Source organism: Cucumis melo, chromosome 5, assembly GCF_025177605.1.
Source record: "Cucumis melo cultivar AY chromosome 5, USDA_Cmelo_AY_1.0, whole genome shotgun sequence".
Classification (NCBI taxonomy): Eukaryota; Viridiplantae; Streptophyta; class Magnoliopsida; order Cucurbitales; family Cucurbitaceae; genus Cucumis; species Cucumis melo.
This window is the reverse complement of record NC_066861.1, coordinates 28,950,775-29,021,475: the sequence shown is the minus strand read 5'-3', so window position 1 is coordinate 29,021,475 and position 70,701 is coordinate 28,950,775. Positions and strand designations below refer to the sequence as shown.

At 31.9% G+C, this 70,701-nt stretch overlaps 9 protein-coding genes and 1 long non-coding RNA gene across 10 annotated transcripts in view; 5 read left to right on the top strand and 5 right to left on the bottom strand.

Annotated features, from left to right (window-relative positions):
- LOC103497177 (pentatricopeptide repeat-containing protein At1g08070, chloroplastic-like) overlaps positions 1–2,417 on the bottom strand; it is a 2,488-nt gene extending 71 nt beyond the window's left edge. The window contains exon 1 of the mRNA XM_017046412.2: positions 1–2,417. This exon is cut by the window's left edge and continues 71 nt beyond it. Coding sequence (XP_016901901.1) covers positions 223–2,004 — 1,782 coding nt within the window. The 5' untranslated portion in view covers positions 2,005–2,417 and the 3' untranslated portion in view covers positions 1–222.
- A 1,652-nt stretch (positions 2,418–4,069) lies between these two features.
- Positions 4,070–5,862, top strand: LOC127149429 (uncharacterized). The gene is made up of 3 exons (XM_051084830.1): positions 4,070–4,544; positions 5,156–5,328; positions 5,566–5,862. The coding sequence occupies exons 1-3, from the start codon at positions 4,101–4,103 to the stop codon at positions 5,684–5,686; spliced, it is 738 nt and encodes a 245-aa protein (XP_050940787.1). The 5' UTR covers positions 4,070–4,100; the 3' UTR covers positions 5,687–5,862.
- A 99-nt stretch (positions 5,863–5,961) lies between these two features.
- Positions 5,962–8,902, top strand: LOC103497195 (glutathione gamma-glutamylcysteinyltransferase 3-like). The gene is made up of 2 exons (XM_008459306.3): positions 5,962–7,231; positions 7,496–8,902. Exons 1-2 carry the CDS (start codon positions 6,865–6,867, stop codon positions 8,776–8,778), a joined length of 1,650 nt encoding a protein of 549 aa, XP_008457528.1. The 5' UTR covers positions 5,962–6,864; the 3' UTR covers positions 8,779–8,902.
- Positions 8,903–10,879: 1,977 nt separating this feature from the next.
- LOC103497160 (glutathione gamma-glutamylcysteinyltransferase 3-like) lies at positions 10,880–12,864 on the bottom strand. Its single transcript, XM_008459262.3, has 2 exons — positions 12,438–12,864; positions 10,880–12,029 (listed from the first exon to the last, which is right to left on the bottom strand). The coding sequence occupies exons 1-2, from the start codon at positions 12,763–12,765 to the stop codon at positions 11,344–11,346; spliced, it is 1,014 nt and encodes a 337-aa protein (XP_008457484.1). The 5' UTR covers positions 12,766–12,864; the 3' UTR covers positions 10,880–11,343.
- Positions 12,865–20,918: 8,054 nt separating this feature from the next.
- On the bottom strand, positions 20,919–24,770 carry LOC103497152 (axial regulator YABBY 5). The gene is made up of 7 exons (XM_008459252.3): positions 24,428–24,770; positions 23,796–23,915; positions 22,451–22,601; positions 22,244–22,292; positions 22,037–22,112; positions 21,761–21,829; positions 20,919–21,285 (listed from the first exon to the last, which is right to left on the bottom strand). The coding sequence occupies exons 1-7, from the start codon at positions 24,500–24,502 to the stop codon at positions 21,241–21,243; spliced, it is 585 nt and encodes a 194-aa protein (XP_008457474.1). The 5' UTR covers positions 24,503–24,770; the 3' UTR covers positions 20,919–21,240.
- Positions 24,771–34,278: 9,508 nt separating this feature from the next.
- LOC103497143 (methyl-CpG-binding domain-containing protein 11-like) lies at positions 34,279–41,101 on the top strand. Its single transcript, XM_008459241.3, has 3 exons — positions 34,279–34,531; positions 34,621–34,711; positions 39,942–41,101. Exons 2-3 carry the CDS (start codon positions 34,628–34,630, stop codon positions 40,794–40,796), a joined length of 939 nt encoding a protein of 312 aa, XP_008457463.2. The 5' UTR covers positions 34,279–34,531; positions 34,621–34,627; the 3' UTR covers positions 40,797–41,101.
- A 461-nt stretch (positions 41,102–41,562) lies between these two features.
- On the bottom strand, positions 41,563–44,666 carry LOC103497128 (thylakoid lumenal 16.5 kDa protein, chloroplastic). Its single transcript, XM_008459222.3, has 4 exons — positions 44,133–44,666; positions 42,780–42,919; positions 42,037–42,109; positions 41,563–41,901 (listed from the first exon to the last, which is right to left on the bottom strand). The coding sequence occupies exons 1-4, from the start codon at positions 44,506–44,508 to the stop codon at positions 41,792–41,794; spliced, it is 699 nt and encodes a 232-aa protein (XP_008457444.2). The 5' UTR covers positions 44,509–44,666; the 3' UTR covers positions 41,563–41,791.
- A 5,808-nt stretch (positions 44,667–50,474) lies between these two features.
- On the top strand, positions 50,475–53,187 carry LOC103497110 (glucan endo-1,3-beta-glucosidase 11). Its single transcript, XM_008459200.3, has 3 exons — positions 50,475–50,928; positions 51,452–52,497; positions 52,821–53,187. The coding sequence occupies exons 1-3, from the start codon at positions 50,859–50,861 to the stop codon at positions 52,902–52,904; spliced, it is 1,200 nt and encodes a 399-aa protein (XP_008457422.1). The 5' UTR covers positions 50,475–50,858; the 3' UTR covers positions 52,905–53,187.
- Positions 53,188–54,581: 1,394 nt separating this feature from the next.
- LOC103497097 (uncharacterized) lies at positions 54,582–56,501 on the bottom strand. Its single transcript, XR_539331.3, has 2 exons — positions 56,352–56,501; positions 54,582–54,905 (listed from the first exon to the last, which is right to left on the bottom strand). It is a non-coding gene; the product is annotated as an uncharacterized LOC103497097 (long non-coding RNA).
- LOC103497103 (umecyanin-like) lies at positions 55,560–56,721 on the top strand. The gene is made up of 2 exons (XM_051084829.1): positions 55,560–55,787; positions 56,291–56,721. Exons 1-2 carry the CDS (start codon positions 55,604–55,606, stop codon positions 56,719–56,721), a joined length of 615 nt encoding a protein of 204 aa, XP_050940786.1. The 5' UTR covers positions 55,560–55,603.
- The last annotated feature ends 13,980 nt before the right edge of the window (positions 56,722–70,701 follow it).

Genomic DNA, 70,701 nt, shown 5'->3' with positions numbered 1-70,701 from the left:
AATCAATAAATAAAATATTAGTTTGTATTTAGATTAGTTCGGCACTATGAACAGGTGAGGTTAAATTAAATATTAGTTATAATTGCAAAGAAATTGCAAAGAAATTGCAGCACATAAGACACCATCTCAGACACTGAAAAGGCATTTGCATTTCCATGTGGCCCTTTGGTTCTCATGATGCCTGTTGGAGTTCCATGGTATTTGGTTGTGGCCCTTTGGTTCTCATGATGCCTGTTGGAGTTCCATGATATTTGGTTCATAACCAAATGATCTTAACAATTTCATCAATCCCTTCAAGACTCCATAGATCTCCTGGCTCTGAGAATGCCTTTCATCCAAGGAATAAAACTCAACAACGCTATCATTTACCTCAATCAAGCTACATCCTGGCAATTTTTTGCATCCGGTATCCCTCATTAAAATCTTCAACCGTGCAACATCTTTCCATCTACCAAGATCTCCATAAATATTTGATAGCAAGACATAGTTTGCAGGGTTTTTGGGTTCAAGCAAAATGAGTTTTTGAAGAGCTAACTCAGCCAGATCAAGATTTTTGTAAATCCTGCATGCGCCTAGTAGAGCCGCCCAGATGACAGCATCTGCTTCCATTGGCATCCTCTTCACAAAGTCAATTGCTCGGTCCAAAAGACCTGCTCGGCCAAATAGATCAACCATACAACCATAATGCTCAATCTGAGGCGTAATTGAATATTCATTGACCATTGAGTTGAAATAAGAGGTGCCTTCCTCAACTAACCCAAGATGGGTACAGGAGCACAACACCCCAATGAAGGTGATTCCATCTGGTTTTTCGCCATTGATCTTCATCTGGTGAAACAAAGTTAATGCATCTGCCCCACATCCATGAGTTGCCAAGCCACAAATCATAGAGTTCCAAGTAATAAGATCTTTTAAATCCATGCTTTCAAAAACTTCCATTGCATTCTCTATCACACCACATTTTGAATACATGTCTATCAATGCGTTTCCAACATAAATGCTTCCTTTAAACCCGATTGTCGCAGCATATACATGCACCCACTTTCCCAAGTCAAGAGCTCCTAATCTTGCACAAGCAGATAGAACAGTGACAAGGGTGGCATCATTGGGAACAACAAGGCCATCTATTAGCATCCGTTTGAAACACCGCAATACTTCAAAGAAACGCCCATTATGAGCATATCCTCCAATCAATCCATTCCAGGAGAAAACATTCCGCTCAGGCATCTCCTCAAACATCTGCTCACAAGCTTCAACATCCCCATTATTTGCATAACCATTCAGCATTGTATTCCAAGACATCGTATCTCGGTATGGCATTGTATCAAACAGCTTTCTGGCAGCTTTCATATCCCCTATTTGAATATAACCAGACACCATAATGTTCCACAGCACAACATCACGTTCTGGAGCTAAGTCAAAAAGTCTTCGAGCAAGTGCCACACCATTACACAAAATGTAGCCACTAATCATGGAAGTCCAAGCAACTATATTTCTCTCAAGCATTACAACAAACACCTTGTACGCAGACCCAATCGCCCTCCCAGCAGAGTACACATCGATCAGCGTAGTAGCCACAAATTGGTTCCCTTCAAAGCCTCCCTTAATCACCTCAGAGTGTATCTCTTCACCTTCCACAAATGCTCCGATCTTCGCACAAGATTTGAGGACAAGAGGGAATGTGAAGCAGTTGGGTCTCACACCCATGCTCTTCATTTTCCCAAACAAGAAAACCACTTCCTTGTAAAACGCTTTATGGAAATACCCTCTGAAAATCGCATTCCAAAGCTCCACTTTTGGGTCGAGAAAATGATCGAACAGATGGCGGGCATGAGCCATTTGCTTCAGACCAACCCATGAAGTTACCACATTTGTAGCTACATATCCATTGTGTTGAAAACCATGGGTAATAATCTGGGCTTGAACTTTCTGAAGCAGCGCAACTGTCTTACATGATCGTAACAGAGAAATGAAGTGTTCTTCAAGGACCCAGCGAGGATGCATCTGGGTTCAATATAATAACAGCTTTGCTATGTTTACCGAAACAAAATCCTAATTCAGATATTCGAAAGAAAATCTTAATTTACATATTCGAACTCTAAAGGATAGTTCACACCGTCTCGGTGATCGGAGCAAGGCAAGTGCAAGAGCACGTTAATATGATCTTGGGTGAACATGTCTCGAATATGCTCCTACTCCGTGGCTAAGAGGGTACATGATTTTAAAAAAACGAACTAATAACTTTGGATAAGTTGCAATAATACTACCTAGAGGGTACATGATTTTAGTAACTTTGGATAGGTTGTAAGACTATCTAGAGGGTACATGATTTTAAAAAACCAACAGTAACTTTGGATAGATTGCAATAAAACTATCTAAAGGGTACGTGATTTTAAAAAACCAGTCATTTATTCCTCAATAAGACTATACCGGACCAGCTAGGACCGTCTTAAAAAGAAAAGTTCCTTTTCCTTTGCTTCTGAAACACTCACCTATCACATCCCCAGATGGCTAATTCATATCTCATTTCCTAGATTCTATTTAGTGAATTTTAAAAAAAATCCGAACCCTTGTCAAGGGGCCAATTGAACAGATATTGTGTGTAATGGTTCAATTTCATTTTTTTTAATGAATGTTGTATTTCTATCCCATCAATATGATATTTCAAGACACTTCTCGATCATACCACTTGATTTTCATATATTACGTGATTCAATTGTATATATCTAATGGTTATTAGAGTTGTTTTTAAAGGAAAAATTATTTCATAGTAAAATGGATTAGACATCATTTCATATACAACCATAATTAATTATAAAATATTTAATATGAAGGATCTATTTCACATACGTATAATTTTGTTAATTTTCTTCTTACAAAAAAGGTAAAAGTTTAGTTTAATCAATTAATATCCGACTAAAAGTTTGATTAATTATTACCTATGAAATATATTATTTAGACTTTGATATATTAAAACGTTTTAAATTAATATTTCATGTTATCTTACCATTTAAAATTATTATTTTTATTTATTATCAATATTCCAATTATGTTTTGTATTTATATATCTAACTACTTTTAGTAACTAAAATTTATATTTTTTTAAATTTTAAACTCATCAAGATTGATCTTGGAATAATGGAAAGAAGAAAAAGGTAAATAGTCAATCTGCTAAAAATCTAAACATTTTTTTTTCTTTTATCATATTTCCAAATCTAATCTCAATCTTCCTTATTTACTCCAATTTCTCAATAATATATATATATATATATATATATGATAGTTTAAAATTCTCTCTATCCATCCAATTGATATGGATAGAGAGTAGAGGAGAAATATTTTAAAAGATACCTATGAATTAAAATCATTGACACAATTTATAGCTTTTTTTATCTTAACATAGTTAAATAGGATGGATGCTATCTTTAATGTATAATGGCATTTTCTTCAAAGTATAATTACTATTATTATTATTATATCCACCTTTTGATAGCTTTTATTTTTTGTTATACAAAAATTCCTATAGTTTTTGCTCGTAACTATAAGATATCTAATTTTGAAATTGTTCGTAAATATTTTTATTGCATTTTGTACTCCATTAATTGGATCCTCTTCTTTTCTATAATAGCTGTCTCTGGATTTTACTGTAGAGTTCTTCCTTTCCCTCCCACTGGTATTGGGATGCTTGGAGATGGAACGACTATGGCTTTTTTTGGTTCATTTCTTGTTATCAAACCTAATGCTTGTGGACTCGCAACCTTGCTGTTGTTCTTAATGCCCTTTCTATTGATCCTACTAGAAGGAGATATTTGATAAATACACTAGACTGATGTGAACCTTTGATTGATAAAGATCACATTTTTAGAAATTAACTGCCTAAATCTGTCTGTATCTGTCCCTACAAAAACTGTTTTCCATGTTTATTGGTCAGACTGACTGAAAATTCAACGTTAGTTAGTTAGAACAGAAATGATTAGCAAACCGTTAGAAAATTTCTCTCTTTATTCATGTATATATAAACTCAAAACCACTTACAAATCTCCTAAATCTCTTTCTTCCATCTTCTTCTTCCTTTCACTCACAAATTTCCCTCTTCAATAATGCTTCTAAGAAGTCCATCAACTCTAATTCTCAATCCATGGAAACCCCATTTCAAAGAATCCTCCACGGAGACTGTGATCCTCCACCAATTTCCTAAATCACGGCTCCTCACACTCTCTGCTTCTTCGAAATTGTTGCCGGTGCCACACATGATTGGTCCGGGCATTAAGATGAAGATGATGGGATTGTGCTGTGGTGTGGATGACGTAGGGGAGAGTTCTGATTGCGGTGCTGAAATGGTCGGTGGTTTTGTTGATGGTAAATTCAACCGTGATAGTTGCAATGGCAATGGCAATGGCAATGGTGGTGATGGTGGTTGTTTTGGTTCTTGGGATGGGGATCATACTGAAGAGGACATGGCAGAAATGCATTTTCAGAGAATGATAAAGACGAACCCGAAGGATTCGTTGTTACTAAGCAATTATGCTCAGTTCTTGAAGGAGGTACCATTATATGAGAATTGAAATTACTATCTTCTTTAATTTGATTCTAACTTTTTAACTTTGACATTTGGTTCTGATCATTCATTTTATTCTTCTCTGTTAAATGGAGAATGGAAATCTTGTTGTCTCAAATAGAAGTTCTTGCAAAATCTTAGTTCTGATCCTTTACCACTGTCCATTCCTTTTCTAGGTGTTTGTATGGATCTTGATCTTGAGTTCCTGAACTGACGGGCCGGGTGTATGAAATACTAGAAGATGAACAAAGTGGATTTTAGGAAAAAAATACCCAACAAACTAGAATTTACCTGAATAGGTCCATTTTGGACCTTGAACTTTTAGAAGAAAGTATTTGATTCTTGAAACTTTTCAATTTTTAACAATATATAGTCTTTTGAACCAACAACTCTCAACAAATCTTTCTAATCTTTTCACAAATTGGGACTAAACCATTACAAAATTGGTTTTTCTATGAAGTTGCTACAAGAATGTAAAATGTCTTAAGGGGGAAAAGTTTGAACTATTGTTTTACTATTGAAAAAACTTGTGTGGTTAGTCGTAGAGTTTCATTCTCAAGCAATAATTTGTTGTTTTTATCTGCTGCTAATAAACAGGTTCGTGGAGATCTTATAAAAGCTGAAGAGTATTGTGGAAGAGCAATGTTAGCACGAGGCAATAATGGAAGTGTGATATCAATGTATGCCGAATTGATATGGAGTAATCATATGGATGCCTCCCGAGCTGAAAGTTACCATCTTCAAGCTACTAAAACTTCCCCTGATAATAGGTACGGAGAATGAGATATCCTGCTTTTTCATTAACTATATAAATCCAACACATAGCTTAATAATGTGAATAAAGAACACCAATTATCGAGCTTTTGTAGGAATCTGAAATTTTGATATACAAGGGAAAGAAAGAGAGCTCTTTCTCTCCCACACACATGCTAGCTAATTTTTGCTATAATTGGGACATTGGTAATTGATATATTTGTGGGGTTGTTTTGTTTGTTTAACTGGTGCAGTTTTGTTTTTGCTGCTTATGCACGGTTTCTTTGGGAAGTTGACAAAGAAGTACTCGACGGAGAAGCTCTAATGGACATCTTTGGTGGCAACCCATTCTCATCCCAGTCCTCCTCTAACTAATAATTCATTCTTAGTTTCTCTCTTCAGTCATACTTTTTTTCTTAGGTAGTTTTTCTTTAACTATGAAAGCATATATAATGATTTTTTTTCTTTGCCAATTTGATTCTCAATTTGTTTATGCTATGCAATAAACTAAGAATCCCAATTTTGCAATGAATCTTAATCTTACTCTAAAGATTAGAAATATGATATGTGTACATGTGGCAATTATAGGAGCCCTATAAATATCACGGTGCTAAGACATACTTTAATGATCCGTTTGTGAATTCGAACCAAGTAACATAGAAAGGCTAATTGTCCTCAAAGTTGATAATTCAATCAATCTCAATGCTATCTTTGCATCCTCAACAAGGCTAATTGTCGATAACTCAATCAATCTCAATATCTTTGCATCTATGCTAAAATTTAAAAGAAAAAAAAAACAATATGGAAGAAACAACAAAAGGAGGAGATTCTCTCGAACCATATTCGGAACTTGAGGTCTCTTACTGTGGTGAAGTGCTTGGGGATCAAGGATATTGCTCAAGAAGTAACGTTACCCTCTCTTTGCACCTCCCTTGGATCCTTATCTATCCAAAAATGCCCTGGCTTTGGCAGTGCCAGTCTTTCAATCGTTGGGAAGTTATGCCCTCAACTTCAACACGTTGAGTTGATCGGCCTTTACGGTATTACAGATGCCTCAATGTTTCCACTTCTAGAGACCTGCGAAGGGCTTGTGAAGGTGAACCTTAGTGGTTGCATAAATTTGACCAATGAAACTGTTTCAACCTTGGTTAGGCTGCACGGAGGAAGGATCGAAGTTCTTAATCTTGATGTTGCAGAAAGATCACTGATGCAAGTTTGGTAGCCATTGCAGATGCATGCTTGTTAGTAAATGAACTAGATGCTTCGAAGTGTGCAATCACTGATGCCGGGCTTGCAGTTCTTTCATCTTCAGAGCAGATATATTTACAAGTTCTTTTCAAACTCAATCTTTTTTTTCCAAATCTAGACGTTTCCAAATCTTAAACGTTTCCAAATCTAAAGGATAATAGCCTACGTTTATAGCCTTCGTTTCCAAAAATCTTTTATCCCCATGTTTTTGCCTTTTTGGCAATTTCCCATATATAAATTACAAATCACCCACAAATATCCTAACTCTTTCTTTTTCTTCGTCCATCAACTCCAATTTTCAATCCATGGAAACATTATTTCAAAGAATCCTCTCTGCTTCTAAGAAGAATCCATCAACTCCAATTCCCAATCCATGGAAACCCTATTTCAAAGAATCCTCTTTGGATCTCCACAAATTTCCTAAATCACGGCTAGCAGCACCTTCTTCGAAATTGTTGCCGGCGCCAAGCATGATCGGTTGTCAGGGGATCAAGATGATGGGGACCGGGAAGAGGATTCCCAGGATGGCGGTTTTGGATAGGGGATTGTGCTGTGGTATCGGTTCTTGGGATGGGGATACTAAAGTGGATATGGCGCGAGTCGACCACGGAACGGACAACGGCTTTGGCGGCAACCCATTCTCTCCTCAGTCTCATCCCACATCTCCTCCTGGTAATTCTTAGTTTCTCTCATTTTTGTTTACTCTCCTGAAGATTAGAAATATGGGTACATCTGAGTGGCCGTTAGGGTCGATATAAATAATACAAAGCTTAGAGGAAATGAGTCCATTGTCATGGTAGTCACATTTAAATAGTATTTAATAGTATTTAATGTTTAATGACACTTTACATATTGAAAAAAAATACGAAAGTTCTCCCATATGTTAAAAATATGGATCTGTCAATTAATCGGTGATCTCGACCTTTTTGTCTGCAGGATTTTATCGTAGAGTTCTTCCGTCTCCTCCCGCTGTAGATTTTGCTTCTTTCGATGGAAAGCGCCTCTTTACTGAGGCGCTTAGGGATGGAACTATGGAAGGATTTTTTAAGTTGATTCCTTACCATCGAACCCAATCAGAAATTACTTATTGTGGACTCACATCCCTTGCTGTTGTTCTCAACGCTCTTTCTGTTGATTGTGGTAGAAAAGGGTGGATTGATGAGACTATGCTAGACTGTTGTGAACCTTTGACAAACATCAAAACTGATGGTATCACATTTGGTAAGCTTGCGTATTTGGCTTGCTGCAATGGTGCTAAAGTGGTAGCTTGTAGGACAAATGAAAGCACAGTTGATGATTTTCGTAAGCACGTTATATCATGTTCATCCTCTCAAGACCGTCATATGATCACTACCTTCCATAGAAGAGTTTTAAAACAGACTGGAGCTGGCCATATTTCACCGATTGGGGGTTATCATGCTGGAAAAGACATGGTTCTCATCTTGGATGTTGCACGTTTCAAGTATCCTCCTCATTGGGTTCCACTCATCCTATTGTGGGATGCCATGAACACAATTGATGATGAAACGGGACTACATAGAGGGTACATGATATTATCAAAGCTAACTAGGGGACCGTCTATTCTTTACTCTCTAAGTTGTCAGCATGAAGGCTGGAATAATGTTATAAAATACTTAACAGAACAAGTTCCTTTACTTCTGAAAACTGAAAATGTGAAAAGTGTAGATGAATTACTTTCTGTAGTATTTAAATTGCCACTTCAAAATCTAAAGAACTTTATCAAGTGGGTTGCAGAAGTCCGGGAACGAGAGGATGGGAATCTAAAACTAAATGCAGTGGAAAAAGGAAAACTGTCTCTCAAGGAAGAGACATTGGAACAACTACGAGCGACTGAACTCATCAAACATATCAAACAGTTATTGGCATCTGGGACTCTATGTGAAGGCTTCGAATCTTTGTTTGACAAAGATGCATTATCCGACGAAATTGCTGCAACTGTTTCTTGTCAAGGGGCAGAAACTTTAGCTGTGAAACCTTGCTCAGCTGATCGACGTTGTCAATGGCCATCTGTTATTGATGTTCTTACCATATTGTTGCTATCACTGCCCCAACATATTTGGTTCAACCTTAAAGATGAGAAGTTGTTGGCCGACATTAATAGGCTCGTTGGAGAAAACTACCTTCCTGCTTTGCTTCAGGATGAGGTTCTGCACTTGAGAGAACAAATGCAATTTCTTATGACTGATCTCATCTCTTAATCCTCCTCTTCTTCACATTAAAACCATATGGTCTGAAAATGAAATGTACGCTAGGATGGTCTAACAGATGGTCTCTAGGGTTTATTAATCAAAATTACACCATGTTACATTGCTTTCTATAACATGTGGTGGGACCTATATTCATGTTTACTACACATAGACTAACTCGTGACAAAGTTTTTTTTCGAAGAAAACAAATTAAAAACTTTGGACCCTAGTCTTCTCTCAACAATATGGGAGACTAGAAAAGGACTCAAAACTTGACTTCAAGTTCAAAGATATATAGTTTTAACAAAAATTCATTCAAACATCTTAACTAAGGACGACATATCTTTAGCTCATTCTTTACATCTCGATCCAAAAACGATAATTTGGTAAACAAAACAATTGAAGATATATACTTTAACTAGCTCTGGTTACATGATCAACTAGTTGTATTAGACTTAATTAATTAGAAATCGAAGTAAATTAATTTTGGATCTTTATATAAAATAGAAATATATTTATCCTAGAAAATCTCTCAGTCAAGAGATGGTTAGTTTTGCTCCAAAAGATGTGAAAGTTAGTGGTAGACAATATATATATATATATATATATATATATATATATATATATATATATATATATATATATATATATATATATATAGTTCTTTCTACAAAACATGATCTTCTCCCCTTAGAGCATCCATCATGTTCTATGGATGTTTCTCTTCCAATAAATAAAAAAAATTGAGAATGATTTTAATTCATATATCCTTTTAAATATTTCTCCTCTACTCCCTATTCATATCTATTTGATGAATAAAGAAAATATTTTAAATATTATATATTATTTAGGAAAATTATATCAAATGACAAAAAAATTTAGAAGAAGAGCAGTCCATAGCAATATATCAGACGACTATCAGAGTGTTATAAAATGACTTTTTTTTTGGCATATTGCAAGGACCTTTTTTTTGCATATTGCAAATATGACATATATCAGACGATTATTAGAGTGCTATCAAATTTTTAAATTTGCTACTTTTACAATTTAGAAAATCTAGTGACATGGACCCTATTATCATAAATTTTTTTTACTATCTTTGCAAATGCGCCTATTATTTAAAGGGAGAAAAGAAAGAGATTTGGAAGTCATTTGTCATTTGGGTTTCTTCCAAAATTAGTTATTTTATTTAATAATTTTTTTAAGAAAAGATATTATGAGTCAGGATGTGCACTTTGACATCATCCCCACTTCATTAATATAGATTAATAACCTACATGAGCAACAAGATACAAAAGCCTACAGAGAAGCACGAGAGCTAGAGAAAAGCCCATGGCAGGAAAATTAAAAAGCAGCAAGATTAATAGCAATCGTAGACACATTTGTAGCTCTCGTAAATAGAGGAGATCTACTAGTCCAAAATCTCGAGAGCAAGCAAATATCCTCCCAAAAGTCAATGGTCGATTTGTTTTTATCTTTAAAAATACGATTATTCCTATCCAACCATGCAAACCAAATCATAGCCCCAGTAGCGTTGAATTTGATGATAATTTGTTGCAAAGCTTAACGAGGCAAAGATCGAAACAAAGGGATCGTCGGGACATCTTGATGTTGATTTTCCCAGCCAATTATTTAATAACTGACAATATAATATATATGATAAATCAATATTTTTGTTAGTTAGATATATAAATACAAAATTCAATTGAGATATTGATAACAAATAAAAAATTGTTTAAACTAAAACTACTTTATTTTTTAAGAAAAAAACTTTAAAAGATTTCTACCCATGTAAAGGAGGAATTTTAGAAACCCTATGCCAGATGTGAAACAGATCTTCCTATTGAATATTTTATAATTAATCCATTTACTATAAATAATTTCTCTTTGAAAAAATCACTCCCTTCCATATATATATATATACATTCTAATCATGTTATATATGAAAATCAAGTGGGATAACGAGTAGGTGTCTTAGATATCATATTGATCCGATAGAGATACAACATTCATTTTAAAGAAATGTAATTAACGAAAAGTTCATTCGATCAAAACCCATGGAAGATATATCCTATTTAGTTCTTCGAATAGAGTTTGCCCTATTCCATCGCCCTCTCTTCAAATGGTGTTTTCTTTAAATTATCTATCATACATTTGAAAGAAATAGAATCTACTAACATTACAAGGACACTTCAAATTACGAGTATCATACCTATCTTTAGCATCGTCAATATAATGTAGTCTCAAATCTATTTAGAATCTGAATCAAACTTGTGAACCCCTCGATCACACTCAAATCTTTACAATTTTCCTGTTCCATCCAATATAAATACCACAAAACACAAAATCATATTATTATAATATATCTTTTTCTTCTTAAAGTTGAGCCCATTGTCTTGGATCTAACCCCAACAAGTCTGCAAATTCCTCGCCCACTTTACCTTCTTAACCAAAATGAAGATGGTGCGTCACTATATAGAGTCCCAGATGCCAACAAACTGTTTGATATGTTTGGAGAGTTCAGTAGCTCGCAGTTGCTCCAATGTCTCTCCTTGAGAGCCAGTCTTCCTTTCTTCTCTAGCTCTCGGATTTCTGCAACCCATTTTCCTTTCCTGGTGCCTTGGTTAGCTTTGATAAAATCATGTACCCTCTAGGTAGTCTTATTGCAAGTTTATTCATGGCATCCCACAATAGAGTAAGTGGAACCCAGTGAGGAGGATATTTAAAACGTGCAACATCCAAGATGAGAACCATGTCTTTTCCGGTGTGATAACCTCCAATTGGAGAAAAATGGCCAGCTCCAGTCTGCTTAAAAACTCCTCTATGGTATGAAATGATCACGTGACAGTCTTCAGATGATGAACATGATATGACCTGCTTACGAAAATCATCAACAGTGCTTTCGCTAGTCCTAAAAGCTACGACTTTAGCTCCATTGCAGCGAGCCAAATTCACAAATTTATCAAATGTGATACCATCAGTTTTGATCTTTGGCAAAGGTTCACAACAGTCCAACATAGTCTCATCAAACCATCTCCACGGTCCTTTCCATTTTCTACAAGGATCAATAGAAAGAGCGTTGAGAACAACGGTAAGGGTTGTGAGTCCACAATAAGTAAGTTCTGATTGGGTTTGATGGTAAGGAATCAATTTAAAAAACCCTTCCATAGTTCCATCTCGAAGAGCCTCACTAAAGAGGCGCTTTCCATCGGAAGAAGCAAAATCTATGGCGGGAGGAGAAGGAAGAAGTCTACGATAAAATCCTGGAGACAAAAAGATTGTCAAGATCTCCAATTAATGGAGGAGAAAATAGAAAGGTAGTGGAAATTTTAGCATAAATGCAAAGATGGCATTGAGATTGATTGAATTATCAACTTGATGACAAATAGTGTCCACACAGACTGATCTTTATACTAAAAATTAAAGGATGCCTTAGCATGATGACATTCAACCAGATCCATGTTTTTAACATATGGGAGAACTTTCATATTTTTTTTCAATAGGTAAAGTGTCATTAAACATTAAGTACTATTTAAATGTGACTACCATGACAATGGACTCATTCCCTCTAAGCTTTGTATTATTTATATCGCCCCTAACGGCCCACTCAGATGTACCCATATTTCTAATCTTCAGGATAGTAAACAAAAATGAGAGAAACTAAGAATTACCAGGAGGAGATGTGGGATGAGACTGAAATGGGGGAGACAATGGGTTGCCACCAAAGCCGTGGTCGACTCCCGCCATATCCTCTTTAGTATCCGTATCCAAAACCGACATCCTCGCAATCCTCTTCCCGGTCCCCATCATCTTGATCCCCCGACAACCAATCATGCTTGGCGCCGGCAACAATTTCGAAGAAGGTGCTGCTAGCCGTGATTTAGGAAATTTGTGGAGATCCAAAGAGGATTCTTTGAAATAGGGTTTACATGGATTGGGAATTGGAGTTGATGGATTCTTCTTAGAAGCAGAGAGGATTCTTTGAAATAGTGTTTCCATGGATTGAAAATTGAAGTTGATGGACGAAGAAAAAGAAAGAGTTTTGGGACATTTGTGAGTGATTTGTAAATTTATATATGGGAAATTGCCAAAAAAGGCAAAAAAAAAAAAAAAATGGGGATAAAAGATTTTTGGAAACGTAGGCTATAAACTATTATCCTTTAGATTTGGAAACGTCTAGATTTGGAAAAAAAAAAAAACAACAGAGTTAAAAGAAAATGAATTTATATCAAATTTCTAATTGCCTTTATGAAAATTCATAGGTAATATTATAATTTTAATAAAAATATGGATATTCTTTTAATCATTTTTTATTTCAGTTGTAACTATGTAAACTGATATCAAATGATATCAAATTTCAATGATAAACAGTTTCCATATAGGAAAGTTGATAGACTATTCCATTCTTTCCATAGTTGGAAGAGTAAACAATTAATGAATGTGCGATGGAAGGCAATGGCAAAAACCCTTTTTTTGACTTCTTTTCCATATTCTCTTTGGTTGCCATTTAAATACAAACCATAAAAAGATTTTTCACACACTTCATTTTTTATTTTAAAAAAAATGGCAAATTAAGTGTAGAGATTTCAATATCTTAAAAAAAAAAAAAAAAAACCCTTTTGGATTGTGACAAAATCAATTGGTTAAATTATAAATTTACTTCCTAAACTATATTTATTTAGTACTTTTAGGTTGACGTTGAGATAAACATGTCCACAAAAATTTAATACCCATTTGAAAGATTTGTAGAACTAAAATAATCTAATTTATGTTATAAATTTATCGGACATAGAATTCAACTTATTTGAAATTTAGCCAATTCAATTACTAAAATAAGTCTTGAGATATCATATCTATTCGATAGAGATACAACATTCATTCGAAAAAAATGTAATTAATGAAAAAGTCATATCCGACCTAGAACCGTGAAAGATATATCCCTGTTCGGTTCTTCAAATAGAGTTTACACCCGTTCAACCCCCGATACCAGTTCTTCGAATAGAGTTTTCTTTAAATTCATTTGATAGAAATAGAATCTGTTAGATGAGGTAGGAATTGGCAGTTTGCCATTTGGGGCGTACTAGAAAAGAATAATTAAATGAGTGTTTTGTTGTATGTGAAAGGGTATATATATATGTATATATATATCTGTGTGTGTTGGGGGAAAAGGCTGCTAAAAAGTCAGTGTTATATATTATCCAAACACAGTTTGTTTTTCTGATATACTGTCTATAGAAATTCAATCATACATCTCTTCACAATGTGAACCAACATGTGAACCCTCGATCACACTCAAATCTTTACAATTTTCCTGTTCCATCCAATATAAATATATACCACAAAACACAAAATCATATCATTATAATATATCTTTTTCTTCTTCAAGTTGAGCCCATCGTCTTGGAGCTAAGCCCAACAAGTCTGCAAATTCCTCGTCCACTTTTACCTTCTTATTAGCCAAAATGAATATGGTGTGTCACCTTATTTATTTGTTTGTTTGTTTTTATTTAGCCCAACAAAGTGTGTCACTTTCTCTGTTGAACTATGTTCTAATTCACAAATTCATCCTTATACTAAAGATTAAAGAGTATGTCTTGGCATGAACTTCAACCTAATTAACGTATATAGGTAGAATTTTTTATTAAAATTTCATGTTATCTTAATCATTTAAAATTAAACTTTAAATTTGTTATCAATATTCCAATTAAATTTTGTATTTATCTAACTAATAATCAAAATGTAATACTTTTTTTTTTAATTTTAAACATTTAAAATGAAAATATTGATTTAGTATACATTTCCAGTTCGGATAAATAAGGACTAAATCTTTCTTTTCTCTCTGTATATCATTTGGGAGAAACCCAAATGGAAAAGAGTGGCAAATAATATATAATGTTTAAAATTAAAATTCTCTCTATCAATCAAATAGATATGGATAGAAATTAATTAGTAGAGGAGAAATATATTTAAAAGGATATATGAATTAAAATCATTGACTCAAAATTTTTATTTTTTATTTATAGAAAAAAATAAAAAAAATAATTGGAAATGAATTAATACATAGAACGTGATGCATTCTCTAAGGGCTAGAAGATCATGTTTTGCAAAAAGAACTTAACCTTTATATTTTGTGCCTAACATTATGTATGTGTATCTATTGGAGATGTTTTCTAGGATAAATATTTTCTGTTTCTATTTTATATATTAATATACCAAAATTAATTTACCTCAATTACTAATTAATTAAGTCCAATACTAGTTGATCGAATGTTTGGATACAATTACTTACCGTGACTCTAGTTATCACTTTAGTTTGATTTCTCAAATAGAAAGTCCAACTATTCAACTAGAAGTGTATATGTCTCTTCAATTTTTCTATTTATTGATTTATCGTTTTTGGATGTAGGTGTAAAGAAAGAGCTATGAATGTGTCATCCGTGGTTGAAATGTTTGAATGTGTTTTTGTATATATATATGGGATAGTTGCAAATGTAGCAATTATATTCAAAATAATTAAGTATATAACAACATTTTAAAAAAATTACAAATATAGTAAATTTTGTCCAAATCTATCAATGATAGGAGTTTATCACTGATAGACCATGTAGTAAATGTTGGTCTATCACTGATAAACCATAAAAGTCTATTAACGATAGAAGTCTATCACCGATAGACTTTGCTATATTTGTAATTTCTTTAAAATATTGCTACATACTTCGTAATTATTCTAAAAATTACTACTTATTATAATTACCCTGTATATATGTGTATATATATATATATTGAACTTGAGGTCAAGTTTTGACTCCTCTCTGGGTTCACACGTTGAGAAGCGAATCTTTTAAGATCGGGACCCAGAGTTTTTAAGTGTTCAATTTTATGCGTGGTAAACATGAAAATCGTTAAACTAACATAAATTAAAGCTTGTGCAATGATCTTTCAAGTGATGAAATATTTAGTTCTTACCCAACACGTGTTATAGAAAACATAGAAACATGGTGTAACTTTGATAATTAATACACCCCTAGTCCATTATTGGTTTTTAGACCATCCTAGTGTACATTTCATTTTTAGACCATATGTAATAGTGCTTTTAGACAAATGGCTTTTAATTTATTAATCATGGTATATATATATATATATATATATATATATATACACTAAATTTCGTAGGTATAATAAGATGTCAATTAAATTAAAGTCAATTGGAGGTTTGGATATCTCAAATAATAATATAGGTTTTTTTTTAAATGATATGAAATCATACCTTTATATATAGGTTTGTTCTGTATCCATGTCTGGCCTCGTGGTTTAATTTAAAAGTACTTGATATTGAATAACCTAATAATTGTATCATTTTATTAAATTTTACTTTATACTTAATGGAATTGTAGAATACAATGGTAGTTTATTCTATGTATATTATGTGTATGATTTTTATTGAAATAAATTAATTGAAAAGCCAAATCTAACTCATAAAACAAAGTGTCTTAACAAATTCAACTAAATAGCTAATTTTAGTGAAAAGAAGTTGTTAAAGTAAGTTTAGCTCAATAGTAATTGACATGATTTTTCACTCTAAAAGTGATAGAATACACCGATAGAAGTGTATCAATGTTTTATCATTGAGAGATTTTTAAAATATATTTTATATTTTATTATACTATATTTGAAAATATTCATTAAATGTATAAAATTTCATTATCGTTTATGATAGATCACTTTTATTTTTTATTTTTAAATTTTTAGAGACCTATATAGGTTTAAGATCAATATATTGACACCAAATTGAAAGTTCACATATCTATTATATTCTTTTAAAAGGTTTAAGATTCAAATACAAAAAAAGACCCACGAAGTTCAAGAAGTACTAAACTCATAATTTTAACGCAGAAAATAGATTTTAAATATTTTTTTTTTGTCTAAATCAAATTTAATTTATGAGAAGACCCGGTTAATAAAAATGAATAGAAAACTAATCTAAAATGAGTTTATAACAACAACTCACGTAGTAATTAAGATATCAAAGGTTAAAATCCTTTTTCTAATATTGTAATAATGATAGATAGAGAATAATGACATGAATAAAAAAGCGATAAATACTCAAAATGAGCTTGTTGGTTGTTAATCCGTGACATTGACATAATTTTCATTCCTAGATAGATCAGAGGTTATTACCTCATCTCCATATCTTGCATCGAAACATTTCAACTACGTTGATATCTTTCTAGCACATTCACTATCACGCTTCAAGATCAAAACCGACAAAGTAAAATAAAGAAAACAAAATTGATATGAATAAAACTAATATGGTGAGAGAGGGAGGGAGAGAGAGAGAAGAGAGGTAGGGAAGTAGAAATGAATGGGAAAGAGGGATGAATTTGACGTTTCAGATTCCAAGTGTCAGAAACATGTTTTTATGATATCACTCTCTAAAAACCAAATTTACCACACAATTTTATGACACACACTCCCACACCTTTCATTCAATCTCTCTCTTTCTCATATATATATATATATTATATATACACTTTTTAAATCTCAAAAACTCATTCCTTTTTCTAGTTTTAAAAAACGTAAAAGAAAAAAGAAACACCTTTAATTTTCTTAGGTAAATATGGTCCATTGTGTGTATATATTTAGACCTTTAATAAACAATTATAAACTTCATTGTATATATCATTATAAACCTTAACTAACAACTGTATTGATTTAAATTTTGTATCATTATGATTATTATAAGTTGTATCAAATTAAAATATAATAGAATGTTTATACAATTATGTGAATTTAAGGTTTAAATTCACATGTATAGAAAAAGATTAGGGTTTAGAAATTAGTACAATTTTTCATTTGATGTTTAAATTGATACAATTTCCAAAATTTATAGTTTGAAATATTATTGAAAGAATTATTATTTTAAGATTTAAATTTATACAATCCAAAAAATTGAAAGCATAAATCATCGATAATTTTCCTTTCTTTTTCTTTTCATAAAAACTCCACCCTTAAAATATGGGGTGAAAACATGTTTAGCTACAAAATCAAAACTTTGTTTTACATATTAGATATACATACATTATTTTGGTGAAAAATATACTATATACATGCAAGAAATTCATGGGCTTTTTTTATAGAAATCTGAAAAACAGCATATATATGTGTGTATATATATATATGATCCTTTGGCTTTAATAATGGTGCTTTTAGTGAAAGTGATTCTGTAGCAAGTGAAAATGGAATTCCAGGTGCCCTAAAATGAAGATTGTGGTCCAATTGCAATTGTGAAGAATTGCTTCTCACATAGGTCATAGTTAATTATGAGTTTACAGTCCCACATATATATATATACATATTTGGTTGGACAAAAGAAAAAACATAATCTTTTTTTTTAGGATTTTGGCTTTTGAAAGCAGAAAAGAAAAACACTTTCTCTCCCTTTTTTTTCCATCAATCCCTATTACTAGGATTTTCTTGTTCAATTTTCATATATTAATTTTGATGATCAGTAACCACCTAAAGAGAAACTTCTGGCTTATACCCACTTGTTATTTTCTAAAACATTCAGTCTTCTCGATCACTCTACTTGGGTCTTTGAATGATGTATAAGAATTGTTCTTTTCGATAAGAACGTGTCATGTTACGTAATAATGATTCGCTTGCTCTCTCTCTCATTTTGACAGTGAACTTTAAATGCTATTATACACTATTCGTTTTGATTTGTACTTGTATATTCATCGTAATTTTGTCTTAATTAGATATTGTTACTAATTAGACACTAAACATGTTTTTGGCCATAGCACCTAATGTTGCATTGGTCGAACGGAAATCAATTACACAATTAGAAGATCCTAACATTATTGCCCTAATGGAGTCTGTATGGATCGAACAAATCTAAATTCATTTTTGGAAGGAAAAAATATATTAATATGATCAATAAGATTTTGTTTGATGAAAAGTACCATTTAATATATTTTTTAAACTTGCAATAATCTTTCATCTTTCTTAATTTTCACAAACCAAAAAACCAAGTCTAAACTAATTGTTCTTCGTGTAACGAGCTAGAGCCATTAATTGGTAGGATCAAAAGCGATATTTTGATGATCGAGAGAGCATGAAGATGTTCCATCTTTAATAAACATTGATTCTTTTAGACATAAGGTATATATAGAAATGCAAAGTCATGGTGTAATGCATACTAAAGTGTTGTTCTTTTTCTTTTTCAAATTGAGTTCAAAATAATAATTGTAGTTTCTTCTAAGTTCCACTCCCCCCCCCCCCCCTCCCTGATTGAATTAAATGGATGCTTATAGAAGAAAAACAAATTCAAAATGCCTTTCCATCAAATAGGTGGGGATTCCTTTTTCAATTATTCATTTTGTTTGGATTCCAAGAAAAAGGAATTAAAGAAAAAATGGATTGTCAAAAACAAATTTAATGAAAGGATATGATGCTGTTGGTAAAGTCCCACTTGTTTGCTTATTGGAGATCAAATGTATAGAACATTAAAAGTCCCACTTGGTTGGGATTTTGAAAAGATTGGTAATAATTAATTGGGTAAATTAACAAAACAAATAACTTCATAGATGGAAACATATAAATATGTTCGATTATAAATTTATCAAATAGTTAAATCGTTGAAATAATTAAAATGATAAGAGATCGAGGATGTTTCAACCTAGTTGAGATGTTATTCGGAAATGTCTACTGCATCTCTATTATTTATTATCTTTATCTTCGTAGTTTCTAAAGAAAAAAATTCAAATGGCTATGTCCAATAAAGTATAGTCTTGTTAAACTAAATTCAAACTATTTTTTTTTTCAATACTTTAGCCATCCATTATTCTTCTAAAAAATGGACCAAAATGAGGAACAAAGTCTCTCGTTCTAATCTATCTACGATGAACAATGATAAGATATAGATAAATACAGATGTACAGTAGTCTATGGCAGAAGTTTGTGATTATTATTTTGCTATATTTATAAATATTTTTCAAAACTTTGTCATTGAAAATAGTTTTTCAATATTGTATATCACAAATAATTTTAAACTTTCATTTATTTAGGGTTGAGACACGAGGACGTCTCAAGTAGCTAGTCACTTAACTTAGTACTTAACTCGTTGAGTTAGGCATGCTTAATAGTAGAGTTGTGACAAGATTTGGTGTATTATTGGTATGGTCGCACACTATATTATTTATCCTATATCTATGCATTATAATATAATATATATTTGCATATACTTGGTTTGCAACTTATGATCATATATATATATATATATATATGGTATCAATTTCGATATAAGCATCATAGAATATGATTCAAAATCTATATATGTGTGCCTATTTGCTTCCCCATTGCATGAAAAGCATACAAAAGCAAAAGATAAAAAATGAAACTGATGGGATCAGTGATTTTTTTTGCTAATGCATCAAAGGCAAAGCTCCCCCTTTTCACCCTTTCTAATTATTCACCTTTTATCAATATGCCCACTTGTCCTTTTGCCTTAAAAATCAATATGTTTCAAAATTAGGGTTACACATACATACATATACATACATATATATATATATATATATATATATAGGTTCAAAAAGGGAAGAATTTTTTTATTACTTGTATGCCTAGTTCAATCAAGGTGCCATTCCTTTTAAAGCTTCCTTAAGGCTATAAGAAGTACATATACAACTTTTGGTTTGCCTATCGAATCCATTCAATGCTGCAATAATATTGTTACTATTAACAATAATCAAAGATAAGCTAACTGTCGTTTTATTTTCTTTTTTAGGGTAGATCTTTCGTAAAAATAGTTGCATATTAATATGCACAAACTATTTGAAGTAACTTTTCAATCTAACCTTTAGTTGTATATGAATACTATTTTACGAAGTTTCAAATCATATATTTGAGCAAAAAATTAAGGAAAAAGAGAAAAAAAAAACTAAATTCAAAATTGACTATATTTTATTCCATTTTTATTTTTTAATCATTTAATAAAAGTACATAGAGATTGTTAATGGTTTGAAACATCTATTTTGTAGTGCTTAGTATAATGAACATATATTTTATCCCTAGCAGAGTTCAAACTCTCTACTTCTAGTTAAAACTTAGAGATAAATAAGCGAAACATATAACCAATCGAAAAGATAATATTGTATCGATTAAACTCACTTTTCCCATTGAAGTGGGGATGCATACATAATCAAATCAGAAACATTAATAAAAAGGAAATACAGATTATAGTTCACAATCAATAAACTAAATTGCAAATAAACATAGAAAGGAAACAAGGAAACATATGCATGGCTGTTAATTTGTTCACTCCTTGAAAATACCCAATTTTCAAGTGCTCTAGAAGAGTTTTTTTTTTTTCTTTCTTTTTTTTCCCCTTTTTTTTGGGTTTAGAGATCATAATTTTTCCTTTTCAATATCTAATTAATACCCAATTATGATCATAATCATTTCTTCCATCAATCAATAGTGCAGCCCTGACACTGACATCAGATGCTTCTCAGATCCCTATCATCAAATTAAAATAACAATTGTTATATTATAATTTAAAAAATCAAGTCAAAATACCACTCATAAATTATTAATCTATTTTGTTTCTTTAATTTTTCCCTCCATTAGTTTCTTAACCATCATCAAGATGAAGAAAATTTTATGAAAAAAATAAGGAAAAGAAGAAAACAAATATGTTTTTAGCCCTAATCAAACAATTAGTAATGTTTTACGCATGCCCTAATCTCCTTTAGTAATTATTTTGAGTACATAAAAACTACAAACCATGTGTGGGTGTAATTACTAATTTCTTTTGAATATTGGTAACAAATTGTCTTTATGGTTTGTCACTAAGAAAAGAATATTACAATTTTTGTTCTTGTTTTATATGCTTAATTTTCAAACCGACTTACTTTCAAAAATGGGAAACTAAAAACGAAAATGTAAGTAAAATCAATCACTTCAAAACTATTTAGATAACATATTTACTCACATCATTCTTAGTCTGCAGATTGTTGGTATCCAGCATGAGGCCAAAATGAATATGTGGGAAATGTGCCCACTGCCATTTCAGAAAACAAAAACCAAGTCAATACCCAAAAGATTATAAAAAAAAAAAAAAAACACTAATTTATAAAAACGAGATTTCAAAAAACGTAACAGTATGTACATTATGGACGACATCAAAATGATACATGGATAGGTATAACTCGAGATGCACGATGAAAAAGATAAAACAATGGTAGTGTATACATATATATGTACTTACATTTTTAGCAGCAGTACTGAAGGCTTCCCTGTGGGTAATATCTGGATTAGTTGCTTTGATCCTTTGGATTTCCTCTCTGAATTTTATGTAATTTTTGTCAGATTTTAAAAGCAAAAAGAGAGAATTGAGATCACCCATTTAAAATTAAAAATTCACCCAAAAAAAGAAAAAGTTATATATAATTTTTAATGTATATTTTCTTCATACTTTATAAACTGATTATATGCAGAAGGTACTCTCTGCCTCTTCTCGGGAGCTGAAAAAAGAAAATAACAACTCGGGTGAAATATTTAAAATTGGAAAAAGAAAAATATAATCATCATAATTATTATAGACAATTTGATCTATAGAATATGAAACATTGTTGTAATTTGCAATAATTTTCTTAATTATTATGGATGATTGTATACTTACGTCGATTAATGAGCCTTTGATCATGATGATCATTTGTAGGGTTCTTAATTGGAGCTCTCATTTTCATCTTAGTGTTGGATTTTGATGATGATGATCCCAATTCAACTCTATAGTGATCACCTCCACTCCCACTGTGGCTATGGTTTGATGCCTGAATTTTTTTGTAAGAGAGGAAAAAAATGGGTTAGAATGAGATTAAGTACTTTTAATAATTGTTTTAATTAAGAGAAAGAGAGAGAGGGGGGGAAATTTATAACTAAGTTAATCTTTTGAGACATTGAAGCTTAATTAATTGGTTAAACCCATTTCATAAAATCTAATTAATTAAGCTTTATGGTTACTAGCTAATAAGGCTAACTAAGAGAGAAATTAAGGTTAATTAATTATGTTCTATTGAAAGAGAGAGAGATTGATAATTAAGCTAATTTATTGATCAGAGACGTAGAGTTGTTCAATTTGTGCTTTAAGGAAACATGAAAGCATAGATCGAAAAAATTGAAATTTTTTCTTTTAATAGTAGAATCCAAAAATTTGAGAATTCTTTTGGGATGGAGAGCGGAGTGAATAGTTAGATTTTTTTAATACAATAATTATAGGGATTATGGAAGATCGAACTTTCCATCACAAAGATAAAAGGTCGTATCATTTATCGTTAAAGCTAATCTCTCACTTAAAAAAAGAGCCAGTTTGTTGTAAATTGTCATCAGTATGTTTCTTTGGAAAATTTTGAAGAAAAAGAAAGAGGGGATTCAATTAAATTGGGGAAAATAGTGAAAAGAGAGGGAAAAAAAGTCCAAGAGAAAAAATGAAAAACCATGAGTTCAAATGGATCTGTTGTTTCTTTAGTAGAAGACAAAAGCTTTGGAAAAGACATGAGAGATTGAACCTAAGAAACCCTAAAATTCACAACAAATCAATCAAATCAACAAAATAATAATAATAGCAATAAATTAAAATTTTTATATAAAATTAAAAAAAAATGCCTCAAAGTTTGAAAAAATTTCCAAACTAAAAAGAAATAAAATCCCTAGCCTTTCTGATTCCCTTACACAGCTAACAAAAAGAAAAAACATAAAATAGGTTATGGGTTATGGCGGCCGCTGTCAGCGCCACCACCACCACCTCCGCCGCCGTCTAGGGTTTTCAAAACTTCACTGACCCATTTGGAAATTCAGTCAAAATTTCATCTTTTTTCAACCCAAAAGAGAAAAGAAATGAAAAAAGGAAAAAAAAAATGTTACTTATTTTATTTTAATTCATTTTTCCCCCGCCAAGGCCGCTGCTGATCTTCAGACATATTTGAGATCTCTCTCTTCACTAAAATAAAGGATGAAAGAAAATTTACCTGAGAATTTTGCCATGAGAGAGATTGGAAAGCAGCAGCCATATTCACTGACCAGAGGTTGCTGCAGTGACCACATCGGACGGTCACGATGTCAAAGAGATTGCTGCATGGAACACTCACCTTAAAAAAGAAGGAAAAAAAAACATAAATTGATTTTTCTTAAAAATTAGCCCTAGCTAGCTAGGGTTAAGAACAAGAAAATGATCAAGATCTTCATCAGCTTAGTGGGTTTCTAGATCTCTCGTTTTTTAATGCTTAGAGATATGCATAAACTAAGATCTCTAAACCCTTTTTATTCTTCCACTCAATCTGAACAGGACTCAACTGATTTTAAACCATTTCCCAAAGATCTTATGTTCGAATTTCCAGAAAAGAACAAACGACTCGTAGAGTAAGATTACAAAGGAATGGTGCTCCTTCTCTCTCACTAGATTTTTCTTACAAAATTAGTAAAAAAAAAATGGGGAAAAAAAATACAAACCCACAAACTTTAGAGAGAAAAAAACACAGAAAAAAAGGGGGGGGGGGGGAAATCAGATCTTTATAGCAAAAATGAATTGATAAAGATTTAAACTTTTGGAAAATTTGATGAAATTAAATTAATTAAAGAGTAATTGATAATATATATATACCGCTAGAACAATATTGCAAAAATTGCAGGGGATATAACAGAGTTGTTCTTGAGCACTACTGATGCAGCTTGACATGATTGAAAACTAAAAATAACAAAGCTTTTTCAGAAGAAACTAGAAATCTTTTTAAAAAATGAAATGAGAGAGAGAGAGAGGGGAAGAAGAAATAGATGTGTGTGTGTGTGTGTGTGTGTGTTATATATATAAATATATATATATATAAATATATATATTGTTCTTCCTGAGGTTTCAATGTATTAAAACAGTAAAACTTCTGGCTTATATATAGAGAGAAAAAGAGGGTTAGAGAGAGAATATAAATATGGGATCAAAAAAGAAAGTTAGAGAGAGAGGAGGAGTAAACATAACATTTTGTATAAAGTTATTTTATATACTAATTTTTACACTATACCCAAAATACTCTATTTATACAAACCTTAAGAAATTAATGATTGGTTTTTCTTGTGAGGAAAAACTATTTTGAACCATTTTAATTAATTGTGTATGTATGTTTTGGGTTTGATTCCAATAATAAAGGCTGAGCAATGAAGGAAGATATTTTGGTTGGATAAAATAATAACAACAAAATTTTAATTAATATATTTAAAGTTTTCAACTTATCTCTCTATGGAGCCAAAATAATATAATATTTTGGTTGGAGAAAATAATTACATTATTGGGTTTAAAGGTTAGAACAGTGCCTTTTTTTTTTACTACAATTTGGTTAAAAATTACGTACTTATGCTAGTTGAATTGTCCTCATTTCTAATTCTTTCACAACCATATATTGTTAAGAAAATAACTCGAGTTCTCACGTTTTCAAGTTCTCAAGTGTTGAATACATAACTCTTCTTACTCTAGCTTCTTGCTTTATTAATTATTTCGTTGTTTTATTTGACTATTGAATTTTCAAAAGATATTTTTTAGTGCTATATTATATAAGCTTTTAGTAAATCAAACATATGAGTAGATTAATATTTGGACGTATGATTTTCTATAGTAGTATTTTTTACCGATCAAGTTGGATGTAATTTGAATGATTAAAGATATATGTGTTATTATATTGAACCAAAAGATTAAAGGTTTGAATCATCACTTTTCACACGTTGAATCGAAAGAAAATAAAATTGTAGGATTTATAGGATTGAAAATTACACCAATATTTGTTGTTTTGTTAAATTATATTTTTAAAAAAGTCCCAAAAAACGTTGCTCTTAGTTTGAAAAATAAAAAACATTCTTATCCTTAATTATTATAATCGACTTTTTCACAAACATATCAAAACTAACTATATACTCTTAAAATGTCTAATAAAAATTACGGCGATGACGGTGACTATTCAAATTTTAATTTGACGCTTTCACTTCATATTCTTAATTAAGTCATAACTTGATCGTCAAAGGCTACCTTAAATAAACAACGACACACAATTTCATGTCTCAATTTTAATATGACATTCTAAGCCATTTCTAGCTCGATATGTAAAGGGTAGTTTTGAAATACGACGAAAGATGAAGGGTAGCATTGCAATTTTTATATTTTAACTTTTCTTTAGAAGAAAAAAAAAATTATGGGGTTTCAGTAGTGCCCACGGCTGGCAGGAAAATGTTGGGACCATGAAGGCAAAAAAGAGAGAAGTAAGTGTGGTGGGTACTTATTATTATTATTATTAATTCTACTGTTATATATATATGAAGGAAAAATAAATATAATGAAAAGTTGTGTGCAGCCATGGCTGTGTGTGCTGTGCTTTGTGATGTGATATAACCTTTTCTTTTTGGATTTGGAAGAACATGAAGAAGGAGAAAGAAGAAGAAGAAGAAGAAGAAGAAGAAGAAGAAGAAGAAGAAGAAGAAGAAGAAGAAGAAGAAGAAGAAGAAGAAGAAGAAGAAGAAGAAGAAGAAGAAGAAGAAGAAGAAGAAGCAGAAGAAGAAGGAGGAAAGAGAGCTTTGGCTGTATTACCATATTTGAAAATTATGATTTTTTGGATAACTATAACGAAATGATAAGACCAATATAATCTTTTTCATTCTTTTTCTCTCGCTCTCCTACGATTTCCCGCTACACGAGAAGAGAAGTTATTCGATGTGACTGATAAGGATGTCGGTATCACTTTTTTGACTAACTAATAATATATGTGAATGAAAACAGATTGAATATATATATATAAATGTATAGCTCAATTGGTTAAAACAATTTTATATAACTTTGACTAAAATTGAGTAATATTTTCGTTTGGTAATAATTTGTTGGTTTTTTTTCTTTCGAAAATTAAAAATACAAAAATTCTCTTACCATCCCTAAATTTCTTAATTTCTTCCATGCTAAAGAAAGTAAAAAAGAAAAAAAAAACTATTTAAGTATTTTAAGTAATATACTTTAAATAAAATAAAATAAATAAATAATTCCATAATCCAATTTATTTCAACTTGAATTTTAAATATTGAGTTAGATTAGATTGAAAATCTTATTTAATCTACTTACGTACGCTCTAATTGATTGTTTTAAATAAATGATTGAGCATATAATTTTCTCTTTTTAAGAGAGCTAAGTTTATGATTACGACAATACAATAATTATATGTTAATAAAACTCAGAGATTAAAATTACAGTGGATAATCATTTCATGGAATTTGTTTAGATCATTAATTAAAAGTTTCTATTTAGAAATAGAACTTTTGCTATTCTATTTTCTCAACATAAACAAAAAATAAATAAATAAAGAAGTACAAAGGACACTGTCATATTTGGTAGCAATTGAAAATTATGACCTATAATACACACATTCCATTCTAGACTTTAAGGTTTTTTTTTTTTTTTTTTCTCTCTCTCTTTTTTTTTTTTAAGAATTCTTAAATTCTTTTTCAATAATTAAATTATTAAAAGAAATTTTGGATATTTTGTCCTCCTTTGTTTAAAAAAGAAACATTTTTTCCCAAAAATTGTAATATATTTTATTTGTAATTCTCTTTTTTATAGACATTTCAAAACTACGAGTGGACGATAATCTAAATTTTTCATTCTAAACCGTCACCATCACACAATTTTTCAATAATATAATTTTTGTACTTTCTTTCTATAATTTTTACTATCGATCTCTCGGTGTTTCAATAATGCTTAAATTATTTTATAATAATTAAACTATATGACCTACTTTTTAGTTGAACACTATACTATGCTTATTTTGACATCTAAAAGCATAATATTGTCATGATCTATTATTATAAAAACTACGTCGATCTCAAACTAAACTTCAATTTTAGTTCGATAAAGTTAACCTAATTGAATACAATAAATTCTAATTAATTGGGTATCTTTCTCCTGCACACACTTAATTGCATATAATATGAAATGAAATTATTGACATATTGTACAAGGTACATTGATTTCTTTCACTAGTGAAGTGGAAGCAAATTGGTGAGAGGGGCCATATGGTTCTTCATAAGTTATAATATTAGCTAGCCAGCCCTTCTTGTTGGTGGTCCTTTAGAAGAAGGAAGAAATCAATTGAAAACTACTTCATCTCTTGTCATCTTCAACCAGACAAATATTATTTATCAATAACATAATAATGGATAACGTTCCATTAGAGAATATGCATGAGATAATGATTTTCAAAGTTCATATAATAAGGAAAAAATATAATGTAAAGTTATAATTGAAATATAATATATGTCTAGCCCCTAGCTCCCTAGCTACAAGGAAAAACCTCTCTCTATATGTACATATATATAACTTTGAGTTGTTTGTGTTTATTTTGACATTAAATTTGATGTGACAAATAGTTATCGATCGAGCCTAACACTCGTACGATATAAGAAACAAATGTATATATATATATATATATAAAAGAGAGAGAATGTTGATCACATGCATTTTACCATGAGAACCAATAAATTGGGTAAAACAATGAAAGAGATAATTATTAGGTAAAGAAGAGAGATAGGGGCAAGTGAGCATGGAGTGGGTCCATAAGAGGCATATTTTTGCAACCAACACATTAATGATCTTGAAAGTTGTGTCTAGATTTTCACTTACATGGTAACATGTTCATTTGTTCCAACATCCCTTTAAAATCTTAAATCATTTATACCTTGAGTTTCTTTTCATCTAGAGTATAGTTTTAGTCATTTTTAGGATACATTCTCACTTGCTTCTTTTCCATCTCTCCCCTTATTAAAGTTATTTATTTGAAGATAGTGGTTACGTTGACATGCTTTTTTTATAAGGTCGTTAGAAGCTTAATGTATATGTGGTTTGGTTGAGTTGGATCTTGAGAGACTTGTTTATCTGACCTATTTCAAGAGGTTGTAAGCTCAAACAATTCCGAAATTAGATTGCAAATGAGAGAACGACCATAATCCATATCTTTTGTTGGAAGTCGGGTCTAATTCTTTGATTTGAAGGTTCTAAGACTATTGAACCTTTAAGAAGTTTATTTTTAAAATGTTTTATCACAAAAAAGTTTAAATGAAGACGAGTTTTTTAAAAAAAGTGTTTTTCTTCTGGAAGCTATCAGAATCGGTTGAAGTAAATTGATTTTGTTCTTGGGAAAAAAGTGGTTAAATTATTTTTATATATTCATGAAGTGCTCTAAATAAACAATATATGCATTCTAAAAATGATAGCCAAAGTGTTTAATTATATACTTTGGTGGGGTTTTTTGTTCCCACTTTTAGTAACATTATTTTTGTTAAACCTCTCTCATCTTTATTATTTTCTTTTTCTTAAGAAAAAAAAAATCTTTTTCAAATTGTGGTTATTGCTTAATCTTTGAAGAGAACAAATGTCTCCATCCTTAGTGTCTATATATGTATATTTATATGCTTATTTATATATACATATATATATATATTACTATACTATAATATATATCTTATTCTGCTTTTGCATTGTCATTTTCCTATGAAAAACCGATTATGTTAATTATATTTTTCGTTGTTTTATAGTCTATTATATATATACAAAATATTTACAAATATAACAAAATTTTAGAATCTATTAACGACAGACACTAATTAATTAAAATCTATCAGTGTCTATCATTGATAAATTCTAAAGTTTTTGCTATGTTGTTATAAATACTTTTAGTTTATTTTGTTATATTTGAAAACAATCATTCTCTTTGACTATTTTCTTCTTTATCATCAAATCTATCCATTATTTTCAAGATGGTTTACCATCGATCTACGACCATAATTTTAAATTAATAAGATAATTTTTTTTTATATTGTTTCAGTTATTTTTTTAGCATTATTCTTCTACGGCATGAATATATGTCAATTATAATGTCAACAAACATTTGAGATTAAAGATTTTTATTACATCCATAAAACTTTTCTAAAACATTTTAGAGTAATTCACATATTTTAAGGTAAACACCTTAATAGGTCACAAAAGAGCAAATCACTTTAAGCTAAGTACGTTTCGACCATATAGAGAGTTTTAGTATGATATCGGACATCCGAAAGAGAGTATAGGAGTAAATTCGCCTTGTCGATATAGATAATTGTCAATTCTATCATTCTTATTGATCTTCGGTCATCATTTTTTTTTTTTTGAGCTTTGAACGTAAGAGATTATCTAGTACACAAGAATTAATACCTCTCAATTGGGTTGACACAGAAGAAGATGCCGGTGTATGGCTCGCGAAAAGTAAAAAATAACAAAAATATTTTTAAAATTTAAAGCATGATTTAACCCTACAACCCTAAAAACATGGAAGGAGATGTGGATATGGTGATTTTGAGGGTCAAGGTTGAATGATTTAATATAATTTTATGTGGCTACCTATCTTTGATATGGATAGTGTTTTCCAATAAAATGAAAAAGTTGCTACCAACCAATCAATGAATAAATAAATAAATAAAAACTAATAATGGAAGATAAATTATCCAAATAAATTTTTTGAAAGAAAATATAAAAATCCAAGAAAGTTATTTTTTGAATGGTTTTTTTTCCCTCTAGATTATATGTTTAAGTCTCTATTATCTAATATTTTGGTCATTTATTAAAGTTTTATTCACAATCTTTAAAAAAATTAATTTTAATTTTATTATCTATGCTATTTTTTGTCCTCAAAATGGTAATATTTAGTGGGAAAACTCTGCATCAAATTTTCCCTAAATTAAATTTGAATTTCATCAAATTTTTAATTAATCCAAATTTAGATGAGTATTAGAATCTTAATTACCCTTAAAATTTACCTTCTAATAAAATTTTCTTTGTTAAAGAAAAGTGTTTTGATATTATTTCCAATGATTTGTAAAACATTTATTTTGTAGGGTGCAAATTTGATTACAAGTTTTTAATTAAACAAAAATGACATTAAAGGTAATTTATAATTAAAATCCATGAGTTTTAAAAATATATATATTCTTGCATTAATTAAATTCAAATTAAATTTTTCCATGGATGAGTAGACAAAAAAAAGAAAAGGAATATAATCGTAATATTATCGAATGATTAATCGTCCAAATAAAAATAAATATTGTTTGATAATTGACATGTATTCGAGTTTTAATTTTTTAAATTTTATTTATTATATTAAGAAATTAAAAATAAATAAAAACTAAAAAATAATTAGTATTTGGTGGCACCTAAAAGAACCATTAAAGGGAACCAATACATCAAATTTGTTTAAAAAAAACAGTATGAAAGAAATTGAAAGAAAAAGCATCATGGATAAGTCAATATCTTTGTAAACACTTTTCTAGAATCATCTTATAACATTATTTTGTATTTTGTATATTTTGAATTGAAAAGAAATATATGGGTTAAAAAGCATTTTGGTTCTTAATCAATCAAGTAAAATCTCATTAGTACGTTATGCTACGATGTTTATAGTTCATAAACGAAAAAAATTTCAACGATCAATTTATCAATCTATATGTGGAAGAAATAAATTTTAATGATATTTTTTTATTGTAGAGATTAGTGTGTTTAATTTGTAATTGATTTTGAGATGATCAAAATCAAGAAAAATTATAGTGTTTGGTATGGATGAACTAAAATTGATTTTAGAAAAATATAAAAGGTAAAACGATTTCAAATTGATTTTTAGAGAAATTAAGTGAGAGATGATTTTGATGAATTATTTCCAAAATGAATACCTAATTCGGTTTTTAGGTACATATTGTTGGTTAACTATTTGTCATTTTTTTAAAAATAATTGGAACAAAATATGACAGACATTTTTATGTCATTAAATTGTTAATAAAACAAATAATTATATATGTTTTGAAATTTTGTTTCAATATCTATAAATAAACATATATCAACTATGCATATAAGAATTTAACAATAAAATAAATCTTTACCATAATTATTTAGCTAAATATTTATTTTCATATCGAAAATACAATTGCTAATTAATTTGATAAATTCAAAATAATGATCGAAAATAAATTTTAAATATATAAAAATCATTTCTGCTACTAAATATAAATTTGATTGCTTAAAGATTAATTGTATCTAAATAAGATCTTTTTCTAAAGTCAATACCCTAACTATCATTCTCAAACATATCCTAACTCTTACTATATAGAACGACTAAATTATTGTAAATTTGAAAGTTCAAAGACTAAATTAGTATAAACTCAACTTTAACGATCAAATTGAGCTGATTTGATTTGAGTTAATAAGTTGAAAAATTAAAAATATATTTTTAATAGAGGATATATTATTTTTAGAATAATATGTTTAAATTCAATAAATTTTACCATGTGGATTTTGGACCTACCTATGGGTATAGGGAAATGGCCATAGTCAACACCCCTACACTTTGGCTTCTAGGGATAGGGCCAAAATCCAAATTATTATTATAAATGTAGATGAGAATAATGTATCTACAATTTTAAATTATATTGATCAACATTCCCCAATATACATTTTAAATTGGTTCCACATTATTCTCCAATCAATCTCATATGATTCTAAATTTTACCATCAATTTATAATTGATCATTTTATAACTTCTCTAAATCTTTGACTATTAGTTTATTTGATAATGTCATTATAGTCATTTGTGTAATAATATAATAACCATACTCTCTCCCAATATTCTTAGGTTGTTCTTAGGACGATCCTGTGTATTAGTGAATGATTATTTGGGTTTTTTTTTTAAGTAAGAAACTTCGTCTCTTATGTCTTAAGGTTCTTCTAAGTGTGAAACTTCCGCTCGTCAAGACTTTTACTTTTCATATTTCAAATAGATAATCACTCCACCTGTTGACGAATAAACCAATTATACGATCTAGAGTACATCTCAAGGTCTACAATAACGAACACGTGATCTTTTTTATAATAAGTTTGACGTCTCAAGGTCGACACACACTTGTGAATTGCAATGTACTCACAAGACAACCACTCTACTATTTCTCATGAACGGCCAACTCTCTAGAATGAACAATAGCATCTCCTTCGATATGCACAACGGAAAACCTATGGCGTCAACCCTAATACAAATTCTGTAACATTTACAAAAAGCAATGTATCTGTGAGAATACGCAAATGAAGATTTTCCAAACAATGAAAAAAATAGTTTGTAGATTCGATATTTAGAAACATATGGATGTTTGAAATATCTACTCCATTGTTTTTAAAAACCAGGCTAGGTTTTAAAAACTTTATTTTTTGTCTTTTGAATTTAGGTAAAAAAATCAAAATTTAAAGAAAAACGCAAAGTATAGTAATTAAAAATTTGAGAGGGTATCAAACTTAATTTTTCAAAATAAAAAGCCGAAAGGTAACCACACTTTGGTGATTCAAATTTTAATACATAAAAGAGCTGGCTAATGTCCTAAACCTAATTAAAGCTAAATCGATATTCACAACCAAATACTATTGATCGTTTTAATTGTATATAAAGGGTATATTGATTAAAGTGAGTTTAACTCAGTGATAATTAACACGCACCTTTTTCTTTTGAGGTCGCGAGTTCAAATTTTATCCAAACATATTTCTTCAATCAACTTATGTAACTATACTAAAGAAAAATACATATATAATAAAGGGGCTTATTTGTAATTGTGTTCACATTTTTCAAGACCAAAAGCCCAAAGTTAGCATGAGATCACTTTAGGAAAGGCCAATCTCAATGTGGGCTTTAGAGCATTGGGCTAACCTACATGGGCTTGCTGAGTAATTATCCCATTTAAAATGAAATTGTATATAATTTTATGATAAGGTGAAACTTTCTTTAAAATAATAATTTAAAAAAAAAATAATTGAACCCTAAGTTTGTATTAAGAAAAACAAAAAATTTAGCATAGAGATAGAAAAATCCATATGAATTGATACAATTATTTTATTATTTGGATCAATCCTCATGATTTGATCTCTATATTTAATATCCATAAACATTTTATTATTTCTTAATTACACAATCACATGGCTTTGCATTCGCTTCTTATTATTCTTTCTTTTATTTTTTTTAATCACATGGTCAGCGCAAATTAATTAAAAAAAATTATTAGATACTTCGTAAGATCAAAATGTTATTTAGTATTTTTATTAAATTATAAATTTAATAAAATACAATTTCGATAAAATAAATTTGAGATTCACTGAAGATACAAAAACTACAACATAACATTTCAAGGACATAGAACGATAAGAAATCACAAATTTCAATTTTGTATTAATATCTATATACATTTTTTTAGTTTAACAAAAATTAATTCAAATATTGAAATTCAGTTTATAAATATTTTTAGGAGTTTTTGGTTATTTAAAATATGGTTTCATTAGAGAGTTGTAAATGAAAAGGAATGAAAGGGAAAAGGCAACGGCCAAGTAGTAAGAAGTAAAGAATGAGACAGGTGTCAGATGGAGAGCGCACCGTCATATTTCCAAAGTGCTCAACTGGAGATTCTGGATTTCTCTCTCACAAAGAAAGAGGGAGAGAGAGAGAGAGAGAGAGAAAGGGAAAAAAAAAGGAAAAAAAAAAAGGAAGAAAGGCATTGAATATAAAAACGAAGTACAATCCTAATCCTTCGTCATTGCCAAATTTCTCTCCGTAAATCTATTTCCTTTTCTCTCTTTTCTTTTGTGTTCATGTTTAACAGCAGCTGAGCAAAAACCAACCCACAAAACCCAAATCAAGTAACCCATTTTCCCCACTCTCTAAAGCTTTAATTCTTTGTTTTTAGCTATTTTTAGTGTGATTTATCATCATTGTTTCATCTGGGTAGGTGAGAAATGGCGGCATCAGTTGAGAAAGACACTGTTAATGAGGAGGTTGTGTCCGTCGAACTACCTGCTCCTCCTGGTTGGAAGAAAAAGGTTTTGATTTCTCTTGTGTAGCTTTGATTTTTGTATGAATTCTCTGTTTTTGTTACTCAAATTTGCGTCTAAAATGTTGAATTATCATCTGGGGTTCTGTTGTTTCCTGATTTTAGGGCTTCTTTGGTGGTAATTCACTGTCTTTTGTAGCTAGGGCTTTTCTGGAAGGTTGAATTGTCAAATTTCTTGCTTAATTCTTCTTTTGATTTGGTTTTTCAGTGTTTTCTTTTGGTGAATTGTTTGGAAATTGTTGGTTTCTGGTTTCTTTTTTTTTTTTTTTTTTTTTTTTTACTTTGTTTTTACATCATAATTTGAATTTTGGTTGTTTTATACCTGGGTTCTGGACTAATTTGTGTTCCCTTTTGCATCTGGTGCAAGAGAGTGAGTGACTGATAAAGTTTTCTTGCATTATCTGGGGAGGACCAGGGCCGCAATTGCTTAGTCGTCGAAGGTTGGAATCTTTTATAGTTTATGGGTCATTTCCTTCCTCGATTCCCCCAGCCCCACAAGTGTATATTCGTGTGTGCGTGTTTTCTATCCAATCACGCAGCTATATTTCGGACCAGATACAGCCACTAGTCCATTTGGTCGGATTTCAACAACCCCCCCCCCCCCATTTGAATCATATCTTTCAGCTGATTGTTACATTTATATTATGTTCTTAGGCAGACAATCTTGCCAAATAGGTTTCCCTTATTCGGGTTATAAGTTCCAGTTCCGAAGTTAGAATGTAAGCTAAAACTCTCACAGCTCTTTTCCCACATAATTTGGTAAGAATTGGATCCATTTTTCTTGGATGCTAGCTACATGTGTAGCCTATTGGGGGTTGTATATTGCCTTGAATATGTTGATTTGGAGTTGGATTTTATTTCCAGAAACTGGAATAAACTGGATATCTTCAAGGTTATTTTTACGGAGGAATCTGAGTATAATATTGAGATGTTGGATGACTATCGTTGTTTCTATATATCATCTCGTTTCTTGCTATCCTCAAAGATAATCTTTTGGCATGTAGAAGAGACTGCTTTTTTGGGGCAGCTCTAGATGTTGAGGTTTATTTTGGAAGAGAGGGATGTTGGGGAATTATGGATTGGAGATTAGAAGAAGGGAAAGAGTGAGATTTTAGGAGGATGTTTGTCTTCAGGAAGTAAGTCGTAAACTGAAATTGGTAATGATTAGTATAAAAAATTTCCTTCCACTTTTATCGGTATCATCAAAATAACAAACTATCCTCCAAGTGATCAAATAAGTATCATACTTCTTCTGAAAAAACTTTTAATACTTACGGAAAGAAAAGGCACTAGGAAGGTGACAACTGACAAGTGTGAATTTCAAAAACAGGATGTGGAATTCGGTTGTAGTTGGTCAAGGGAATAAATTAGTTTGTTCAATAACTACAGGGAGAAGTTAGCCAAGTTGAGTGTGTTACTACAGGGAGAATTCTGGTAGGTGGTAGGGTCAACTATCTTTGGTCTACCGTCTCTTTTGTACTCTTACCTTATGTATTCTTCTAGAAACAATAAATAGCGCCACCATGATGGTTTCAGACTAGTTCAAGATTGAAATCAAATTCAAATATGAGATCTTGACTAGATGCAATGGAGAAAATGGTGAACTGAGGGCCAAGATTGCTGTAGTTAGAGATGATGAGGATTTGAAGGAAATTTCATTTTTAATAGGGATAAGTGTAGAGATTATGATGTTCTTACTGGAGCTCTTTTTAAGGAAAAGAAGAGGAATGTTCCAGCACCAATGGCAAGAGAAACATGCACTAGAAGCCAAGGGGATAATCTCCTAAGATAATGAATGATGGAGCAACTAAAATAGCAAGAGAGTCAAATGGCATTGATATCTAAAGTTTGAATTCAAGAATTGGTGGAGAGCATATTTGATGCCGTAGATCATGATGGTTGGTTAATTTGAGTTGAATGAAACGTAAGTATATAATGACTTCACAAATAAGTTGGAACTTGGAGGGGAGTTATGTGTGGAAGGTGATGCAGTGTCAATATTCTAAAAGGAAAATAGGGTTTATTGGGTTTATTCCTATTTAATGTTTTCCATATTTGTATTTTTCCTTTATTAGAATTGTGGTATCTATTTATTCACCAATGTAATAGGCTATTATGTACTTTGATTTATCCAATATATTATATAAAATTATCAGATATGATGTCAAGAATGCCTATGCAGAATCCAAAATTGGTTTAATCACAAATGGTTGGTTGTAGCTATTAATCTGTTTTGGTCCCAACAAAAGATTTTTCTTGTTGTAGTCTAATCTGAGGGAGAACACCTGTAGTTTTAGATATTGCTGCACCACTGACTACCAATTGGGCATAGGAACAAGTTATTATAAATGTAGTGATTTCCTTTTCTTACCCTTGGATAACTCCTTGGTCCTTATCTACATCTTTGATTGTCGTGGACACAAATCCTTATCCATATCTTTAACTTCAAAAGAACTAAATCAAGAACCTACTGGAAGGGAAGCTACTGTCAGGTAAGCTATAATCCAATACAAGTTCATGCCTTACTAGCCTACAGTTTTACTGTTCATAAAGGAAGAACAGTAGCTAGTGATTTTATGTTGGCTCCAGTCAGCCTTAAGCAGTGAGCTTTGAGTTACATTTGTAGTTGTGGAGCTACTAGATGAACTACATGAGACTCATCATCTTCAAGATTGATTTCGAGCACGCATACTAGAGCAGTTCTCATCTTGAAGATTGATATCAAAAAAGCATAGAAGCTTGAGAATGTGCCTTAAACCGCCTCTTGCACTTATCAAAAGCACTATAAATGTTAGGGCTCCAACGCAGTTACTTTTGGTCCCAGCGGGGCATGTGCCCCTTCCCCCCTTCCTTTTAGTTGTGTAAGTTGAATTTGGTCATCTTTGAACTCGTTTTGACAAAATGTACATACAAACTTTTTTTTTAATGTTTCTTAAAAAGAAAAAAACATTACTTTTCTCATTGAAAATAAATAAGTTATCTCTAATTTAAGCTGGGAGTCCTATTCCCGTTATTTAATTTGTACATAATGTCTATTAAGTTTCTTGTTTTGTTTGGGTTTCGTTTTTATTCATGGTGTTAGTTAAAATTGATTAATCAAACTTATAAATATTTATAGTCATATTTTCTAAATAAACTAATATTGAACATGACAGCTTGATATAGTGTGAGTGATCATTATAACTTTGATTTGAATGTTGTAAATAAAATTACATTTCATAATTGTATGACTTAGAATAATTATATTAATTTGTGCTCCTAACTGGCACTGTTTTTGGATCATGTTGTTTGGCTTGACCAATGACTAATCAGCTGTCAAATATCACATGGACATATTTAGATAGTTCCTTTCCTAGTTCTCTCTAGTTTTATTGAACGAATGCTTGCTTAAAATGCTGGTTCAGAGCTATGTTCTCAGCATTTGTTCTCTGTTTTAGACTTCTTCACAAATATGCTGGTGGCTAGTACCAATCACTGCACTTCTTCACACTCCCAGATTGATTATTTTGGCGATGTGGTGTCCGAGTAAGGTAGCCAGTTCATGACCATAGAATCCAAAATATGTTGAATTGGTCATCTCCTTCCATCAGGGCTTACATGTTTCCACTGAATATCTTTGGCCAGTTAAAGTTTAACTGCATTTCCCTCATCCATCATTTGAAAAATAATATTTTGTGTCAAACCCCAAGGCTAAGGAATCCTTCCCTTGTCTCAAACCTATTCATAATGGAAACTGATGGTCTGGATCGAAGACTTCTGTGCATATACAGGGCCAATATCTTATCACTTGGTTGACCCAAGCTTATCTGGAGGGTTTGATTACAAACCTATACATAAAAGGTAGCCGATGATGATCATCTTTACCGTTTGAAAATGGTCTCCATTCATATTGGGCATGTGACTCACAATTCATACAGATCAATGCATCTTGAAGTTCTTGCTTAAAACAATGGTATGGGCGTAAGTTCCCCAAGTGGGTGGGAAAGCCCACAGTTAGTTGAAGGAATGAGCTGAGAAATGAGATACATGGCAAGGATTGGTAGATTCATCTTGGAAAGGGAGATTGAGGAATGTAAGTGGGTTTCTCCTACCAGGAGAATTCTAGTTGGATGTAGAATTGGTAGCTTCTGTAAGGGCTAGCCAACTCTGTACTTTAGCCTTAGTCTTTCAGAAATGATAAAATCTCCTAATACGTCATTCATTTCATCAGATCTTTTTCAGATGGATGTGGATGGTTAATGATGATAAAAAGAACAGAATTTAGCTCCAAGTAGGCAGCATGATAGCAGACGGTCTACCAGAGGAGTTGAGCATCTTGTTTATTAATCCACATGCTGTTTCTTAACAGCACATCAGATTCATAGCCAGCAGGATGTGTCTTTTAAGCTTTCGAAATTTAGAATTCTCAAATTCTTGAGATTTTTGTTTTGGCATCTTGATTTTGGGAAGGTTAAATCTTTTTATCTTATACAGAAACTCCAGATTATAGTTCTGCATCCCCATTGGTGCTGTTTATGTAACAATACTGATTGCTGACAACATAAAGAACTCCAATTAATACTCTTTTTCCTAAATTATGTGTGTGGCTTTTTCCCCCTTTTCCCATATGCCTGGTGTTTGCTGGTGTTTTCCACTTGCTGCTGTGCCGATTTCCTATTAAAGAGAAGATGAAGATTCCATGGTGAAATACTACTTGTTTTTACTTAGAGTGCTTATGGCTGAAGAGGAACGGAGGTGTTTTGTATGAGAGAGCGGCAGGACTTTCTTGGGTGTGAAAAGGAGAGGATGTATTTTTTTTTTATTATTATTATTTGGGCTTCTAGATAGTTCTCTGTTTATCATTATTCTTTTTAAGTGCTGTAATTTATTCCAATGTGAGATTTTTTATCATCTTCATTGAGGAGGAGAGACTTCTAGATTTCTGGGTTGTTTGGATGTATTTTTGTCTCAATATTGAAAGATATTTCTTCGTTGCAAGAGTATCAATGCGTTGAGAGAACCACTTATTTTATCGATTGTCCTTCACTCACCCTTTCAATGGAAAACTAAAACTTGTAATTCTATATATGAACTAACCTATGTATGAGTTCCGCCTTAACCTATATTTACACGATTATTTAGCTTATAATATCTTGTTTTAATAAGAAAAAGAACAAAAGAAAGACCTGAGCTGCTGGTTTATTGGTTGCAACTGATTGAACAATATGAATATTTGGCAGTTTTTTCCTAAGCAAGGTAACTCCCCTAGGAAACATGAGGTCATCTTCACAACCCCAACAGGGGAGGAGATCAACAACAAAAGAAAGTTGGATCAGTACCTGAAGGCACACCCCGGTGGCCCAGCAGCTGCTGAATTTGACTGGGGCACAGGTGAGACGCCAAGGAGGTCAGCAAGGATAAGTGAAAAGGCTAAAGCATCTCCACCAATGGAGAGTGAGCACCCAAAGAGAAAGAGAACTTCGGTGTCCAAGAAAGATCTTAAAGAAACAGAAGCTGAACCAGAAGTTCTGGAGGAGAAGAAAGAAGTTGACAACCCAGATGCTGGAAAAGATGAAAGCATGGCTGATGCTGAGGTGAAAGATGCCAATAAGAAGGAAAATCAAGATGAGAAGGAAACGAAAAATGAAGCTGCTGAAGCAGAGCCACCGAAGCCTGATGACCAGCTGAATGCGGATAATGAGGCTGAAAAACAAGAACATAAGATAACTAATGAATCAAATCAAGAAAAATTGGAAGGAAACCTCAATGAGAAAGAACCTGAAAGCTCCAAATTAAATCTCAATGAGAATCTGGAAGGAGCAAAGCATGAAGAAAAGATTGAGCAACCACAAGTTGAGAAGAATGATGGTAATTTCGCTGAAGCTGTAAAACCTGACACTCTTGTATCTGATAAACAAGAAAACGCTCTAGAGAATCAAAACCCAAATCAACAGGAGATTGAACTAGAAGGAGAGATCAAGGACAAAGCAGGAGCAGCTGAAGAGAAGAGTGAGAAACATACTGAGACAAACAAGACTATAGAAGTCACTGAGAACGGAAACCACAGGAATGGTACTGGTGAGGTAAAGCCTTGAAGACGATTTTACATTTCTTGCTCTGCCTTTGGCCCACCATTTATCTTTCCGAATGTATCCGATTGCTGGGTAGCTCTGTAATTCGGATGTGGTTAATTGTAGTAATCTAATTATTGACAGAAACATCCATCCATACAATCAGTAGATTAGGCTTATTATGTTCCATCACTTGTTCATTTGTACTGAATAAAAATTGTAGCACGTAATGACCTCTGTAACAATTAAGTGTAATATGTTTGTATTATTATATTGTAATGTAAACCTTTGTAAGGTAGAGATCTATCCATACTGATTTAGTTGGACTCCTTGCTTGATCCATATGGTCCAAATACTGCAAAGGTCCTTCTGTTTGATCCTTTTGGATTCTAACTGTTTGGCTCTTTTTTGGTAGGTTGTCCTTTTGTATAGCTTCTTGCTTGTCCTTTTTATGTCCTTTCATTTGTGAGCAAGAGTTTATTGTGAAAGGAAAAAAAGAAAAGAAAAAAGGAATCTCAGTTAACTTTGTCATCTACCTCTATGGCTTAGTGTAATGTGAGGGAATAACTTCTAGCGTGGATTACAGTTGGAACTGTCCAGTCGACTTAGTTGGTCAAGTCACTAAGAAAAGAGAATTTTATTACAAAAATCTCAAAACCCATGGGATCTACTGGGAGAAGATAAGTCTTTCGGTTATTCTTGATCTATCCTAATGATCCATAGTTCTGCTAGTATTTTGGTAAAGCTAAGTGAACTGATATTTAGCTTTGTTCATAAACAGAAGTGTAGGTTTTCGTGGATAATCACTAATAACATTCAAATTAACCAACGGAATCTATCCATTCAAAGTTCAGTAACATTGACACCAGAAACTCGGTGAGAAGATGACAAGAAAAATCAGCTTCTTTGACTTTTAAATGCAAAGATTTGGGAGGGAAAAAAAATAGGTGGAGACTATAAAAATACAGTGGGTCATTCTTAGAATAAATGAGATCGATGCAGATCGTTGTTTTTTCAACTCAAAGGCCCTTCAGCTGTCCAACAAGCCCTGCCAAGGCTGTCCATTTCTCAAATGCACTAGCAGATGCTACAAAGGCAGTTTTGGAGGATTCAACATCACTCTTAGTAACTGCAATGCAAAAATGTTCCATTGTTTAGAACTCCGGGGGGTTAAATCTTTCAATTCTTAGTAGTTTTATCCTCTGCAAAATGTTACATTCTGTTTTATCTTGACTACTGCATAATTTATTAAAAGATAACCCACCTGATGAGATTAATGAAGCTAAAGAGGAGTTGAATGCATCCACCTCAGATTTCTCTTCGGGACTTGAACTCAGCTGGTCAAGAAGTTTAACACAAAAGTCAGAAATTTCTCAAAGAATCAGTTAACTTCTAACCAACCTGACAAATATCTTGAGTTCACCTGTTTACCATTCATCATAGAATATTACATCAAATGGGCTGCTAGCAAGAAAGATGAGGAGGTTCAAGGCTAAAATATATGTCCCTGAATTAAATGCTTGTTTCCATTTTGATCTTCCAAATTTGAAAATTTGAACATCTTGGTCTAATAAATTGTTTTTTAGATGGTCTAGTTTCTACTTCATTTGAAAAAATGAAATAATATATGATGGCATCAAGCTTGATTGATGTGCCTTAAAGAAAAAAGAAGCGAAATTTGTTACAATAAAATTTTAATCGTTTACATCATATTCAGTAAATTTGTCCAAGTAAAAGTTCATACAAAATCATGCTTTTTGGATATGGTGATATAGAAGCCATGCCGTCGTATATCCACGGTGAACATGCTTAAATTTTTATACCAGATAAAACACATCCTGTCATGTTCTAAGTGATCTTTTTATTTAATTTTATTTTATCTTTTTGTTGTTAAGTTTGACTCAAACTCATTAGTACTTTGTGAACCAATGTGCATTCTAACCAAAGATCAAAACTTCCAGAAAGTAATATAAACAGACTTGACTTTGTTGTAGATATTTTGCTAACCTTGTTGAAGGCTAAATTGGCATTCTGAACCCAATCTGCATCACTACTACCCCCAAGAACTGAACTTGCTGTTGTGAAGTCATTATCATCAATGGCTTGGCCTACTTTGCTCAGCTTGTACACAAGTTCCTGGAGGTATCCTGCAAAAAGACCAAATGATTATGGTAAGGTTTTAGCTTGTTTTAGATGCCTTCGCTCATAGCTTAGCTTTGATAGCTTATAATAAACTTTATGATTGACTGCAACAACACAGAACTTGTGATCCACCGACATGAAGAATTAAGTCGCATGATTTCAGAAGCCAAGACTACTTCATAAAGGATTGTTTGACTAACTGTTTTAACACGTGTAGGTTTGTTCAAATGAGGTTGAAAAGGATGATCTTGTGTAGAATGTAAGAAGGATTTGAATGGTGGAAAGCTGAGTCTATATGGGTGTATTTGATTTGTAGGTTTGTGGTTTGCAGAAGTAAATACGTGGCTTGAAGAATGAGTTTGAAAAACTTAGATTCAAGTAGTCCATAGGATACTAAACCTATAGCCAGGAGAGAAGAAAGCCCACATTACATACGTATGCTTGGCTTTAGAACCCTAGGCTATACAAACACAACCCATGAGTCAGTTCATGGGCATGAATAAATTACTTTCAGTTCTCCTTATAATTTGATGTATCTTTCCATTTATCAACAAGGAAAAGATCTACCATCCCCAAGGATGGCCCCCATCAATATATTTGTATGTGTCTCTGTTGATTTTGCTCATTAGAAAGAACTAGTTATTCTTCTTGTTTTTCTCTACATTTCTTATATCCACGCCTCTCTACTTTTCCATGTCCATTTATGTATTGCTGAATTAGCTTTTTCATGCAAGTGTTGTAAATTTGACAATATCTTATTTTTTGTTTTAAGTTTTTGAACATTGCTCGTAATTTTTAGGTAAGTCGTTCGTCATTTCTTAAGAACACATGGAAGTAGTGTTTATAAGCTTGATTTTAAAAATCCAAATGGTTAGAGACAGAACCTAAGTAATTGGCTTCGCACTAATTTATTTTCTTGTTTTCTATCAAGTTCTTCTAACAACTTCATCTTAAAATTATCCTCCACCATATAAGAACCTGATAATCACCGGCAGAGAGAAAGATTGGTGTTATGTGCTCTCACATTTTCGTTCTTATAGTAGTTGCAAGAAAAGAAAAAAAAAATGCAACTATTATAAGGAACAAATATGAGCGCATTTGTGAATCAAAACAAAGAATCCAATTGGACAATCTAAACATATTCATAGCTATGATCAAATTTCCAAGTTGGAAGTTTCCCAGAAAACAAAACACAAACAGGTAGAATGCATACAAAACCTTTTTCTTTATTGGCAGAACTGATAACCCCTTGCTTCTCGAGCCTTTTCTTTCTATCCTTCTTCACCTTCTCCAGCAGCTCCTCATCATCATCAGCTTCAAGAATCGCAGCATTTGCATCGGAAAATCCCTGACCCACAAGAGGGAAAATGAAACTGGAAATGAAGCAGATTGAGAGGGTTCTCTTGGTTAAAGCTGGAATTTTGGAAGGTGGGTCACTACTACTCTTGCAGATAACCAGTCGTTTAGTGTTATTATGGCAATAAAGGCAACCAAATCTTGATCTCAACAATGGAGGTGAAGAATAGGAAGAAGATGAAGATGAAGGTGTGGAAGAATGGAATGTGTTTGCTGTTGATAGGAAGGATGTTGCCATCTCTGTACTTTTTTATTTTTTTTTCTTAACCCTTTTTCTTCTCTTTTGCCTAATTTTCTTGGGTTTTTTTTTTATTTTCTTTTTCCTTTGGTGCAAAATCAGAGGCATTGGGTAGTTGGGACTTTGGGGGATAAGGTTGGTGGATTCCATCATCTTGTCCATTCATTTTCCTCCAAAGGGTTTTGGTTTTCATCTATCTGTATATATATCTGTGTGTATATATATATATATATGTATATATGTATATTATGTCATCTAGGTCAACTATTTTGAAATATAAAATTTGAGAGAATTTTATACAATTAACCTCGTCAAAGACTGAATAAAAAATGTAATAAAAACTAACTTTCTGCTTACGTTATAGAATACTCAACACTTTAGAATTTTGTCTTGCAAGCATTGCTATCTTCCATCATGAAATAAATGGTTTTTTTCAATCTCACATTGACTTTTGATAAGAGAATGAGACTGACGTGAAAATCGTGACTACTTTTGAGGTGGTTAGGTGCTTGAGACCATGAATGATCAAGATGGAGATTTCTTATTAAAAAAATTGTGATGCACGTAAGGATCCATATATATTTCGCAATGGGTGCGAAGGTATGATTGTGAAAAGAAGTTACATATTACGAGTGTGAGTGTTTTGTAATGTAAACAAAATTTTAGTATTAAGTAGTTTTTAGGATTGAATAATTTTCATTTTTAGTGTATTAGGATGGAATCAAACTATATAAAATCTCAAAACTTATGAAGTTTTGTTTCCAACTTGGGGGGAGAAATTATGATTTGTGAATGAGTTTGCTCAAGTGGCTTCTATTATTCTTACATAAATACTTTAGGCTTTTATTCTTATATGTATTTGTCATTTTAAGTTGGCTTTCATTCTCCTAAATAACTACATGTCTCATGTCCTATATTACTAATCAACATATTGTCTACATTCTCATGTCTTAAAACTTCTTCTTCTTCTTCTTCATCTTCTTCTTCTTCTTCTTTTTTTTTTTTTTTGGTCGAAAAGTGATTTAGCACTCATATTCTCTTTTACACGGATATTCAATTATCTTTATTTTTCTTTTCATATCTTTTATTAGTTTTGAATGGAAATTGTTAAGGTTTTGTTTTAAAATATCCTAAAACTGCTTAACCAAATTTCAAAAATACTCTTATTGATTCAAAATTTACACCACTTTTTTAGCACCCAAAATAAAAACAAAAAAATTGAGTTAAAACCATAGTTTTAAACTTTCATTGATCGATTGGTATTTCTGTCGATATTTTTCACATTTCTATGGGTTGATATTGATATAAAATGTGAACTTATATTTCTATTACATTGTAGACAAATTCACGAAATCACAAAGAATAAACATTGAATCAATTAGTTTAATAAAAAACTATGAATCAATTAGCTTTTACTTAATGACTAATCACAATCATAAATTATTAACAGTTGAAAAGTCTATCATAAATTTATGAAATTTTAAAAATCTCCAACTTTTTTTCCAAAAAAATAAAGTGCATTTGTGGCTTTTATGTTACTTTTTCTTTACTTCTTTTGCATCATGTAAACATAAAATTATTGTAGTATACCCTGCGCGCGTGTATATATCTATATGTATGTATGTAGATGATCAAGAAGCAAGTGTACATAAACTAAAAACAATATCATACCATTATAAAAATATATAGGTACTGTTCCCAACAATGTCACTAAACAAATATAACAAAACTTGCTCCATGAAAAGAACAAAAAAGGAATTGCTTTAGTAACCAATATTATAAGTTTGAGAGTGATGAGAGTGAAGCTTTGTAGAAAATTTTGAATACCCAAATAGCTAAAAAGTGTTAAGAGTAAAAGAAGAAAGAGATTCCCTTTGAATACGTGCACCATTGTCGTTGGCAGCTCAAAAAGGTTCTTCTTTTGGTTTGGTGCTTTTGCTTTTAAGTGCTTTTCATCAACTGATCTAACTGATACAAAGTGCCACCTCTCATTTCGACTTTTTACAGTCACATATGATGCAATTTTGAAACTTTCTGATCTACTTTTTTAGACCCTTTTGTTTAATATGGTTGGTAAATTACAAATCTTTGAGAGTTTTGTTCACATATATACTAGAAGAGTAAGAAATAGATTGTGAATGATTCAACTCGTCACAGGTATGACATAGTGTATGGAAGTTATTTCAGTGACCAAAAACGAGTTGCGTCGTTGTGTGTGAACAGGAGATAAGAGAGGTGGGGTTTGTACATTAGTGTAAGGTATTCATGTTGGTGTGTGTATCTTGCAGTACTCATTGGCCATTGTTGTGAACTTTCCTTGAACTTAACGTTTAATCTGCTTCAATTCATCTAGTTTGGTCTTACCTTTTGATCAGTTGCATGCATAGAAGATCCTCGCATCGATCATTGTGGTGTTGAACCTACCACGCTCTATTAACTAAGTTTAATGTAGGAAATCTACAGTTTAGTTGAACACATAAAAGTACGATCAATACTCTCATTTGAAAATTACTTATTCTCCCCCTTTGGAGTTGTCAAATGAGATTATTTATAATGTCCTTCCTTCAACAATCGCCTATGGTCATTTGTAACTCTAACGATGTCAAGATGGTTTACAGAGCTAAAAGTTGTAGGGCACCTAACCGATCAAGTACTTTTTATTTATACATATTTACAAGCGTAGCTGATCGCTCAAGAACTCAAGATTTCAACTTTATCCTTTTGGGATGTGTGTTTTTCTATATCACCTACTAATTTCCCTTATGTATGGGTTCGTCCTATGAGCTTTAAGTCTTACTTAAGACAACTCTCAACATACATGTAGAAAAAAAGAAATTCAAACCACACTAACCTTTTGATAAAAATCTATGCATTAACTTAGTTATGTATGATCCCTATTAATCCAAGTAATTGATCAATTTACGAGGGGGTATCGAACATAGTCCTATAGAAAAATTCAAATATCCATCTTCTTATTCAAATGTGAATATATCTTTCGGTTCATGAAGCTAACTTTAGCTACAAGAATTTTCTAATTAATCATGCAAGGTGTGTATATACATTGGTCTTTAATTTATAATGTAAAGTGTTATTTTTACCTTAATTTAATTCAAATTATATAGTAAAGTTGGATTAGCTTTATTTGTCACTTTAGAGTCATTATAACCCATTAAATGATACATTTATTTGGTCATGACATTGTTTAAGAAACTTTACAACTTTTACATATATTTATCATCATTAACAAATGAAATAAATATAAAGAAAAATCGTCATGTTTTTATGTTATAGTGTTAGTACAGCTCCAATTAGCTACATTTAATTTTCTTTCATATTATATATATACATATATATATCTTATAAAGGTTTCTTTGTTAAGTGTAATATATGCTTTAAAGTTTATTATCTTCAAGGAAATTAAAGTTAAGATTATATTTAGAAAAAGAAATGCTTTTTAGGAGATATAAAAAATTAATTCATGATGGGTACCTATTATAGGCTAATATTGACAAAGAAAAAGTTTTTAAATTTCTTTTTAATTAGTTCTCAATTGGTCAATCTTCCCCTTTCCTTTTTCTTTTTAAAAGTATGAACATCATCCCCTTTTCAAACTCACTAAGGATTCACACGGCTCATCGATATTTGACCATATGAGTACCTGATTAAGCAAGCTTAGAAAAATATTTAGTATAATTATCATAATCTCGTCTATTATTTGACACGTTATTCTCGCTTAACTTTGACTACAGGAATGAAAAATGGATAGAGAGATTTGTGAAGAATATATTTTTCCAAATCTCTAGACTTAAAAAATGTCTATCTAGTTAGTTTGAGATTTTAGTTAAACATAAGGGATCAAAAGTGTATCTTTTCCGTAAACTCAAAGTTTAAATTAACAAGCGTAAGAATCTCATTTAAACTATCGAATGACGAAGTTGTGTAACAAAAAAGTCAATTTGAGCATAATAAATTAAGAGATGACGATACATATTACCATCTCAAAGATTGAAACCAATTTAATCGTTGCTGATATGTTTGGATGTGATTCTAAATTTGTTAAAGTCATTTTACTATATTCAAAATCTCTTCGGAAATGTGTTTTAACGGTTCAAAGTTAATTTTCATAATATAAAAGTTGTATTTAGAAGTGTAAAATTAAATATTGAAAGAATTTTAAGTGGTCAAAGATGTGTTATAAAGTAATTTTAATTGTTTCCAAAATCATTCTCAAACGTTTCAATTAATTAAACCATCGTTATTAAACATAAGAAAAGAAGAAGAAGAAGAAGAAAATTTGTTTACCACAAGATTTTGAGACAAAAGTCGTTTCAGATTTTTATTTTTCATTTTGTTAGATTATATTATGAAATTTTGATCATAATCTCTAATCCTTTGACCCACAAACAATCCACCTAACCTTAAACCAAACAACTTTGGACTATTTTTAAATTTAGATCATCATCAAGAATTAGAAGAAACAAACAGAAGCTAATGAACTAAAGTAGAGCACAAAGGACAAATGAAAACCAACTACACATTCTATTCAACAACAAAGAAAAAATGGTCATTCAAAATTAGGAAATTGACTTACCTCATTGGATACTTTAATCATTTGCTTTTCTGTTTATTATATTCCATAATTTAATTTGTTATTTTAATTTCTTTACTATATAAAATTGTTAAATTTTGAGTTAAATTAAAAAAAAAAAAGTAAACTTTTAAACTTTGACATATATTTTTTTTAAGATAACAAAACAAACCGTCTAGAAATGACTATGAAACGATTTCTTAGCTAATAGAACATGAATTAAGATGTATATTGTCCCTAAACTTTGACGGTATCTAACAAAATTATCAACTTTATTTATTTTTCATCTAATCAACTATAAGGCGTAAACTTTAAAAATGTTTTATACGTGCTAGGTCTTTTGATTTTATTCCACATAAATTTAACACTTTTTAAAATCAACGAATCTATTGAATATAATTTTTTTTTTGTCTAAAAATCCCACTTTATCCTATAATATTAACCCCAATTCAATTATCATACAAGGGTGTCAATGAGCATGAGGTCTTGTGATTCGACTCTATCTACATCCAATTGTACGAAAAAAAAAGTCTTATTTTTTTATGTCCATTATTTGTTATATATATATATATATATATATATATATATATATATTAAATTAAGTTCATCAACCCTTATTTCACCTATCGGTTTATTTGTTTTGTAACCTACTTTCTTTTTTTACAATGTTTTTTAAATCAAAAATACTTTTTATTTTGTTTTTGAATCGATGAAGGCTTCAAATACTTACTTAGGAGTGATGAAATCCAAAGTAAAGAAACTCTTGAGAAAATAAGTACTATGTCAAAGATAAATGCTAAATTTTTAATTTTGTATTTAGTAAATTTTTACAATTTTCAAATCTGCTAATAACTTTTAGATACAAAATTAAAATTTTCACCTTTTTTGCATATACAAAACACTTGGATACATTTTTAAATTTTCAAGAATCCAAATTATAATTTATCCTTAGCCTCCTTTTCAATTCTTTTACGTTGGGGATAAAATTTCTCCATCTGACTTTGACCCACCAACTAATTTCATCAATCATCATTTTCAATTTTTTTACTCATATAAATCTTAAAAATTCATATATCCATCCACCATCAAACAAGGAGGAATGTCAGAGATAAAATAGAAGGGGAAAAAATGAAAGCTTGAATCATAACAACAATGAGTATAATGAATGGAATGAACAAACTTCTTCAAAATCTCCAAAAAAGTTCAATAATTTTCACTCAATTTTTTCCCCTAATCAAATGTGTAATCTTTACTCCTTTTTCAACTAATCTTTTGTTTTCTTTTGCTGAATAGAAACATGATATGAGACAATCTTCATTCAATCTTCAAACTTACGCGTTAAGACTTGGGAAAGAAATGAAATTTGGACTCAAATTTCTTTGTATCAAACAAAAAACACTTCCAAATCAAAACCCCTTATTGTGCTCTCACCAAGAAAACGACCCTCCTAAAACCCTTTTCATATCTTTCACTCTCTCATGAAAATTCTTCTCTCCCAAACAGTTTCCCTAAGGTTTTGGACAAAATAGAGAAAAGGGTATTCGTCTATTTGTTCTAATTTTGTTGGGTTCTCTTCTTTTTCTTTTTCTTTTTCTTTTTCTTCTTCTTCTTCCTCTTACTGTTTCAGTGGAATTATTAGTATAAACTTTGGGAAGTTTTGAAAGAAATCTGCTGTTTCTGCTTGGTTTTTAAGCCATCTGATCAATTTCCCATTTCCATATCTCTTGGAAGTTCGATTTCTCTGGGCGATTTTCGGCTATAAATGGCCAGGAAATGCTTCTGGTTCTGTTTTCAATCGATTCCCGGTTTCTGGGTCGTCTTCTCTGCCATTGGTATTGTACTCTTTTTTCTTCTCTTTTAGTAATCAGATGATTTGAGTTTTGGGTTTTTGTTTTTTTCAATTTCTTCTATTCTAGATCGTTCTGTAGTATTGTCTTTTTGTTTTGTGTGTTCTGTTCGCTGTGAAGATTGCTTCCATTTGACTTGTATTCAGAAGTTCCTTGTGGATCTTCCTCCATTTCTCTTTATTGATTTAGTCAGCAAAGTCAATTTATATTATATTGGAGAGTGACAATCAGAATTCTTTATCTTATGTTTCTAGCTTCCTAGTTTTCAGATTGTTCTTGACTTTGTGACTGCTTAAATAATTGATGGGCTACTATTTTGACTGCTTTGTATGTGAAAAGAGTTGTTATCTGGGTTTGATTTGAATGTTTCTTTAAGTTCGGTTATGTGTTTCTGTCGATCATTCTTGAAGATTTTGTTTGATGTATGTTTAAAAGTCCGATGTTTCTTGTTAAGTCATCCATTTGAGGGAAGTTTGTAGTTTGTAAACATCTTCTTGTCTTTCTCCAGCCTCCTTGACAATGACAGTCCAAGCATTTACTGGAACTTATGGAATAAATTATGGAAGGATTGCTGATAACATTCCTTCACCTGATGAAGTTGTTTCGCTTCTCAAAGCGGCAAAAATTAAGAATGTTAGGATTTATGATGCTGATCATAAGGTTTTAAAAGCGTTTAGTGGGACGGGTCTTGAATTGGTAGTTGGTCTCCCAAATGGCTTCTTGAGAGAAATGAGTGCAAGCGAGGAACATGCGATGAATTGGGTTAAAGAAAATGTTCAAGCATTCCTTCCTGAGACTCACATTTGTGGAATTGCCATAGGTAATGAAGTTCTAGGAGGAGGTGACCTTGAGTTGTGGGGAGCACTCTTAGGTGCTGCAAAGAATATCTATAAGGCAGTAAAGAACCTTAACTTAGATGGTGTCGTTCAGATCACAACAGCACATTCTCAGGCTGTTTTTTGGAACTCGTTTCCGCCTTCTTCTTGCATATTTAGAGAAAATGTTGTTCAATACATGAAGCCGTTGTTGGAGTTTCTTTCAGAGATTGGTTCACCTTTCTGTTTAAATGCTTACCCTTTTCTAGCCTATATGAGTGACCCCGAAAATATTGATATCAACTATGCACTTTTTGAATCAACTAAAGGTATTTTTGATCCCAAAACTGGTCTACATTATGACAACATGCTCGATGCTCAGATTGATGCTGCATACGCAGCATTGGCCGATGCTGGATATCAGAAAATGGAAGTCATAGTCACGGAAACTGGTTGGGCTTCCCGTGGAGACGAAAATGAAGCTGCGGCAACTGCAAGTAATGCAAGGATATTTAATTACAACCTTAGGAAGAGGCTTGCTAAGAAGAAAGGAACTCCCTTCAGGCCAAAGAATGCGTTGAAGGCTTATATTTTCGCAACGTTTAACGAAAATTTGAAGCCAGGGCCGACTTCTGAGAGAAACTTTGGACTTTTCAAAGCTGATGGAAGTATATCATATGACATTGGATTTCATGGACTTAAATCTTCTTCTTCAGATTCATCTTATTTATCTCTCAAGGTATGTAATTCTGAAAAAAATCTTATATCTGTTCGAAGTTTGAAACTATCTTTTTCCTTTTCCTTGTCCAAATAAATTGATTCAACATGATTAATAACAAAAGAAAAAAAAAGGCCGATGTTCTTGAGCATTAAACTTTGCTTAGTTTGCCTTGTTTGAAAGATTAAGAACAAAAGTCCAACAGCAAAAAAGAATTCTAAAAATCAAGTTAACATCGTACTTCTCGACGTTGAAAGCTATTGTATTGTAATCCTACTTTCTTAGTTTGTACTAATACAATCTCTAATGATATCCATACAATTCCTGGTTGCCTATGTGAACAGGATTTCCGAGCTCGAGGACTTTCGGGAAGCCACATGATCTCATTAACGATCTCGGCCGTGACGCTTCTATTATTGTTGAGATGAAAAATGAAATTTAGAATGTCTGAGAACATTTAAGTTAGAAAGGTAAAGCTGCAGTAGGTATTGGAGGAAAGCAATTTGCAACTTCTGCTGGTTCAGCCCATTACTATGGCATAGTTGATGTTAATTCTTTTGCCTCTTGCATGATGAAACTCTCCACCCCATTTCCACCCCATTTTATGTATAAATTGTATCCCCAATTTTCCATAAAGGTTGAGTTTGAGATGGAGCTATTGAATCATGAATGCAAGTGGCAAAATAAAGCAATATATGCTTATGATTTCAAGATTTGTGCCTTTCCCAGTTTTTTTAATTAATTATAAACACATGTTTAAGAACAAAATTGAAGATTGAAAAGTGGGGTACGTTTTTTTTAAAAAAAAAAAAAAAAAAAAACTTATATTATCTAAGAGAGAAATGGTATTAATTTTAATTCAGGTTTGTATTGCTGCATTATAACAATCAAAACATAGTTGGGTTGATTAAGAGATTAGAGAAAGCTGAAGTTAGTTGTTAGCCCGTCGCCATCCTTGTAACCACCTCTTTCGGTTGGTTTTATTTCCAATTTTCATATTAGGACTTTCATTGTACTATGAATTTGTGCATCATATGAACTACTACAGATCGCTTAAATTTGAAAGATATATGTTTTAACCCTTTTCGTCATGTAAAATTTTATTTTTACCCTCGAGTTAAAAGAATTTAAACACCTTTGCCAAGTCCTTTCATATTCTCAACCATTTGAATCTTCCACTTCCTTCTCCTATTATTCATCACAGTTGAAAAGTATTTTCGTAGTTCAATGCTTTTTCAGGTAAATTTTAATTGTGTTTTGCTTACTTCCATGTTTGTATATCACAGACTAAGAATGTCCTGCATTACAATTTGTGTAAGTTGGTTGAAAATACATATATTGGTGTTTGATCACTGCAACCATCGTGGCCCTTGACTGCGATTATGGTGTTGGATCACGATTCCAATATGCAATCATAAATATAACGAGATGATAAACATTTCTGAAGATTCAACCAATTGGCAAGAGATTACTTTCCATAACGTTTTATTTCCTGTTCTTAACAAAATAACTGGTGAAACACGTCAAAACGATCCCACGACAAAATATACTTTAACTTTTTCAATTTGAAAACAATGAGGTAGTAAAAAGATAACTTTTTGTGTAAAAGAATAATAAAGAAAGAACCATTGGTCATTGGTAAAATTTAGGGTTGGAGACTTGCATCTAATAAATAACTTAATGATCGACGAAGGCATACGGGTAGAATCTCATGAAAAAACTGTTTCAAAAAATTTATCACTCGAGTTGCTCTAGAGAGTCATTTTCCTATGGCGTGCTTTGTGAAGCTTGCTGAAGTTATTGTCACATTTAATAGTATTTCTTAGGCTTTTGAAACTAGCATCTCCTTATAGTGGTGGAAACTGATTTCAAAATTCTCTCCAATCTTTTGGTTGGAAATTCTAGATTTGTAAAATTTAGGCATTTGTTGACTCTCTTAGAGATCTCCACATAACTAGTTCTGTTCGAGGCTTCCTTTGGACTAACTGTCACCGTAATTCGGTTGCTCATGACCTAACCTCTCATGATACGACACCGATTTAAATTCTAGAAGTCAAAGATTGGAACTAAAGAAAAGGGGTGAATATACAAAAGGCAACAACACATTGACAATGAAGTAGAAGCTTCTTCTCTAACAAACAAGCAATTGAAACAATTGACAAAGACGGGTTCATCACAACACAATCAAAGAAAACACCAAAATGATGGCCAATGCAAGGTCTAGAAATTCTATTAACGTATCAGTTGAGGCAAAGAAATGGTCAAACAATACATTATTTAAGAATCATGTGTATATTAAGTAATGTGCTCTGTTGACTTACAAATGCCATGCGGATCATACATCGCTGTTGTGAATAAGTCTCCTTTGTCCAGAATATAGGTCTTGTTTTCAATATATTTTGACAAATGCACCTTCCTTAGAAAGTCCCCTGTTATTCAAGACAATAAGAAATCATAACCAATACTTACTACTGTTCAAACTGAAATATAAACCATTATTAAATTCGAGCCATTTCATTCGGTTTATGTATTAGAGTAAATTGCACCTTCCCTAGAAAGTCTCCTGTTATGTATTATTCTAACTGAAATATAAACCATACATTGACTGGCATCAATCAGAGCAAATGTTTATTACAATGAATCTTTCGACGAAATATAACTATCTAAACTACCAACCATATCAACATTTAAAAGAAAAGATTTAAACTACATATAGGCACCTTCAAGGTAAAGAATTGGGATGTTTAGAAATATCCTCCAGGGTGTTGGATCTAAAGTTATAGGTATTAGTGTGGACTAAATCTTCCCAAGGATTTTAATGTAAGCAATAAGCATAATAAAAAATGGCCCAGATCCTCTAGTTATTAAAAAAACCATATATGCAGCTCGGTGTTATGTTAGGCTTTGAATTCTAAACATAAGTTGAAATTGACCATAAGAGCAGGAGATGGAAATGGAAGTAGCTAAATCACCCACCCGAATTAAATAATCATAACAATCAAGTATTACCCTCCAACTTCTCCAACCAGTTTCTATATAAAAATATCAGTAATGCTGGTTATAAGTTTCATTCCGACTTGGAAATCTTTCACCATTTGCAGATAGAAAGAAGTTCTAAAGCACAACAATGGCTAGAACACTGGCCCTGCTTGTGCTAGCCATAGTGGCAACCTGTGCCTTGGTACAGACCACAACCGCAGGGACCACCCATGTGGTCGGAGACAGCTTGGGCTGGGTGGTTCCCATTGGAGGTCCCGTTGTCTATGCCACTTGGGCTGTTTCCCATACCTTCTTAATTGGTGATATCTTATGTAAGCAAATAATCACTTATCAATCTTTAATGCACTTTGAATACATTTGTCTGAGATTTTGGATCCTTTAGAACTTCCAATGTCAAAAGTTACGGCATTTCCTCATTTTTTTTGTGTATCCAAAACATTTCAAAGAAAGTTGGAGGGTTTTGAAATGTTAAAATTAAAATTCTCCCAAATGGGGTGGATGTCAAATTAGATCATCTCTAATCTGTGTTTCTTATTTGTTCCGACAATTGTCGTAGTTTCTAAATCTTTAGCGTATTCATAACTGTTCAAACCAAGTTGGAGACTTTTGTATAGTTAAAACCATCAGAATCAAGACACGGTATTGACAATCAAATTAGATCATTTCTGGTCTTTGTTTCTCAGTATTTGCTTTCACAATTTTGACTTGTTATCAAATGAACTTTTTACTAGTGATTTACAAGGAACTATCCGCAAAAATTCTATATGGGAAGATCATAAGGCATTGCATACTAATCTCTGTGCAACATTTTCAGTGTTCAATTTTACAACTGGAGAAGAAGATGTAGCTAGAGTGACAAGGGAAGCATTTCTAACCTGCAATTCAACCAATCCAATCAGCCTCAAAACCACAGGTCCAGCCAATTTTACGTTGGACTCACTGGGGGAGTACTATTTCATTGGCACTTTGGACGAGCACTGCATCTTGGGACAGAGATTGGCCATCAATGTCATTGCATATTCTGAACCGACTCCCGCCCCAACTCCGCCTCCAGCTCCAGCTCCAAGAGGGCCAAAAAACTACACCGTCGGCGACAAACTCGGATGGCTAATCCCTCCACCAGATCCTCTCGGTCTCTTCTATGCATCATGGGCTTATAACAAGACTTTCTTAGTTGGTGACACCTTAAGTAAGTATCGTTTCATTAATGCAATTTATCAAACACTTGGTGGGCACACTCAATAAAGAAACCCACAAAATACGTTGATCATTGAAATTAAATTTGATCTTTGCAGTTTTCAACTTCTACAATGGATCCGACGATGTTGCAGTGGTAACAAAAGAAGTGTTCGATTCCTGCAACATCACTTCAACTCTCGAGGTATTCAGCTCAACACCGGCGATTATCGCCCTGAATTCCACCGGCGAACATTACTACACCTCCACCTACGAAAAACACTGCATATTAGGGCAGAAACTAGCGATCAATGTGACCGGACATACCACTCCCAGTCCCGGCTCAGCCCCTTCTCCTTCAACCACTGCACACCCACCCTCCCATGCGGTCTCTCCTTCTCCGGCCACTGCACACCCACCCTCCACTGCGGCCTCTCCTTCGTCCCCGGCAGGTGGAACTGTGGCTCCTCCACCGAAAAACTCCGCTCCACCGGTAACCGGCGGCGGCCGCCTCTACTTCCGTACTTTCCTGGTGTCCGTCATGGCCTCCGCATTCTATTTCTGAGTCGTCTTCCTTTCGATTTTAAGAAAAAGAAATAACCAGCAGAAGGTTAAATTACAAATTTAATTTATACGGTTAAGAATTCGATCTAGCCGATTTTAAAAGTTAAGGGGACGTTTAAGGTAAGGGTTGGATCATGGGGGTTTAAGGTTATCTAATCCTACCCACATAACCCTTCTCCCAAACACATCTTATCACAACATTATCATAACACTTCATTCATAACCCTTCTTCCAAACACATCTTACCATAATACTTCCTTCATAACCCTTCCCCAAACAAATTTTATTATAATCCTAGCTTTATCATAACCCTAACCCCATAACTCAACCTTTCCCCCAAACGGCCTCTAAGAGTTTATATGTTGTCATAAATTTTATATTTTGTTACTAATTTACGTTTCATTTCATCTCCATTAATAAATTACCTTTCTTCTACCAACAGTCAAAATTAATTTTTAAATGTAATTAAAATATAAAGACTACAATGATGAGTGAGTCCTAAAAACGTAACCTTTATTCGATGATTTGCCTATTTGATTTTTATTTTGAGAAGATTCTAGTTTCTATCTACTCATTTCAAACATATTCGTCTCTTCTTTTAAATTGGTAAATTTTATTTGTTAAGATACGAGATTTCATTGAATCGTTAATAGTTTGATTAACCTAAGCAAAAACATAAGTAAATCAAATACAAATTCAAATTTAATGATAGCTATGACGTATAGAGAGTATAATTATAAGAATTTCTCTAGCCATTCATTTTATCGGACAAGAAAACATAAAATTGAATAGTTACAGATACGACAAAAAAATTTGGGACGAGGGTTTATGTTTGAAAAATTAAGCTCGTAATCATCTAGTTTTTTGTTTTTTGTGTTTGAAAACGAGATACAATTGTTAAATTCCTACCTAAAACAAAAATAATTTTTTACAAACTACTTTTAGTTTTCAAATTTTTGCTTTTTCTTTTTTAAACTATCGATGACAAAAGAAGACAATAAATAAAAAAATTTGACCAATGTCTATACGCATAAGTTTTAGAAACCAAATAATTAATTGACAGTCCACTATAACTCAATTCATTTTTTTATAAAAAGTTTTTAAATATCTGCAATAAAATACCCTTTATACATTAGATTTATGAGAAACATTTAATCAATAAAATAGCTTATTATTAACTAGTTAATTCATTCAGGTTTATGAAAAATCAAAATCTATACAATGATAATATTATTACTGTTTTCATTCATTGATAAGCTACTTAACACAAGATAAGGAACATGTAAAATTCATTTAACATTAGGCTACGTGTAGGCTATTGTAGTTAAAGTATAATAATTTCTTTTTAAAACTTATAATAGTATGTGTTTTAAAAAAATTGTATATATTGTGACAAATAAGAAAAAAAAGTTGATAAATGTAAAATAGAAAAGATTGCAACAAATATAAGATTTTAAATTAATAATTTAGATAATCATTGCTCTAAATATTATTTAGAAGTCTTCAATTAATAACAATAAACACTATTTTAAAATCTCATACTAAGTTATTAATGGATATACATGTTCAATATACTACTCAACGACTCCATATATTAATTGTTACAAATGGGTACTACAAAAAATGTATGGTATACAAACAAATAGTTATATCAAATATACATGATATTAATTATTAGAGTAGTTAGTTTTAAACATTTTAATACATAATACCCACATGCATAAATGTAGGAATTAAAATTATATAATAAAATAATGTAAATTAAATAGATACTACCAAACTTCTAACAATACAAAAATTAGTATAAAGACAAATTTGATACAAACATTATAGAGTTTGAAGTGATACAACTCTAATAGCATCACTTTACTCTGCTACTAACATCTAACCAAAATTGGGGGGCAAACATAATAGCAGAAAATAAAGACACCATCCAAGTTTAGAAACCAATCAGACTAGATACAAAATGAAGAAAGCAATCTAATTGTTCTAGCATATTACTATGCAAACCGACTTAAATGCTTGGCTATAACACTCAACAAGTTTGTGATTAGAAGTCAAAGCAGCTGAAAAATCAGAGTTATATTGCTAGAACTTGAGTGTTAAAACAAAGTTCTACTTCAAAGAACTTTCAAGCTCCAAGCTCTTAGTTAAACTTGACATATAGCATAATCAAACGGTAATAAAATAGCATAATCAAACGGTAATAAAATAGCATAATCAAACGATAATAAAATAGCATGGATGACAGTTTCATGTTTAAGTATCCCAATCTTAGGGCTAGGGATAAGAGAATTAAATACGGGAATTATATGATAATAAAAAAGAAAAACGGAAAAAGTATATTAGTATAGCATTTAAAAAGAGCTATCTCTCTCCAAAGGAACAAATCTTCAAAAAGAAAAACCGTAAAAGTATATTAGTATAGCATTTACAGTTTGACTCATTCTCACCACACCCTTTGTTCCAGACAATCTTCAAGTGCGGAGCAGGTTTTTCTTCTGTTTTCAAGAGCCTTTTCCATCAACCTTTCTGTTCTTTTTGGATGGAGCAAATTATTTTTCCTCAAGCCAACCTTAGTTTTACAGCCCTAACAAAGAGAGCTCCTACATAAATATAAAGTGATGTTAAGCCAGCGTGCTAAAATTTCTACCCTGCCTTATCGAACTTAATGTTTAAATCTGATTATCAATCTTGCCGTTATATGTCAAATCAATGACCGTAGTTGACATGAGTGGTGGTTTGCTAGTAGCATAGCTATTTGTTGCTTGCCCATTTTTAAAGATCCTTCAAGACAGAGCAATATAAGAAAATATTCTTCTTTTCCACAAATTTCTCCTCTCCTTTCTCTGATTTTCAGTAAAGATTCTAGGTTTTAAGCAAAATGATCTCCAAAATTAAAAAAAGAAATCACAGCAACGATGCCATTTCTCCAAACATTCAAAAGTTCGTCTACCAACTTCTGCTCATGCAATCCTCCCTACACACATAGGAGAACAAGAAACTACTAGATTTGTGATATGATCAGTAATGAAGACATCACGGTTAGTCTAAACAGAATATAGAAGTGGCATAAAAAATTAGTCAATAACTCACCTCAGGCACGATAGAGCACCACCCACAGAGTTCTAGCTACCCTCTTTAACTACTCTATTTTTTTTTAACGAACCCAAAGGTTAAATTTTTTAGAGGCACTCCTAGTCAAAGTCTGTTCCATTCGTCTAAGAAGTGCAATTCAGATTTTGATTCTCCGTTTAGTTTAAACAGTGAGGAAGTTGTTAGGACTCAACCTCAATTTTATTTATCAAAAGTTGGGGAAGGATTTGAGAGCTCTCCTATCTTTTCACATTTCTCAATTCTACATCAAAATAGACAAATACTAAAGAGAATTAACATAATACTCGGCCCCCACACTCACAAACACACTTCTAAGGACCCACACAGTTGGAAAATTACTAACTCTCAATCATTCCTTCTTCTTCCCACTTTTGTCCCTATGTAAATACACCTTTACTATGGGGTGTCTATCAGTACCTACCCCCAAAGAGCTACCTTGTCATGATGTATAGAAACAGCAACCACAACTTTTGCACTAAATGGATGATTTAGAGGAATGAGATGTGCATACTTGCAAAGACGATCCACAACCACCGATATGGCATCATAAACTTCGGATTTGGGGAGGCCCTCTATAAAGTCCATACTAATATCCTCCCATACACGGTTCGAAATGGGTAACGCTTGAAGGAGTTCGGCTGAAGTCGATACAAATATTTGGCCTGCTAACAAACTGAGCATTCAACAACATATGTATGGATACGTCCTTTCAAATACCTCCCTTGCTAGTCACTAATATGTGTTCAATGCACCATGATGTCCCCCTACTAGACGTCAACCAATAATAAAGGAATAGTAGGTGAGTCCTCCGGAAGAACCAAACGGCACGAATAGAGATGTCAAGATATTCGAGTTTTGGATTGAAGTCCAATGCCACCATTCAATCCAAAACTCGAATAGTTCTCCGTGTGTCTTTTTACCAATAACCATGTCCATGGGAAATCACCTAACCCCTATAAAAAATGTTAAATGAATTAGCTAATCTCACTCTTATAGTCCACCATCTCAACGCAAATCCAATTTGATAATCCATTCGTTAAACAATGTAAGACTTCTTTAACCAATATCCTAACTTTTCTTTTTGTGCTATGTCTAATCCTCCACGTGTCTTTATCCAATGTCATTTGTATAGCCAAACGTTTTTCTTATATCCATATCCACGAAAAATCACTTCATCTCTTAAAAAACTTGATTCAGTAGGCTAATATCACGCACTTTCTCAACACTTGATCAAATTGGATAATGTTTTCTCCAAACAATGGCAAGAGTTAACCTGTAATTAATAAACCTGAGCAGTAAGTATGTTGTCTCCTCTCTCCTCCCTCCTTCCGTCACCTTCTCTTTTGAACTTCCACTCCTTTCCGGTGATTTCTCGAGCGTCTCTTCCTATCCTCTTTAATTCTCCGACCTCACCTCCCGTTCTTCCTCTAGAGTCCTCTTCGATCTATCTATATTTAATGATAATAGCAAACTATTAAATTCTTCATTTGAATTTTTGTGTTCGATTAGATAATAAACGATTTCACGTGGAAGATGTGGGAGCTCAGTGTTCTCTAGTCGTCTTAGAAGCCCCCTCTGAACTAGTTTCTCGACACGATTACAAAATCCAATTTGATAATCTTATATCCAATCAATTGCAATCCATTCTTTTCTTTTTGGGTCGTCTAGTCTTTTTGGGTCGTCTCTTTAATTTCATTTGTATAGCCAAATTTTTCTTCCTATATCCATTTCGACGACGAATCATCACATCCCTTAAATAAAAACTTGATCAAATTGGATAATCTCACTTTTAGTTTATTATCTCAATACTTAATCCAATTTGATACTTCTTAACAATAGCAAGAACTTATTTTATGCTAAATTTAAAGTGCAATGCAAAACTTCAATCCAAAACTCTCATATATTAACTTTTCAATTTGTGTCATCTATAGTTCTCCATGTGTATGTTTCCAATTTCATTTGTATAGCCAAACGTTTTTTCCTATACCCATGTCCACGAAAATTCACCTCATCCCTTAAATAATAAAAACTTAATCCCATAGACAAATTTCACTCTTAGTGCACTATCTCAACACTTAATCAAATTGAATAATCATTTCTCCAAACAATGGCAAGTATTCAATCCAAAACATGAATTCCATTGCCACACTTCAATCCAAAACCCGTATATCCTTACTTTTCTTTTGTATAACCAAAAATTTTTTACTATGTACTTGTCCGCGAGAAATCACGACATCCCTAAAATAAAAACTTAATCCAATTGGCTAATCTTACTCTCTTTAGTCAAAGTAAGAAAGTGAAAAAGAAAATACCCAAATAAAAGACAAGAAAAAAATAAGAAAAGTGAGAAGGCGATGATGATTATTGATTTGGTTTTTAGAAAAAGATGTTACCAAAAGGTATTTATTACCCATCACTACCCTAGTCCGGCTCTAGGTTAATGATGGGTAATATAGACTTTTTGGTACTATCCTCCGCTAAAAACCAAATCTACCATCACCGACTTCTCACTTTTCTTGTTTTTTACTTCTTTTTTATTGTTATTTTCTGGTCTTTTATTTTGATATTTTCTTTTCCCACTTACTTACTTTGGTATTTTCCCCTTTCTACTTTCTCTTTTCTTCCTTTCCTACTACCACAACACTTATCCAAGTCCATAATCCTTTCTCCAAAAGATGACAACCAACTCCTTATTCCTAAACTTTTGGTAAAATGCCACACATCAATCTAAAACTCCCACATCCTAACTTTTCTTTTCGTATTTCCACAGTACTCACCAATGTTTTTTCCTATATTCATGTCAGTAGCAAATCACCTCATCCCTCAACTAAAAACTTAATCCAATAGACAAATTTCATCTTGGTGCAATATCTCAACAATTAATCAATTTGAATAATTGTTTCTCCAAACAATGGTAAGAGTTATGTAATCCTAAACTTTAAGTCTAATGTCACACTTTATTCCAAAACTCTCATATCCTAACTTTGCTTTTTGTGTCATCTATAGTCCTCTATACGTTTTTTGGCAATGTTATTGCCAAACTTTTTTCCTATATCCATATCCAAAGCAAATCATCTCATCCCTTAAAGAAAAATTTTAATCCAAATGGCTTAAACTGACTCATAGTGCACTATCCTATTACTTATCAAATTTAATAAATAATCCTTTTTCCAAATGACAAGACTTCAATCAAAAACTTATATATCCTTACTTTTTAATATATGTCGTTTATAGTTCTTCATGTGTCTATTTATCACTTACAGTTGCATAGCCAACTTTTTTTTTCCAATAACCATGTCCATGGGAAATGTCCTAATCCCATCCACTTAATCCAATTATTTTATGTCACACTTATAATGCACTATCTCAACACTAATCCAATTTAATAATCCTTTCACTAAACAATAGAAATAGTTATTTAAATCAAAACTTGAATTATATTGAAACACTCATATTCTAACTTTTCTTTTTGTGCCGTCGATAATCCTTCATGTGTCTTTTTCCAATTTCATTTGGCTATATAGTTTTTCCTATAACCATCTCTATGGCAAAACACCTCATTCCTCAAATAAAAAATTTACCCAAGCTTATCTCACACCTAGTGCACTATCTCAAATTTTAACCAAATTTATTATTCCTTTCTCCAAACAATGACAAAAATTATTTAATCCTGAACTTGTACTCTAATGTCATGTTTCAATTCAAAACATTCCTTTCTCCAATCCTGAACTGTGTATTTTTCCAATGTCATTTGTATAGCCAAACTTTACTTACTATTTCCATGTCCACAGTAAATAACCTCAATCGTTAAATGAAAACTTAATTCAATTGACCTTTCTCACTCTCAGTGCACTACATCGAAACTAATTCCAATTTGATAATCATCTCTACAAACAATGACAAAAGTTACTTAAGTATAAACTTAACGTTCAATACCATACGTGAACCAAAACTCGCATATCCAAAAAAAAAATTTCGGGTTGTCTACAATCCGCCTTGTGTCTTTTTCCATTTATATTAGAATAGACAAACTTTTTTTCCTATAACCATGTCCATGGGATCTCATTGAATCCCTTGAGTAAAAACTTAATCCAAATGGCTAATCTTACTCTTAGTGAACCATCTCAACACTTAATCCAATTTGATAATTCTTTCTCCAAATAAATTTAAGTCATGTTGTTCATGGTAGATTTCTTGATAGGGCTTTTGTGTTTTGGTCTCCATTTTATGGCTTGCCAAAAGGGAATTTTTTCTAGGAAGTTCTTTTGGACTTAATTTTTGTTCTAGCCATGTTGTTCATGGAAGATTTCTTGATAACGTCCAATGCACACTTCAATCCAAAACTTTCATATCTTAACTTTCTTTTTCTGTCATCTATGAGTATTCCATGTGCCCACAACAAATCACCATCACACTTGAATAAAAACATAATCCAATTGGCTCATCTAACACTTGATGCACTAACAAACTGAGCATTCAACAACATATGTATGGATACGTCCTTTCAAATACCTCCCTTGCTAGCCTCTAATATGTTTTCAACACGCCATGATGTCCCCCCACTAGACGTCAGCCAATAATAAAGGAATAGTAAGTAAGTCCTCCGAAAGAACCAAATGATCGTGATAGCGTAGAAGCTCCCCTTCTAAAGAATATCCCATCGAGGCTTGTTAGCCATTGATCAAAGATAACATAATACTGTTAAAAGATTCATTCTAAGCCACTTGAACAATGAAAACCAAAGGCTTGAGCCTGCCCATAACACTTAAAAAACCAAATTCAAATACCGGTGGTAATCTAGATAAGGCATCAGCCGCTTTGTTTTCAACCCCTTCTTGTATTGGATCACAAAATCATACCCTAATAGTTTAGCAATCCATCTTTGGTATTCTCCCCCAATAACGATTGCTCAAGAAGAAATTTCAAACTTTTCTCATCATTACGCACCACAAAAGGCTTACCCAATAGATATGACCACCACTTATGAATAGCCAGCACGATTACCATAAGCTCTCATTCATAAACAGGTTCTATAAGATTTGTCATATGACCGGTACTGAATACATCAAGGTCAATCTTAATAGAATATAGAAGTGCATCAAAAATTAGTCAATAACTCACCTCAAGCACAATGGAGCGCCCAAAAAGGATAGGAGATCTCACAAAAACTTAAATCGAAAACTCTCATATCCTATCTTTTCTTTTTGTGTCGTCCATAGTTCTCCATGTGTCTTTATCCAATGTTACTTGTATAGCCAAATGTTTTTTCCTATATCCATGTCCACGGCAAATCACTTCATCCCTTAAATAAAAACTTAATCTTATCGGCTTATTTAACTCTTAAGGCACTATCTTAACACTTAATCCATTGTAATAATCCTTTCTCCAAACATGGGCTCTTCATTCCAAAAGTTGAAGTCCAATGCCACCATTCAATCCAAAACTCGAATATCTTTACATCTCTACTCGTGCTGTTTATAGTTCTTCATGTGTCTTTTTACCAATAACCATGTCCATGGGAAATCACCTAACCCCTATAAAAAATATTAAATGAATTAGCTAAACTCACTCTTATAGTCCATCTCAACGCAAATCCAATTTGATAATCCATTCGTTAAACAATGTAAGACTTCTTTAACCAATATCACACTCTTATATCCTAACTTTCCTTTCTGTGTCGTCTATAGCTCTTCATGTATCTTTTTCCAATGTCATTTCTATAGCAAAAATTTTTTACCTATATCCATGTCCAAATAACCTCATGCCTCAAACAAACACTTTATCCAATAGAGTAATGTCACTCTTAGTGCACTATCTCAATGCTTTCTTAAATTTAATAATCCTTCTCCGAGTTATTTAATTCTAAACATGAAGTCTAAATGTCACACTTGAATCCACAACTCCCATATCCTAACTTTTCTTTTTGTGCTATGTCTAATCCTCCACGTGTCTTTATCCAATGTCATTTGTATAGCCAAACGTTTTTCTTATATCCATGTCCACGGTAAATCACCTTATGTCTAAAAACCTTGATCCAATAGACTAATCTCACTCTTAGTGCACTTTCTCCACACTTGATCAAATTTAATAATGCTTTCTCCAAACAATGGCAAGAGTTAACTTGGAATGAGAAAGTTAGTTCAGTAAGTATGAGAAAGTTAGTTCAGTAAGTATGTTGTCTCCTCTCTCCTCCCTCCTTCGGTCACCTTCTCTTTTGAACTTCCACTCCCTTCCAGTGATTTCTCGAGCGTCTCTTCCTTCCCTCTTTAATTCTCCAACCTCACCTCTCGTTTTTCCTCTAGAGTCCTCTTCGATCTATCTATATTTAATGATAGTAGCAAACTATTAAATTCCTCATTTGAATTTTTGTGTTCGATTAGATAATAAACGATCTCACATGTAAGATGTGAAAGCTCAGTGTTCTCTAGTCGTCTTAGAAGCCCCTGTCTGAACTGGTATCTCAACGCGATTACAGAATCCAATTTGATAATCTTATATCCAATCAATTGCAATCCAATACTTGAAGTCCAATGACACACCTCAATCCATACTTTTCTTTTCGGGCCGTCTGTTGTCCTCAATGCGACTTTCTCTAATTTCATTTGTTTAGCCAAACTTTCCTTCCTATATCCATTTCGATTACGAAACATCACATCCCTTAAATAAAAACTTAGTCTAATTGGATAATCTCACTTTTAGTTTATTATCTCAATACTTAATCCGATTTGATAATTCTTTCTCCAAACATAGCAAGACTTCAATCCAAAACTCTCGTATATTAACTTTTCAATTTGTGTCATTTATAGTCCTCCATGTGTCTGTTTCCAATTTCATTTGTATAACCAAACATTTTTTCCTATACCTATGTCCACGAAAATTCACCTCATCCCTTAAATAATAAAAACTTAATCTCGTAGACAGATTTCACTCTTAGTGCACTATCTCAACACTTAATCAAATTGAATAATCTTTTCTCCAAACAATGGCAAATATTCAATCCAAAACAAAAATTTCGTTGTCACACTTCAATCCAAAACCCATATATCCTTCCTTTCGTCCGCGAGAAATCACGACATCCGTTAAATAAAAATTTAATCCAATTGGTTAATCTTACTCTCTTAGTCAAACTAAGAAAGTGAAAAAGAAAATATCCAAATAAAAGACAAGAAAATAGCAAGAAAAAATAAGAAAACTGAGAAGACAGTGATGATTATTGATTTGGTTTATAGAAAAAGATATTACCAAAAGGTATTTATTACCCATCACTACCCTAGTCCGGCTCTAGTTTAATGATGGGTAATACAGACTTTTTAGTACTATCCTTTGCTAAAAACCAAATATACCATCATCGACGTCTCACTTTTCTTGCTTTTTACTTCTTTTTTAATGTTATTTTCTCGTCTTTTATTATGGTATTTTCTTTTTCCATTTACTTACTTTGGTATTTTCCCCCTACTACTTTCTCTTTTCTTCCTTTCCAACTACCTCAACACTTATCCAAGTCCATAATCCTTTCTTCAAAAGATGACAAAAGCTCCTTATTCCTAAACTTGTAGTAAAATGCCACACATCAATCTAAAACTCTCACATCCTAACTTTTCCTTTTGTGTTTTCACAATACTCACCAATGTTTTTTCCTATATTCATGTCAATAGCAAATCACCTCAACCCTCAACTAAAAACTTAATCCAATAGATAAATTTCATCTTGGTGCAATATCTCACAATTAATCAATTTGAATAATTGTTTTTCCAAACAATGGTAAGAGTTATGTAATCTTAAACTTTAAGTCCAATGTCACACTTTATTCCAAAACTCTCATATCCTAACTTTCTTTTCTGCGTCATCTATAGTCCTCTGTACATATTTTCACAATGTTATTGCCAAACTTTTTTCCTATATCTATATCTAAAGTAAATCATCACATCCCTTAAAGAAAAATTTAATCCAAATGGCTTAAACTAACTCATAGTGCACTATCCTATTACTTATCCAATTTAATAAATAATCCTTTCTCCAAACGACAAGACTTCAATCAAAAACTTATTTATCCTTACTTTTCAACATATGTCGTTTATAGTTCTCCATATCTCTTTTTACCAATTACAGTTGCATAGCCAACTTTTTTTTCAATAACCATGTCCAAGGGAAATGACCTAATCCCATACACTTAATCCAATTATCTTATGTCACACTTATAATGCACTATCTCAAGACTAATCCAATTTAATAATCTTTTCACTAAACAATAGAAATAATCTCAACACTAATCCAATATTCCTTCAGGTGTATTTTTCCAATGTCATTTGTATAGCCAAACTTTACTTACTATTTCCATGTCCACGTTAAATAACCTCAATCGTTGAATGAAAACTTAATTCAATTGACCTTTCTCACTCTCAGTGCACTACATCGAAACTAATTCCAATTTGATAATCATCTCTACAAACAATGACAACAGTTACTTAAGTATAAACTTAACGTTCAATACCATACGTTAACCAAAACTCGCATATCCAAAAAAAAAAAATTTGTTTAGGCTTTATTCTTATTGACTAAGTTTTCACTTTAGTTTGTATTTCCCTAGTTCCTTTGCTCTTAGTACAATACTCTTCTATTTTGAGCTTTAAATCTCATATATTATCAATTAGAAAAAAAGGCTTTAATCCTAAACCAAGAGTCTAATGCCAATGGCACACTTCATTAAGAGCTTTAAGTCCAATGCCAATGAGACTTGAGAGAGTTGTTAAGTTTTTGCTATGTTTTAACCTTTCTACAATTGTTTCGTCTTGAAAATGGTTTATTCTATTTGTTACGTTTCTCTTTGACTTCGTTTGTTTAGACTTTCTTCTTCTTGTTGCCTAAGTTTTCACTTTAGTTTGTATTCCCCGAGTTCTTTTACTCTTAGTACAAAGAGCTTTACGTCTCATATATTAGGATCAAAAAACCAACTTTACCCCTAAACTAAGAGTCCAATGTCAATGTCAATGCCAGTTGACAGAGTTGTCTAGTTTTTGCTGTTTTTAACTTTCTATGTTTGTTACATCTAGAAAAAAACTATATTCTGTTTGTTACGTTTATATTTGACTTTGTTTAGGCTTTCTTCTTCTTGTTGCCTAAGTTTTCACTTTAGTTTGTATTCCCCTAGTTCATTTGCTCTTAATCCAATACTCTTATATTTTGAGCTTTAGGTCTCATATATTACCATTAAAATATAGGCTTTAATTCTAAACTAAGAGTCGAATATCAATACCACATTTCGAAAGAAAAAACAATGGCAAGAGTCATATAATTCTAAACTAAGAGTCCAATGCCACACTTCAATCTGAAACTCTCATATCTTCATTTGTTTTTCGTCTGTGAGTCTTTCCATGTGTCCTTTTCCTATGTCATTTGCGTAGCAAAACTTTTTTTCAAATCCATGCCCCAGGCAAACAACTTCATCCCTTAATCCCATTGGCTACTCACCTTTTGGTGCACTCACATCATAAATCCAATTTGATAATCTTTTCTCCAAACAAGTGCAAGGGATACTTAATTTTAAACTTGAATTTCAATGTCACACTTCAATCGAAAACTCACATATTCTAACATTTCTTTTTGTGTTGTCTATAGTCTTTCGTGTGTCTATTTTCAATGGCATTTGTATAACCAAATATTATGTCCTATATTAATGTCCAACAGTAAATCACCATGGCCTTTAAATAAAAACATAATCTAATTGGCTTATCTGACATTTAATGCACTATATCAACACTAATCAATTTTGATAATCACTTAGTGCATTATCTCAACACTAATCAAATTTAATAATCATTTCTCCAAATAATGGCGACAGTTCTTTAATCCCAAATATGTAGTCTTATGCCACACTTTAATAAAAAAAACTCTTATACATTAACTTCTTGTTTCTTGTGCCACCCATAGTCATTCATGTGTCTTTTTCCAATTATAGTCAAACTTTTAGTGCACTATCTAAATACTTAATCCATTGTGATAACCTTTTCTCCATACATCGGCTCTTCATTCCAAAAGTTAAAGGCCAATACCACACTTTAATCAAAAACTCAAATATCCCTTACTTCTCTATTTGAGTCATTTATAGTCATCCATGTTCATTTTACAAATTACATTAGTATAGCTAACCTTTTTTTCCAATAACTATGTCCTTAGAAAATCATCAAATTCGTAAAATAAAAACTTAATCCAAATAAACAACGGAAAGAGTCCATTTATTCAAACCTTGAAGTAAAATGAAACACTTCAATTGAAGACTCTCATATCCTAGTTTGTCTTTTCCTGCCATCTATAGTCCTACATGTGTCTTTTACTAAATTTATATACGTAGCAGGATCTTTTTTCCTATAT

Excerpts from the sequence above, each read along its gene's own strand:
- LOC127149429 (XM_051084830.1), top strand. The coding sequence starts at position 4,101 with ATGCTTCTAAGAAGTCCATCAACTCTAATTCTCAATCCATGGAAACCC. Across the intron at positions 4,545-5,155 it reads ATGCTCAGTTCTTGAAGGAG|GTTCGTGGAGATCTTATAAA; the intron begins GTACCATTATAT and ends GCTAATAAACAG. Across the intron at positions 5,329-5,565 it reads AAAACTTCCCCTGATAATAG|TTTTGTTTTTGCTGCTTATG; the intron begins GTACGGAGAATG and ends TAACTGGTGCAG.
- LOC103497195 (XM_008459306.3), top strand. The coding sequence starts at position 6,865 with ATGGAAACATTATTTCAAAGAATCCTCTCTGCTTCTAAGAAGAATCCA. Across the intron at positions 7,232-7,495 it reads TCATCCCACATCTCCTCCTG|GATTTTATCGTAGAGTTCTT; the intron begins GTAATTCTTAGT and ends TTTTGTCTGCAG.
- LOC103497160 (XM_008459262.3), bottom strand. The coding sequence starts at position 12,765 with ATGGAAACACTATTTCAAAGAATCCTCTCTGCTTCTAAGAAGAATCCA. Across the intron at positions 12,030-12,437 it reads TCATCCCACATCTCCTCCTG|GATTTTATCGTAGACTTCTT; the intron begins GTAATTCTTAGT and ends TTTTGTCTCCAG.
- LOC103497152 (XM_008459252.3), bottom strand. The coding sequence starts at position 24,502 with ATGTCAAGCTGCATCAGTAGTGCTCAAGAACAACTCTGTTATATCCCC. Across the intron at positions 22,113-22,243 it reads GCATATAATCAGTTTATAAA|AGAGGAAATCCAAAGGATCA; the intron begins GTATGAAGAAAA and ends CATAAAATTCAG. Across the intron at positions 21,830-22,036 it reads TCAGTACTGCTGCTAAAAAT|TGGGCACATTTCCCACATAT; the intron begins GTAAGTACATAT and ends CTGAAATGGCAG.
- LOC103497143 (XM_008459241.3), top strand. The coding sequence starts at position 34,628 with ATGGCGGCATCAGTTGAGAAAGACACTGTTAATGAGGAGGTTGTGTCC. Across the intron at positions 34,712-39,941 it reads CTCCTGGTTGGAAGAAAAAG|TTTTTTCCTAAGCAAGGTAA; the intron begins GTTTTGATTTCT and ends AATATTTGGCAG.
- LOC103497128 (XM_008459222.3), bottom strand. The coding sequence starts at position 44,508 with ATGGCAACATCCTTCCTATCAACAGCAAACACATTCCATTCTTCCACA. Across the intron at positions 42,920-44,132 it reads TTCTGCCAATAAAGAAAAAG|GATACCTCCAGGAACTTGTG; the intron begins GTTTTGTATGCA and ends GTCTTTTTGCAG. Across the intron at positions 42,110-42,779 it reads CCAATTTAGCCTTCAACAAG|CTGAGTTCAAGTCCCGAAGA; the intron begins GTTAGCAAAATA and ends CTTCTTGACCAG.
- LOC103497110 (XM_008459200.3), top strand. The coding sequence starts at position 50,859 with ATGGCCAGGAAATGCTTCTGGTTCTGTTTTCAATCGATTCCCGGTTTC. Across the intron at positions 50,929-51,451 it reads GGTCGTCTTCTCTGCCATTG|CCTCCTTGACAATGACAGTC; the intron begins GTATTGTACTCT and ends GTCTTTCTCCAG. Across the intron at positions 52,498-52,820 it reads CATCTTATTTATCTCTCAAG|GATTTCCGAGCTCGAGGACT; the intron begins GTATGTAATTCT and ends CTATGTGAACAG.
- LOC103497103 (XM_051084829.1), top strand. The coding sequence starts at position 55,604 with ATGGCTAGAACACTGGCCCTGCTTGTGCTAGCCATAGTGGCAACCTGT. Across the intron at positions 55,788-56,290 it reads CTTAATTGGTGATATCTTAT|TGTTCAATTTTACAACTGGA; the intron begins GTAAGCAAATAA and ends CAACATTTTCAG.